Genomic DNA, 68856 nt, shown 5'->3' on the forward strand with positions numbered 1-68856 from the left:
TTCAGCTTTGCCGCCTCTCTGCACGGAAAGCACTAGACAGAACTAGTGTGCTTCGTGCATGCTCTCTCCTCGCTTTTATGGTCACGGCTCTGCTTTTTGCTTGGCAGCGTTCACAGGGTCCACGGCGTACCTCTTGCACGGCGAGAGGTGGCCGGCGAGGAATACTTGCTGCCTTAAGTCGTTCCATGCTCAAGGCATTCATCAGAGCAACACAGTGTGGGAAAAGAGGAGGGAACATTGCAGGACAAATTTCTATGCCGGGACATTATTGTCTGCGAGACAGCTCTCCGGAGCGCTAGTATTTGGCCAGGCTGAAATCAGCGCCACGGGAAGCCAATCTGACAAGCGGAGTGCAACGAGCGCGGCGATATGGGGCCGCTTGGCAGGTGGCTGAAGAAAGACGGCTGCCCCGTGAATGTGGTGCCAGAAGGCAAGTTTCAGCAGGGCGTTCCGGGCCAGCTCAATGTGCAGCCGCAGTTGTTCTAGGCGAGTTCTAGCCGAGAAGCTTTCCGTCTCCATTCACGAGACAAGAAAGGCAGAAGGCAAGGGCACCCAGGGTTGAGAAGAAAAGTGCGCGTAGCGAGCTCGTTGCGGCAGAAGCGAAAGCCAGGAGCAGCGCGCTCGGTGCGAGAAGTAGAGGGCGCTTCGCCTCCTTGGGAAGGAAATCGCGTCTGGGCACGAACGACAGCCAGCGAAGCTTCAGGAACAACAGGCTGTTCTGCTCAGCGTACGAGCCTGAAGTGAGTGGCAAGGGGTAAGCGGGCAGTTCCAAGGCATCTAGCTTTCCTGCTAGCAATGCCATTTCTACCCTGCCGTGCAAAACGTTGTCCTTTGCCGTTATGCTCCGAGATGCAGAGAGCACGTCGGCAGACGCAGTGCAGAGGGAAAGGACACAGTATCCTTGGGAGTGTGACGCCGCTTAGGCGGGCAAAGCAGAAAGGTGCCGCCCTGCACCGGCTTTGACTGCCTGAGCTTCCTTGCTAGGACAGCACCTGTCGAAAGCTGGCAACTAGGCTGCCAGAGTGCAGAATGTAGGCGGTGCGGCACGCTTGCTTGCCGAAAGCCAGTATCAGCGAGACAGCGTGCTAGGCTCTGTTTCACAGCTCCTTGGAGAACACGCACTGGAAGAATGCCGTCTCTGTTCCGCAAAAGCTCTGCCCCAGTGAAAGGTGGAAGAAGCAGCCTGTGGCCACGGGCAGAGCTGGTCAACAGCTGCGCCTAACTTTCCCAAGCTGCGAGAGCATTCGCAGCCGAGTTCTGCTTTGACAGAGCTATTGGTGAACTTTTGCGGTCCCGGAAGCTGCTGAAACCAAGGCTGTGTTCCGCCTCTTCATTCTTGGCTTTCTGTGCTCCAGCGAGTTGTCAAGCTCGGACACGGCATTCAGCTTTGCCGCCTCTCTGCACGGAAAGCACTAGACAGAACTAGTGTGCTTCGTGCATGCTCTCTCCTCGCTTTTATGGTCACGGCTCTGCTTTTTGCTTGGCAGCGTTCACAGGGTCCACGGCGTACCTCTTGCACAGCGAGAGGTGGCCGGCGAGGAATACTTGCTGGCTTAAGTCGTTCCATGCTCAAGGCATTCATCAGAGCAACACAGTGTGGGAAAAGAGGAGGGAACATTGCAGGACAAATTTCTATGCCGGGACATTATTGTCTGCGAGACAGCTCTCCGGAGCGCTAGTATTTGGCCAGGCTGAAATCAGCGCCACGGGAAGCCAATCTGACAAGCGGAGTGCAAACGAGCGCGGCGATATGGGGCCGCTTGGCAGGTGGCCGAAGAAAGACGGCTGCCCCGTGAATGTGGTGCCAGAAGGCAAGTTTCAGCAGGGCGTTCCGGGCCAGCTCAATGTGCAGCCGCAGTTGTTCTAGGCGAGTTCTAGCCGAGAAGCTTTCCGTCTCCATTCACGAGACAAGAAAGGCAGAAGGCAAGGGCACCCAGGGTTGAGAAGAAAAGTGCGCGTAGCGAGCTCGTTGCGGCAGAAGCGAAAGCCAGGAGCAGCGCGCTCGGTGCGAGAAGTAGAGGGCGCTTCGCCTCCTTGGGAAGGAAATGGCGTCTGGGCACGAACGACAGCCAGCGAAGCTTCAGGAACAACAGGCTGTTCTGCTCAGCGTACGAGCCTGAAGTGAGTGGCAAGGGGTAAGCGGGCAGTTCCAAGGCATCTAGCTTTCCTGCTAGCAATGCCATTTCTACCCTGCCGTGCAAAACGTTGTCCTTTGCCGTTATGCTCCGAGATGCAGAGAGCACGTCGGCAGACGCAGTGCAGAGGGAAAGGACACAGTATCCTTGGGAGTGTGACGCCGCTTAGGCGGGCAAAGCAGAAAGGTGCCGCCCTGCACCGGCTTTGACTGCCTGAGCTTCCTTGCTAGGACAGCACCTGTCGAAAGCTGGCAACTAGGCTGCCAGAGTGCAGAATGTAGGCGGTGCGGCACGCTTGCTTGCCGAAAGCCAGTATCAGCGAGACAGCGTGCTAGGCTCTGTTTCACAGCTCCTTGGAGAACACGCACTGGAAGAATGCCGTCTCTGTTCCGCAAAAGCTCTGCCCCAGTGAAAGGTGGAAGAAGCAGCCTGTGGCCACGGGCAGAGCTGGTCAACAGCTGCGCCTAACTTTCCCAAGCTGCGAGAGCATTCGCAGCCGAGTTCTGCTTTGACAGAGCTATTGGTGAACTTTTGCAGTCCCGGAAGCTGCTGAAACCAAGGCTGTGTTCCGCCTCTTCATTCTTGGCTTTCTGTGCTCCAGCGAGTTGTCAAGCTCGGACACGGCATTCAGCTTTGCCGCCTCTCTGCACGGAAAGCACTAGACAGAACTAGTGTGCTTCGTGCATGCTCTCTCCTCGCTTTTATGGTCACGGCTCTGCTTTTTGCTTGGCAGCGTTCACAGGGTCCACGGCGTACCTCTTGCATGGCGAGAGGTGGCCGGCGAGGAATACTTGCTGGCTTAAGTCGTTCCATGCTCAAGGCATTCATCAGAGCAACACAGTGTGGGAAAAGAGGAGGGAACATTGCAGGACAAATTTCTATGCCGGGACATTATTGTCTGCGAGACAGCTCTCCGGAGCGCTAGTATTTGGCCAGGCTGAAATCAGCGCCACGGGAAGCCAATCTGACAAGCGGAGTGCAAACGAGCGCGGCGATATGGGGCCGCTTGGCAGGTGGCTGAAGAAAGACGGCTGCCCCGTGAATGTGGTGCCAGAAGGCAAGTTTCAGCAGGGCGTTCCGGGCCAGCTCAATGTGCAGCCGCAGTTGTTCTAGGCGAGTTCTAGCCAAGAAGCTTTCCGTCTCCATTCACGAGACAAGAAAGGCAGAAGGCAAGGGCACCCAGGGTTGAGAAGAAAAGTGCGCGTAGCGAGCTCGTTGCGGCAGAAGCGAAAGCCAGGAGCAGCGCGCTCGGTGCGAGAAGTAGAGGGCGCTTCGCCTCCTTGGGAAGGAAATGGCGTCTGGGCACGAACGACAGCCAGCGAAGCTTCAGGAACAACAGGCTGTTCTGCTCAGCGTACGAGCCTGAAGTGAGTGGCAAGGGGTAAGCGGGCAGTTCCAAGGCATCTAGCTTTCCTGCTAGCAATGCCATTTCTACCCTGCCGTGCAAAACGTTGTCCTTTGCCGTTATGCTCCGAGATGCAGAGAGCACGTCGGCAGACGCAGTGCAGAGGGAAAGGACACAGTATCCTTGGGAGTGTGACGCCGCTTAGGCGGGCAAAGCAGAAAGGTGCCGCCCTGCACCGGCTTTGACTGCCTGAGCTTCCTTGCTAGGACAGCACCTGTCGAAAGCTGGCAACTAGGCTGCCAGAGTGCAGAATGTAGGCGGTGCGGCACGCTTGCTTGCCGAAAGCCAGTATCAGCGAGACAGCGTGCTAGGCTCTGTTTCACAGTTCCTTGGAGAACACGCACTGGAAGAATGCCGTCTCTGTTCCGCAAAAGCTCTGCCCCAGTGAAAGGTGGAAGAAGCAGCCTGTGGCCACGGGCAGAGCTGGTCAACAGCTGCGCCTAACTTTCCCAAGCTGCGAGAGCATTCGCAGCCGAGTTCTGCTTTGACAGAGCTATTGGTGAACTTTTGCAGTCCCGGAAGCTGCTGAAACCAAGGCTGTGTTCCGCCTCTTCATTCTTGGCTTTCTGTGCTCCAGCGAGTTGTCAAGCTCGGACACGGCATTCAGCTTTGCCGCCTCTCTGCACGGAAAGCACTAGACAGAACTAGTGTGCTTCGTGCATGCTCTCTCCTCGCTTTTATGGTCACGGCTCTGCTTTTTGCTTGGCAGCGTTCTCAGGGTCCACGGCGTACCTCTTGCACGGCGAGAGGTGGCCGGCGAGGAATACTTGCTGGCTTAAGTCGTTCCATGCTCAAGGCATTCATCAGAGCAACACAGTGTGGGAAAAGAGGAGGGAACATTGCAGGACAAATTTCTATGCCGGGACATTATTGTCTGCGAGACAGCTCTCCGGAGCGCTAGTATTTGGCCAGGCTGAAATCAGCGCCACGGGAAGCCAATCTGACAAGCGGAGTGCAAACGAGCGCGGCGATATGGGGCCGCTTGGCAGGTGGCCGAAGAAAGACGGCTGCCCCGTGAATGTGGTGCCAGAAGGCAAGTTTCAGCAGGGCGTTCCGGGCCAGCTCAATGTGCAGCCGCAATTGTTCTAGGCGAGTTCTAGCCGAGAAGCTTTCCGTCTCCATTCACGAGACAAGAAAGGCAGAAGGCAAGGGCACCCAGGGTTGAGAAGAAAAGTGCGCGTAGCGAGCTCGTTGCGGCAGAAGCGAAAGCCAGGAGCAGCGCGCTCGGTGCGAGAAGTAGAGGGCGCTTCGCCTCCTTGGGAAGGAAATGGCGTCTGGGCACGAACGACAGCCAGCGAAGCTTCAGGAACAACAGGCTGTTCTGCTCAGCGTACGAGCCTGAAGTGAGTGGCAAGGGGTAAGCGGGCAGTTCCAAGGCATCTAGCTTTCCTGCTAGCAATGCCATTTCTACCCTGCCATGCAAAACGTTGTCCTTTGCCGTTATGCTCCGAGATGCAGAGAGCACGTCGGCAGACGCAGTGCAGAGGGAAAGGACACAGTATCCTTGGGAGTGTGACGCCGCTTAGGCGGGCAAAGCAGAAAGGTGCCGCCCTGCACCGGCTTTGACTGCCTGAGCTTCCTTGCTAGGACAGCACCTGTCGAAAGCTGGCAACTAGGCTGCCAGAGTGCAGAATGTAGGCGGTGCGGCACGCTTGCTTGCCGAAAGCCAGTATCAGCGAGACAGCGTGCTAGGCTCTGTTTCACAGCTCCTTGGAGAACACGCACTTGAAGAATGCCGTCTCTGTTCCGCAAAAGCTCTGCCCCAGTGAAAGGTGGAAGAAGCAGCCTGTGGCCACGGGCAGAGCTGGTCAACAGCTGCGCCTAACTTTCCCAAGCTGCGAGAGCATTCGCAGCCGAGTTCTGCTTTGACAGAGCTATTGGTGAACTTTTGCAGTCCCGGAAGCTGCTGAAACCAAGGCTGTGTTCCGCCTCTTCATTCTTGGCTTTCTGTGCTCCAGCGAGTTGTCAAGCTCGGACACGGCATTCAGCTTTGCCGCCTCTCTGCACGGAAAGCACTAGACAGAACTAGTGTGCTTCGTGCATGCTCTCTCCTCGCTTTTATGGTCACGGCTCTGCTTTTTGCTTGGCAGCGTTCACAGGGTCCACGGCGTAACTCTTGCACAGCGAGAGGTGGCCGGCGAGGAATACTTGCTGGCTTAAGTCGTTCCATGCTCAAGGCATTCATCAGAGCAACACAGTGTGGGAAAAGAGGAGGGAACATTGCAGGACAAATTTCTATGCCGGGACATTATTGTCTGCGAGACAGCTCTCCGGAGCGCTAGTATTTGGCCAGGCTGAAATCAGCGCCACGGGAAGCCAATCTGACAAGCGGAGTGCAAACGAGCGCGGCGATATGGGGCCGCTTGGCAGGTGGCCGAAGAAAGACGGCTGCCCCGTGAATGTGGTGCCAGAAGGCAAGTTTCAGCAGGGCGTTCCGGGCCAGCTCAATGTGCAGCCGCAGTTGTTCTAGGCGAGTTCTAGCCGAGAAGCTTTCCGTCTCCATTCACGAGACAAGAAAGGCAGAAGGCAAGGGCACCCGGGGTTGAGAAGAAAAGTGCGCGTAGCGAGCTCGTTGCGGCAGAAGCGAAAGCCAGGAGCAGCGCGCTCGGTGCGAGAAGTAGAGGGCGCTTCGCCTCCTTGGGAAGGAAATGGCGTCTGGGCACGAACGACAGCCAGCGAAGCTTCAGGAACAACAGGCTGTTCTGCTCAGCGTACGAGCCTGAAGTGAGTGGCAAGGGGTAAGCGGGCAGTTCCAAGGCATCTAGCTTTCCTGCTAGCAATGCCATTTCTACCCTGCCGTGCAAAACGTTGTCCTTTGCCGTTATGCTCCGAGATGCAGAGAGCACGTCGGCAGACGCAGTGCAGAGGGAAAGGACACAGTATCCTTGGGAGTGTGACGCCGCTTAGGCGGGCAAAGCAGAAAGGTGCCGCCCTGCACCGGCTTTGACTGCCTGAGCTTCCTTGCTAGGACAGCACCTGTCGAAAGCTGGCAACTAGGCTGCCAGAGTGCAGAATGTAGGCGGTGCGGCACGCTTGCTTGCCGAAAGCCAGTATCAGCGAGACAGCGTGCTAGGCTCTGTTTCACAGCTCCTTGGAGAACACGCACTGGAAGAATGCCGTCTCTGTTCCGCAAAAGCTCTGCCCCAGTGAAAGGTGGAAGAAGCAGCCTGTGGCCACGGGCAGAGCTGGTCAACAGCTGCGCCTAACTTTCCCAAGCTGCGAGAGCATTCGCAGCCGAGTTCTGCTTTGACAGAGCTATTGGTGAACTTTTGCAGTCCCGGAAGCTGCTGAAACCAAGGCTGTGTTCCGCCTCTTCATTCTTGGCTTTCTGTGCTCCAGCGAGTTGTCAAGCTCGGACACGGCATTCAGCTTTGCCGCCTCTCTGCACGGAAAGCACTAGACAGAACTAGTGTGCTTCGTGCATGCTCTCTCCTCGCTTTTATGGTCACGGCTCTGCTTTTTGCTTGGCAGCGTTCACAGGGTCCACGGCGTACCTCTTGCACGGCGAGAGGTGGCCGGCGAGGAATACTTGCTGGCTTAAGTCGTTCCATGCTCAAGGCATTCATCAGAGCAACACAGTGTGGGAAAAGAGGAGGGAACATTGCAGGACAAATTTCTATGCCGGGACATTATTGTCTGCGAGACAGCTCTCCGGAGCGCTAGTATTTGGCCAGGCTGAAATCAGCGCCACGGGAAGCCAATCTGACAAGCGGAGTGCAAACGAGCGCGGCGATATGGGGCCGCTTGGCAGGTGGCCGAAGAAAGACGGCTGCCCCGTGAATGTGGTGCCAGAAGGCAAGTTTCAGCAGGGCGTTCCGGGCCAGCTCAATGTGCAGCCGCAGTTGTTCTAGGCGAGTTCTAGCCGAGAAGCTTTCCGTCTCCATTCACGAGACAAGAAAGGCAGAAGGCAAGGGCACCCAGGGTTGAGAAGAAAAGTGCGCGTAGCGAGCTCGTTGCGGCAGAAGCGAAAGCCAGGAGCAGCGCGCTCGGTGCGAGAAGTAGAGGGCGCTTCGCCTCCTTGGGAAGGAAATGGCGTCTGGGCACGAACGACAGCCAGCGAAGCTTCAGGAACAACAGGCTGTTCTGCTCAGCGTACGAGCCTGAAGTGAGTGGCAAGGGGTAAGCGGGCAGTTCCAAGGCATCTAGCTTTCCTGCTAGCAATGCCATTTCTACCCTGCCGTGCAAAACGTTGTCCTTTGCCGTTATGCTCCGAGATGCAGAGAGCACGTCGGCAGACGCAGTGCAGAGGGAAAGGACACAGTATCCTTGGGAGTGTGACGCCGCTTAGGCGGGCAAAGCAGAAAGGTGCCGCCCTGCACCGGCTTTGACTGCCTGAGCTTCCTTGCTAGGACAGCACCTGTCGAAAGCTGGCAACTAGGCTGCCAGAGTGCAGAATGTAGGCGGTGCGGCACGCTTGCTTGCCGAAAGCCAGTATCAGCGAGACAGCGTGCTAGGCTCTGTTTCACAGCTCCTTGGAGAACACGCACTGGAAGAATGCCGTCTCTGTTCCGCAAAAGCTCTGCCCCAGTGAAAGGTGGAAGAAGCAGCCTGTGGCCACGGGCAGAGCTGGTCAACAGCTGCGCCTAACTTTCCCAAGCTGCGAGAGCATTCGCAGCCGAGTTCTGCTTTGACAGAGCTATTGGTGAACTTTTGCAGTCCCGGAAGCTGCTGAAACCAAGGCTGTGTTCCGCCTCTTCATTCTTGGCTTTCTGTGCTCCAGCGAGTTGTCAAGCTCGGACACGGCATTCAGCTTTGCCGCCTCTCTGCACGGAAAGCACTAGACAGAACTAGTGTGCTTCGTGCATGCTCTCTCCTCGCTTTTATGGTCACGGCTCTGCTTTTTGCTTGGCAGCGTTCTCAGGGTCCACGGCGTACCTCTTGCACAGCGAGAGGTGGCCGGCGAGGAATACTTGCTGCCTTAAGTCGTTCCATGCTCAAGGCATTCATCAGAGCAACACAATGTGGGAAAAGAGGAGGGAACATTGCAGGACAAATTTCTATGCCGGGACATTATTGTCTGCGAGACAGCTCTCCGGAGCGCTAGTATTTGGCCAGGCTGAAATCAGCGCCACGGGAAGCCAATCTGACAAGCGGAGTGCAAACGAGCGCGGCGATATGGGGCCGCTTGGCAGGTGGCCGAAGAAAGACGGCTGCCCCGTGAATGTGGTGCCAGAAGGCAAGTTTCAGCAGGGCGTTCCGGGCCAGCTCAATATGCAGCCGCAGTTGTTCTAGGCGAGTTCTAGCCGAGAAGCTTTCCGTCTCCATTCACGAGACAAGAAAGGCAGAAGGCAAGGGCACCCAGGGTTGAGAAGAAAAGTGCGCGTAGCGAGCTCGTTGCGGCAGAGGCGAAAGCCAGGAGCAGTGCGCTCGGTGCGAGAAGTAGAGGGCGCTTCGCCTCCTTGGGAAGGAAATGGCGTCTGGGCACGAACGACAGCCAGCGAAGCTTCAGGAACAACAGGCTGTTCTGCTCAGCGTACGAGCCTGAAGTGAGTGGCAAGGGGTAAGCGGGCAGTTCCAAGGCATCTAGCTTTCCTGCTAGCAATGCCATTTCTACCCTGCCGTGCAAAACGTTGTCCTTTGCCGTTATGCTCCGAGATGCAGAGAGCACGTCGGCAGACGCAGTGCAGAGGGAAAGGACACAGTATCCTTGGGAGTGTGACGCCGCTTAGGCGGGCAAAGCAGAAAGGTGCCGCCCTGCACCGGCTTTGACTGCCTGAGCTTCCTTGCTAGGACAGCACCTGTCGAAAGCTGGCAACTAGGCTGCCAGAGTGCAGAATGTAGGCGGTGCGGCACGCTTGCTTGCCGAAAGCCAGTATCAGCGAGACAGCGTGCTAGGCTCTGTTTCACAGCTCCTTGGAGAACACGCACTTGAAGAATGCCGTCTCTGTTCCGCAAAAGCTCTGCCCCAGTGAAAGGTGGAAGAAGCAGCCTGTGGCCACGGGCAGAGCTGGTCAACAGCTGCGCCTAACTTTCCCAAGCTGCGAGAGCATTCGCAGCCGAGTTCTGCTTTGACAGAGCTATTGGTGAACTTTTGCAGTCCCGGAAGCTGCTGAAACCAAGGCTGTGTTCCGCCTCTTCATTCTTGGCTTTCTGTGCTCCAGCGAGTTGTCAAGCTCGGACACGGCATTCAGCTTTGCCGCCTCTCTGCACGGAAAGCACTAGACAGAACTAGTGTGCTTCGTGCATGCTCTCTCCTCGCTTTTATGGTCACGGCTCTGCTTTTTGCTTGGCAGCGTTCACAGGGTCCACGGCGTACCTCTTGCACGGCGAGAGGTGGCCGGCGAGGAATACTTGCTGGCTTAAGTCGTTCCATGCTCAAGGCATTCATCAGAGCAACACAGTGTGGGAAAAGAGGAGGGAACATTGCAGGACAAATTTCTATGCCGGGACATTATTGTCTGCGAGACAGCTCTACGGAGCGCTAGTATTTGGCCAGGCTGAAATCAGCGCCACGGGAAGCCAATCTGACAAGCGGAGTGCAAACGAGCGCGGCGATATGGGGCCGCTTGGCAGGTGGCCGAAGAAAGACGGCTGCCCCGTGAATGTGGTGCCAGAAGGCAAGTTTCAGCAGGGCGTTCCGGGCCAGCTCAATGTGCAGCCGCAGTTGTTCTAGGCGAGTTCTAGCCGAGAAGCTTTCCGTCTCCATTCACGAGACAAGAAAGGCAGAAGGCAAGGGCACCCAGGGTTGAGAAGAAAAGTGCGCGTAGTGAGCTCGTTGCGGCAGAAGCGAAAGCCAGGAGCAGCGCGCTCGGTGCGAGAAGTAGAGGGCGCTTCGCCTCCTTGGGAAGGAAATCGCGTCTGGGCACGAACGACAGCCAGCGAAGCTTCAGGAACAACAGGCTGTTCTGCTCAGCGTACGAGCCTGAAGTGAGTGGCAAGGGGTAAGCGGGCAGTTCCAAGGCATCTAGCTTTCCTGCTAGCAATGCCATTTCTACCCTGCCGTGCAAAACGTTGTCCTTTGCCGTTATGCTCCGAGATGCAGAGAGCACGTCGGCAGACGCAGTGCAGAGGGAAAGGACACAGTATCCTTGGGAGTGTGACGCCGCTTAGGCGGGCAAAGCAGAAAGGTGCCGCCCTGCACCGGCTTTGACTGCCTGAGCTTCCTTGCTAGGACAGCACCTGTCGAAAGCTGGCAACTAGGCTGCCAGAGTGCAGAATGTAGGCGGTGCGGCACGCTTGCTTGCCGAAAGCCAGTATCAGCGAGACAGCGTGCTAGGCTCTGTTTCACAGCTCCTTGGAGAACACGCACTTGAAGAATGCCGTCTCTGTTCCGCAAAAGCTCTGCCCCAGTGAAAGGTGGAAGAAGCAGCCTGTGGCCACGGGCAGAGCTGGTCAACAGCTGCGCCTAACTTTCCCAAGCTGCGAGAGCATTCGCAGCCGAGTTCTGCTTTGACAGAGCTATTGGTGAACTTTTGCGGTCCCGGAAGCTGCTGAAACCAAGGCTGTGTTCCGCCTCTTCATTCTTGGCTTTCTGTGCTCCAGCGAGTTGTCAAGCTCGGACACGGCATTCAGCTTTGCCGCCTCTCTGCACGGAAAGCACTAGACAGAACTAGTGTGCTTCGTGCATGCTCTCTCCTCGCTTTTATGGTCACGGCTCTGCTTTTTGCTTGGCAGCGTTCACAGGGTCCACGGCGTACCTCTTGCACAGCGAGAGGTGGCCGGCGAGGAATACTTGCTGGCTTAAGTCGTTCCATGCTCAAGGCATTCATCAGAGCAACACAGTGTGGGAAAAGAGGAGGGAACATTGCAGGACAAATTTCTATGCCGGGACATTATTGTCTGCGAGACAGCTCTCCGGAGCGCTAGTATTTGGCCAGGCTGAAATCAGCGCCACGGGAAGCCAATCTGACAAGCGGAGTGCAAACGAGCGCGGCGATATGGGGCCGCTTGGCAGGTGGCCGAAGAAAGACGGCTGCCCCGTGAATGTGGTGCCAGAAGGCAAGTTTCAGCAGGGCGTTCCGGGCCAGCTCAATGTGCAGCCGCAGTTGTTCTAGGCGAGTTCTAGCCGAGAAGCTTTCCGTCTCCATTCACGAGACAAGAAAGGCAGAAGGCAAGGGCACCCAGGGTTGAGAAGAAAAGTGCGCGTAGCGAGCTCGTTGCGGCAGAGGCGAAAGCCAGGAGCAGCGCGCTCGGTGCGAGAAGTAGAGGGCGCTTCGCCTCCTTGGGAAGGAAATCGCGTCTGGGCACGAACGACAGCCAGCGAAGCTTCAGGAACAACAGGCTGTTCTGCTCAGCGTACGAGCCTGAAGTGAGTGGCAAGGGGTAAGCGGGCAGTTCCAAGGCATCTAGCTTTCCTGCTAGCAATGCCATTTCTACCCTGCCGTGCAAAACGTTGTCCTTTGCCGTTATGCTCCGAGATGCAGAGAGCACGTCGGCAGACGCAGTGCAGAGGGAAAGGACACAGTATCCTTGGGAGTGTGACGCCGCTTAGGCGGGCAAAGCAGAAAGGTGCCGCCCTGCACCGGCTTTGACTGCCTGAGCTTCCTTGCTAGGACAGCACCTGTCGAAAGCTGGCAACTAGGCTGCCAGAGTGCAGAATGTAGGCGGTGCGGCACGCTTGCTTGCCGAAAGCCAGTATCAGCGAGACAGCGTGCTAGGCTCTGTTTCACAGCTCCTTGGAGAACACGCACTTGAAGAATGCCGTCTCTGTTCCGCAAAAGCTCTGCCCCAGTGAAAGGTGGAAGAAGCAGCCTGTGGCCACGGGCAGAGCTGGTCAACAGCTGCGCCTAACTTTCCCAAGCTGCGAGAGCATTCGCAGCCGAGTTCTGCTTTGACAGAGCTATTGGTGAACTTTTGCAGTCCCGGAAGCTGCTGAAACCAAGGCTGTGTTCCGCCTCTTCATTCTTGGCTTTCTGTGCTCCAGCGAGTTGTCAAGCTCGGACACGGCATTCAGCTTTGCCGCCTCTCTGCACGGAAAGCACTAGACAGAACTAGTGTGCTTCGTGCATGCTCTCTCCTCGCTTTTATGGTCACGGCTCTGCTTTTTGCTTGGCAGCGTTCACAGGGTCCACGGCGTACCTCTTGCACGGCGAGAGGTGGCCGGCGAGGAATACTTGCTGGCTTAAGTCGTTCCATGCTCAAGGCATTCATCAGAGCAACACAGTGTGGGAAAAGAGGAGGGAACATTGCAGGACAAATTTCTATGCCGGGACATTATTGTCTGCGAGACAGCTCTCCGGAGCGCTAGTATTTGGCCAGGCTGAAATCAGCGCCACGGGAAGCCAATCTGACAAGCGGAGTGCAAACGAGCGCGGCGATATGGGGCCGCTTGGCAGGTGGCCGAAGAAAGACGGCTGCCCCGTGAATGTGGTGCCAGAAGGCAAGTTTCAGCAGGGCGTTCCGGGCCAGCTCAATGTGCAGCCGCAGTTGTTCTAGGCGAGTTCTAGCCAAGAAGCTTTCCGTCTCCATTCACGAGACAAGAAAGGCAGAAGGCAAGGGCACCCAGGGTTGAGAAGAAAAGTGCGCGTAGCGAGCTCGTTGCGGCAGAAGCGAAAGCCAGGAGCAGCGCGCTCGGTGCGAGAAGTAGAGGGCGCTTCGCCTCCTTGGGAAGGAAATCGCGTCTGGGCACGAACGACAGCCAGCGAAGCTTCAGGAACAACAGGCTGTTCTGCTCAGCGTACGAGCCTGAAGTGAGTGGCAAGGGGTAAGCGGGCAGTTCCAAGGCATCTAGCTTTCCTGCTAGCAATGCCATTTCTACCCTGCCGTGCAAAACGTTGTCCTTTGCCGTTATGCTCCGAGATGCAGAGAGCACGTCGGCAGACGCAGTGCAGAGGGAAAGGACACAGTATCCTTGGGAGTGTGACGCCGCTTAGGCGGGCAAAGCAGAAAGGTGCCGCCCTGCACCGGCTTTGACTGCCTGAGCTTCCTTGCTAGGACAGCACCTGTCGAAAGCTGGCAACTAGGCTGCCAGAGTGCAGAATGTAGGCGGTGCGGCACGCTTGCTTGCCGAAAGCCAGTATCAGCGAGACAGCGTGCTAGGCTCTGTTTCACAGCTCCTTGGAGAACACGCACTGGAAGAATGCCGTCTCTGTTCCGCAAAAGCTCTGCCCCAGTGAAAGGTGGAAGAAGCAGCCTGTGGCCACGGGCAGAGCTGGTCAACAGCTGCGCCTAACTTTCCCAAGCTGCGAGAGCATTCGCAGCCGAGTTCTGCTTTGACAGAGCTATTGGTGAACTTTTGCAGTCCCGGAAGCTGCTGAAACCAAGGCTGTGTTCCGCCTCTTCATTCTTGGCTTTCTGTGCTCCAGCGAGAAGTGAAGCTCAGACAACGGCATTCAGCTTTGCCGCCTCTCTGCACGGAAAGCACTAGACAGAACTAGTGTGCTTCGTGCATGCTCTCTCCTCGCTTTTATGGTCACGGCTCTGCTTTTTGCTTGGCAGCGTTCACAGGGTCCACGGCGTACCTCTTGCACAGCGAGAGGTGGCCGGCGAGGAATACTTGCTGGCTTAAGTCGTTCCATGCTCAAGGCATTCATCAGAGCAACACAGTGTGGGAAAAGAGGAGGGAACATTGCAGGACAAATTTCTATGCCGGGACATTATTGTCTGCGAGACAGCTCTCCGGAGCGCTAGTATTTGGCCAGGCTGAAATCAGCGCCACGGGAAGCCAATCTGACAAGCGGAGTGCAAACGAGCGCGGCGATATGGGGCCGCTTGGCAGGTGGCCGAAGAAAGACGGCTGCCCCGTGAATGTGGTGCCAGAAGGCAAGTTTCAGCAGGGCGTTCCGGGCCAGCTCAATGTGCAGCCGCAGTTGTTCTAGGCGAGTTCTAGCCGAGAAGCTTTCCGTCTCCATTCACGAGACAAGAAAGGCAGAAGGCAAGGGCACCCAGGGTTGAGAAGAAAAGTGCGCGTAGCGAGCTCGTTGCGGCAGAGGCGAAAGCCAGGAGCAGCGCGCTCGGTGCGAGAAGTAGAGGGCGCTTCGCCTCCTTGGGAAGGAAATCGCGTCTGGGCACGAACGACAGCCAGCGAAGCTTCAGGAACAACAGGCTGTTCTGCTCAGCGTACGAGCCTGAAGTGAGTGGCAAGGGGTAAGCGGGCAGTTCCAAGGCATCTAGCTTTCCTGCTAGCAATGCCATTTCTACCCTGCCGTGCAAAACGTTGTCCTTTGCCGTTATGCTCCGAGATGCAGAGAGCACGTCGGCAGACGCAGTGCAGAGGGAAAGGACACAGTATCCTTGGGAGTGTGACGCCGCTTAGGCGGGCAAAGCAGAAAGGTGCCGCCCTGCACCGGCTTTGACTGCCTGAGCTTCCTTGCTAGGACAGCACCTGTCGAAAGCTGGCAACTAGGCTGCCAGAGTGCAGAATGTAGGCGGTGCGGCACGCTTGCTTGCCGAAAGCCAGTATCAGCGAGACAGCGTGCTAGGCTCTGTTTCACAGCTCCTTGGAGAACACGCACTTGAAGAATGCCGTCTCTGTTCCGCAAAAGCTCTGCCCCAGTGAAAGGTGGAAGAAGCAGCCTGTGGCCACGGGCAGAGCTGGTCAACAGCTGCGCCTAACTTTCCCAAGCTGCGAGAGCATTCGCAGCCGAGTTCTGCTTTGACAGAGCTATTGGTGAACTTTTGCAGTCCCGGAAGCTGCTGAAACCAAGGCTGTGTTCCGCCTCTTCATTCTTGGCTTTCTGTGCTCCAGCGAGTTGTCAAGCTCGGACACGGCATTCAGCTTTGCCGCCTCTCTGCACGGAAAGCACTAGACAGAACTAGTGTGCTTCGTGCATGCTCTCTCCTCGCTTTTATGGTCACGGCTCTGCTTTTTGCTTGGCAGCGTTCACAGGGTCCACGGCGTACCTCTTGCACAGCGAGAGGTGGCCGGCGAGGAATACTTGCTGGCTTAAGTCGTTCCATGCTCAAGGCATTCATCAGAGCAACACAGTGTGGGAAAAGAGGAGGGAACATTGCAGGACAAATTTCTATGCCGGGACATTATTGTCTGCGAGACAGCTCTCCGGAGCGCTAGTATTTGGCCAGGCTGAAATCAGCGCCACGGGAAGCCAATCTGACAAGCGGAGTGCAAACGAGCGCGGCGATATGGGGCCGCTTGGCAGGTGGCCGAAGAAAGACGGCTGCCCCGTGAATGTGGTGCCAGAAGGCAAGTTTCAGCAGGGCGTTCCGGGCCAGCTCAATGTGCAGCCGCAGTTGTTCTAGGCGAGTTCTAGCCGAGAAGCTTTCCGTCTCCATTCACGAGACAAGAAAGGCAGAAGGCAAGGGCACCCAGGGTTGAGAAGAAAAGTGCGCGTAGCGAGCTCGTTGCGGCAGAAGCGAAAGCCAGGAGCAGCGCGCTCGGTGCGAGAAGTAGAGGGCGCTTCGCCTCCTTGGGAAGGAAATCGCGTCTGGGCACGAACGACAGCCAGCGAAGCTTCAGGAACAACAGGCTGTTCTGCTCAGCGTACGAGCCTGAAGTGAGTGGCAAGGGGTAAGCGGGCAGTTCCAAGGCATCTAGCTTTCCTGCTAGCAATGCCATTTCTACCCTGCCGTGCAAAACGTTGTCCTTTGCCGTTATGCTCCGAGATGCAGAGAGCACGTCGGCAGACGCAGTGCAGAGGGAAAGGACACAGTATCCTTGGGAGTGTGACGCCGCTTAGGCGGGCAAAGCAGAAAGGTGCCGCCCTGCACCGGCTTTGACTGCCTGAGCTTCCTTGCTAGGACAGCACCTGTCGAAAGCTGGCAACTAGGCTGCCAGAGTGCAGAATGTAGGCGGTGCGGCACGCTTGCTTGCCGAAAGCCAGTATCAGCGAGACAGCGTGCTAGGCTCTGTTTCACAGCTCCTTGGAGAACACGCACTGGAAGAATGCCGTCTCTGTTCCGCAAAAGCTCTGCCCCAGTGAAAGGTGGAAGAAGCAGCCTGTGGCCACGGGCAGAGCTGGTCAACAGCTGCGCCTAACTTTCCCAAGCTGCGAGAGCATTCGCAGCCGAGTTCTGCTTTGACAGAGCTATTGGTGAACTTTTGCAGTCCCGGAAGCTGCTGAAACCAAGGCTGTGTTCCGCCTCTTCATTCTTGGCTTTCTGTGCTCCAGCGAGTTGTCAAGCTCGGACACGGCATTCAGCTTTGCCGCCTCTCTGCACGGAAAGCACTAGACAGAACTAGTGTGCTTCGTGCATGCTCTCTCCTCGCTTTTATGGTCACGGCTCTGCTTTTTGCTTGGCAGCGTTCTCAGGGTCCACGGCGTACCTCTTGCACAGCGAGAGGTGGCCGGCGAGGAATACTTGCTGCCTTAAGTCGTTCCATGCTCAAGGCATTCATCAGAGCAACACAATGTGGGAAAAGAGGAGGGAACATTGCAGGACAAATTTCTATGCCGGGACATTATTGTCTGCGAGACAGCTCTCCGGAGCGCTAGTATTTGGCCAGGCTGAAATCAGCGCCACGGGAAGCCAATCTGACAAGCGGAGTGCAAACGAGCGCGGCGATATGGGGCCGCTTGGCAGGTGGCCGAAGAAAGACGGCTGCCCCGTGAATGTGGTGCCAGAAGGCAAGTTTCAGCAGGGCGTTCCGGGCCAGCTCAATATGCAGCCGCAGTTGTTCTAGGCGAGTTCTAGCCGAGAAGCTTTCCGTCTCCATTCACGAGACAAGAAAGGCAGAAGGCAAGGGCACCCAGGGTTGAGAAGAAAAGTGCGCGTAGCGAGCTCGTTGCGGCAGAGGCGAAAGCCAGGAGCAGTGCGCTCGGTGCGAGAAGTAGAGGGCGCTTCGCCTCCTTGGGAAGGAAATGGCGTCTGGGCACGAACGACAGCCAGCGAAGCTTCAGGAACAACAGGCTGTTCTGCTCAGCGTACGAGCCTGAAGTGAGTGGCAAGGGGTAAGCGGGCAGTTCCAAGGCATCTAGCTTTCCTGCTAGCAATGCCATTTCTACCCTGCCGTGCAAAACGTTGTCCTTTGCCGTTATGCTCCGAGATGCAGAGAGCACGTCGGCAGACGCAGTGCAGAGGGAAAGGACACAGTATCCTTGGGAGTGTGACGCCGCTTAGGCGGGCAAAGCAGAAAGGTGCCGCCCTGCACCGGCTTTGACTGCCTGAGCTTCCTTGCTAGGACAGCACCTGTCGAAAGCTGGCAACTAGGCTGCCAGAGTGCAGAATGTAGGCGGTGCGGCACGCTTGCTTGCCGAAAGCCAGTATCAGCGAGACAGCGTGCTAGGCTCTGTTTCACAGCTCCTTGGAGAACACGCACTTGAAGAATGCCGTCTCTGTTCCGCAAAAGCTCTGCCCCAGTGAAAGGTGGAAGAAGCAGCCTGTGGCCACGGGCAGAGCTGGTCAACAGCTGCGCCTAACTTTCCCAAGCTGCGAGAGCATTCGCAGCCGAGTTCTGCTTTGACAGAGCTATTGGTGAACTTTTGCAGTCCCGGAAGCTGCTGAAACCAAGGCTGTGTTCCGCCTCTTCATTCTTGGCTTTCTGTGCTCCAGCGAGTTGTCAAGCTCGGACACGGCATTCAGCTTTGCCGCCTCTCTGCACGGAAAGCACTAGACAGAACTAGTGTGCTTCGTGCATGCTCTCTCCTCGCTTTTATGGTCACGGCTCTGCTTTTTGCTTGGCAGCGTTCACAGGGTCCACGGCGTACCTCTTGCACGGCGAGAGGTGGCCGGCGAGGAATACTTGCTGGCTTAAGTCGTTCCATGCTCAAGGCATTCATCAGAGCAACACAGTGTGGGAAAAGAGGAGGGAACATTGCAGGACAAATTTCTATGCCGGGACATTATTGTCTGCGAGACAGCTCTACGGAGCGCTAGTATTTGGCCAGGCTGAAATCAGCGCCACGGGAAGCCAATCTGACAAGCGGAGTGCAAACGAGCGCGGCGATATGGGGCCGCTTGGCAGGTGGCCGAAGAAAGACGGCTGCCCCGTGAATGTGGTGCCAGAAGGCAAGTTTCAGCAGGGCGTTCCGGGCCAGCTCAATGTGCAGCCGCAGTTGTTCTAGGCGAGTTCTAGCCGAGAAGCTTTCCGTCTCCATTCACGAGACAAGAAAGGCAGAAGGCAAGGGCACCCAGGGTTGAGAAGAAAAGTGCGCGTAGTGAGCTCGTTGCGGCAGAAGCGAAAGCCAGGAGCAGCGCGCTCGGTGCGAGAAGTAGAGGGCGCTTCGCCTCCTTGGGAAGGAAATCGCGTCTGGGCACGAACGACAGCCAGCGAAGCTTCAGGAACAACAGGCTGTTCTGCTCAGCGTACGAGCCTGAAGTGAGTGGCAAGGGGTAAGCGGGCAGTTCCAAGGCATCTAGCTTTCCTGCTAGCAATGCCATTTCTACCCTGCCGTGCAAAACGTTGTCCTTTGCCGTTATGCTCCGAGATGCAGAGAGCACGTCGGCAGACGCAGTGCAGAGGGAAAGGACACAGTATCCTTGGGAGTGTGACGCCGCTTAGGCGGGCAAAGCAGAAAGGTGCCGCCCTGCACCGGCTTTGACTGCCTGAGCTTCCTTGCTAGGACAGCACCTGTCGAAAGCTGGCAACTAGGCTGCCAGAGTGCAGAATGTAGGCGGTGCGGCACGCTTGCTTGCCGAAAGCCAGTATCAGCGAGACAGCGTGCTAGGCTCTGTTTCACAGCTCCTTGGAGAACACGCACTTGAAGAATGCCGTCTCTGTTCCGCAAAAGCTCTGCCCCAGTGAAAGGTGGAAGAAGCAGCCTGTGGCCACGGGCAGAGCTGGTCAACAGCTGCGCCTAACTTTCCCAAGCTGCGAGAGCATTCGCAGCCGAGTTCTGCTTTGACAGAGCTATTGGTGAACTTTTGCGGTCCCGGAAGCTGCTGAAACCAAGGCTGTGTTCCGCCTCTTCATTCTTGGCTTTCTGTGCTCCAGCGAGTTGTCAAGCTCGGACACGGCATTCAGCTTTGCCGCCTCTCTGCACGGAAAGCACTAGACAGAACTAGTGTGCTTCGTGCATGCTCTCTCCTCGCTTTTATGGTCACGGCTCTGCTTTTTGCTTGGCAGCGTTCACAGGGTCCACGGCGTACCTCTTGCACAGCGAGAGGTGGCCGGCGAGGAATACTTGCTGGCTTAAGTCGTTCCATGCTCAAGGCATTCATCAGAGCAACACAGTGTGGGAAAAGAGGAGGGAACATTGCAGGACAAATTTCTATGCCGGGACATTATTGTCTGCGAGACAGCTCTCCGGAGCGCTAGTATTTGGCCAGGCTGAAATCAGCGCCACGGGAAGCCAATCTGACAAGCGGAGTGCAAACGAGCGCGGCGATATGGGGCCGCTTGGCAGGTGGCCGAAGAAAGACGGCTGCCCCGTGAATGTGGTGCCAGAAGGCAAGTTTCAGCAGGGCGTTCCGGGCCAGCTCAATGTGCAGCCGCAGTTGTTCTAGGCGAGTTCTAGCCGAGAAGCTTTCCGTCTCCATTCACGAGACAAGAAAGGCAGAAGGCAAGGGCACCCAGGGTTGAGAAGAAAAGTGCGCGTAGCGAGCTCGTTGCGGCAGAGGCGAAAGCCAGGAGCAGCGCGCTCGGTGCGAGAAGTAGAGGGCGCTTCGCCTCCTTGGGAAGGAAATCGCGTCTGGGCACGAACGACAGCCAGCGAAGCTTCAGGAACAACAGGCTGTTCTGCTCAGCGTACGAGCCTGAAGTGAGTGGCAAGGGGTAAGCGGGCAGTTCCAAGGCATCTAGCTTTCCTGCTAGCAATGCCATTTCTACCCTGCCGTGCAAAACGTTGTCCTTTGCCGTTATGCTCCGAGATGCAGAGAGCACGTCGGCAGACGCAGTGCAGAGGGAAAGGACACAGTATCCTTGGGAGTGTGACGCCGCTTAGGCGGGCAAAGCAGAAAGGTGCCGCCCTGCACCGGCTTTGACTGCCTGAGCTTCCTTGCTAGGACAGCACCTGTCGAAAGCTGGCAACTAGGCTGCCAGAGTGCAGAATGTAGGCGGTGCGGCACGCTTGCTTGCCGAAAGCCAGTATCAGCGAGACAGCGTGCTAGGCTCTGTTTCACAGCTCCTTGGAGAACACGCACTTGAAGAATGCCGTCTCTGTTCCGCAAAAGCTCTGCCCCAGTGAAAGGTGGAAGAAGCAGCCTGTGGCCACGGGCAGAGCTGGTCAACAGCTGCGCCTAACTTTCCCAAGCTGCGAGAGCATTCGCAGCCGAGTTCTGCTTTGACAGAGCTATTGGTGAACTTTTGCAGTCCCGGAAGCTGCTGAAACCAAGGCTGTGTTCCGCCTCTTCATTCTTGGCTTTCTGTGCTCCAGCGAGTTGTCAAGCTCGGACACGGCATTCAGCTTTGCCGCCTCTCTGCACGGAAAGCACTAGACAGAACTAGTGTGCTTCGTGCATGCTCTCTCCTCGCTTTTATGGTCACGGCTCTGCTTTTTGCTTGGCAGCGTTCACAGGGTCCACGGCGTACCTCTTGCACGGCGAGAGGTGGCCGGCGAGGAATACTTGCTGGCTTAAGTCGTTCCATGCTCAAGGCATTCATCAGAGCAACACAGTGTGGGAAAAGAGGAGGGAACATTGCAGGACAAATTTCTATGCCGGGACATTATTGTCTGCGAGACAGCTCTCCGGAGCGCTAGTATTTGGCCAGGCTGAAATCAGCGCCACGGGAAGCCAATCTGACAAGCGGAGTGCAAACGAGCGCGGCGATATGGGGCCGCTTGGCAGGTGGCCGAAGAAAGACGGCTGCCCCGTGAATGTGGTGCCAGAAGGCAAGTTTCAGCAGGGCGTTCCGGGCCAGCTCAATGTGCAGCCGCAGTTGTTCTAGGCGAGTTCTAGCCGAGAAGCTTTCCGTCTCCATTCACGAGACAAGAAAGGCAGAAGGCAAGGGCACCCAGGGTTGAGAAGAAAAGTGCGCGTAGCGAGCTCGTTGCGGCAGAAGCGAAAGCCAGGAGCAGCGCGCTCGGTGCGAGAAGTAGAGGGCGCTTCGCCTCCTTGGGAAGGAAATCGCGTCTGGGCACGAACGACAGCCAGCGAAGCTTCAGGAACAACAGGCTGTTCTGCTCAGCGTACGAGCCTGAAGTGAGTGGCAAGGGGTAAGCGGGCAGTTCCAAGGCATCTAGCTTTCCTGCTAGCAATGCCATTTCTACCCTGCCGTGCAAAACGTTGTCCTTTGCCGTTATGCTCCGAGATGCAGAGAGCACGTCGGCAGACGCAGTGCAGAGGGAAAGGACACAGTATCCTTGGGAGTGTGACGCCGCTTAGGCGGGCAAAGCAGAAAGGTGCCGCCCTGCACCGGCTTTGACTGCCTGAGCTTCCTTGCTAGGACAGCACCTGTCGAAAGCTGGCAACTAGGCTGCCAGAGTGCAGAATGTAGGCGGTGCGGCACGCTTGCTTGCCGAAAGCCAGTATCAGCGAGACAGCGTGCTAGGCTCTGTTTCACAGCTCCTTGGAGAACACGCACTGGAAGAATGCCGTCTCTGTTCCGCAAAAGCTCTGCCCCAGTGAAAGGTGGAAGAAGCAGCCTGTGGCCACGGGCAGAGCTGGTCAACAGCTGCGCCTAACTTTCCCAAGCTGCGAGAGCATTCGCAGCCGAGTTCTGCTTTGACAGAGCTATTGGTGAACTTTTGCAGTCCCGGAAGCTGCTGAAACCAAGGCTGTGTTCCGCCTCTTCATTCTTGGCTTTCTGTGCTCCAGCGAGAAGTGAAGCTCAGACAACGGCATTCAGCTTTGCCGCCTCTCTGCACGGAAAGCACTAGACAGAACTAGTGTGCTTCGTGCATGCTCTCTCCTCGCTTTTATGGTCACGGCTCTGCTTTTTGCTTGGCAGCGTTCACAGGGTCCACGGCGTACCTCTTGCACAGCGAGAGGTGGCCGGCGAGGAATACTTGCTGGCTTAAGTCGTTCCATGCTCAAGGCATTCATCAGAGCAACACAGTGTGGGAAAAGAGGAGGGAACATTGCAGGACAAATTTCTATGCCGGGACATTATTGTCTGCGAGACAGCTCTCCGGAGCGCTAGTATTTGGCCAGGCTGAAATCAGCGCCACGGGAAGCCAATCTGACAAGCGGAGTGCAAACGAGCGCGGCGATATGGGGCCGCTTGGCAGGTGGCCGAAGAAAGACGGCTGCCCCGTGAATGTGGTGCCAGAAGGCAAGTTTCAGCAGGGCGTTCCGGGCCAGCTCAATGTGCAGCCGCAGTTGTTCTAGGCGAGTTCTAGCCGAGAAGCTTTCCGTCTCCATTCACGAGACAAGAAAGGCAGAAGGCAAGGGCACCCAGGGTTGAGAAGAAAAGTGCGCGTAGCGAGCTCGTTGCGGCAGAGGCGAAAGCCAGGAGCAGCGCGCTCGGTGCGAGAAGTAGAGGGCGCTTCGCCTCCTTGGGAAGGAAATCGCGTCTGGGCACGAACGACAGCCAGCGAAGCTTCAGGAACAACAGGCTGTTCTGCTCAGCGTACGAGCCTGAAGTGAGTGGCAAGGGGTAAGCGGGCAGTTCCAAGGCATCTAGCTTTCCTGCTAGCAATGCCATTTCTACCCTGCCGTGCAAAACGTTGTCCTTTGCCGTTATGCTCCGAGATGCAGAGAGCACGTCGGCAGACGCAGTGCAGAGGGAAAGGACACAGTATCCTTGGGAGTGTGACGCCGCTTAGGCGGGCAAAGCAGAAAGGTGCCGCCCTGCACCGGCTTTGACTGCCTGAGCTTCCTTGCTAGGACAGCACCTGTCGAAAGCTGGCAACTAGGCTGCCAGAGTGCAGAATGTAGGCGGTGCGGCACGCTTGCTTGCCGAAAGCCAGTATCAGCGAGACAGCGTGCTAGGCTCTGTTTCACAGCTCCTTGGAGAACACGCACTTGAAGAATGCCGTCTCTGTTCCGCAAAAGCTCTGCCCCAGTGAAAGGTGGAAGAAGCAGCCTGTGGCCACGGGCAGAGCTGGTCAACAGCTGCGCCTAACTTTCCCAAGCTGCGAGAGCATTCGCAGCCGAGTTCTGCTTTGACAGAGCTATTGGTGAACTTTTGCAGTCCCGGAAGCTGCTGAAACCAAGGCTGTGTTCCGCCTCTTCATTCTTGGCTTTCTGTGCTCCAGCGAGTTGTCAAGCTCGGACACGGCATTCAGCTTTGCCGCCTCTCTGCACGGAAAGCACTAGACAGAACTAGTGTGCTTCGTGCATGCTCTCTCCTCGCTTTTATGGTCACGGCTCTGCTTTTTGCTTGGCAGCGTTCACAGGGTCCACGGCGTACCTCTTGCACGGCGAGAGGTGGCCGGCGAGGAATACTTGCTGGCTTAAGTCGTTCCATGCTCAAGGCATTCATCAGAGCAACACAGTGTGGGAAAAGAGGAGGGAACATTGCAGGACAAATTTCTATGCCGGGACATTATTGTCTGCGAGACAGCTCTCCGGAGCGCTAGTATTTGGCCAGGCTGAAATCAGCGCCACGGGAAGCCAATCTGACAAGCGGAGTGCAAACGAGCGCGGCGATATGGGGCCGCTTGGCAGGTGGCCGAAGAAAGACGGCTGCCCCGTGAATGTGGTGCCAGAAGGCAAGTTTCAGCAGGGCGTTCCGGGCCAGCTCAATGTGCAGCCGCAGTTGTTCTAGGCGAGTTCTAGCCGAGAAGCTTTCCGTCTCCATTCACGAGACAAGAAAGGCAGAAGGCAAGGGCACCCAGGGTTGAGAAGAAAAGTGCGCGTAGCGAGCTCGTTGCGGCAGAAGCGAAAGCCAGGAGCAGCGCGCTCGGTGCGAGAAGTAGAGGGCGCTTCGCCTCCTTGGGAAGGAAATCGCGTCTGGGCACGAACGACAGCCAGCGAAGCTTCAGGAACAACAGGCTGTTCTGCTCAGCGTACGAGCCTGAAGTGAGTGGCAAGGGGTAAGCGGGCAGTTCCAAGGCATCTAGCTTTCCTGCTAGCAATGCCATTTCTACCCTGCCGTGCAAAACGTTGTCCTTTGCCGTTATGCTCCGAGATGCAGAGAGCACGTCGGCAGACGCAGTGCAGAGGGAAAGGACACAGTATCCTTGGGAGTGTGACGCCGCTTAGGCGGGCAAAGCAGAAAGGTGCCGCCCTGCACCGGCTTTGACTGCCTGAGCTTCCTTGCTAGGACAGCACCTGTCGAAAGCTGGCAACTAGGCTGCCAGAGTGCAGAATGTAGGCGGTGCGGCACGCTTGCTTGCCGAAAGCCAGTATCAGCGAGACAGCGTGCTAGGCTCTGTTTCACAGCTCCTTGGAGAACACGCACTGGAAGAATGCCGTCTCTGTTCCGCAAAAGCTCTGCCCCAGTGAAAGGTGGAAGAAGCAGCCTGTGGCCACGGGCAGAGCTGGTCAACAGCTGCGCCTAACTTTCCCAAGCTGCGAGAGCATTCGCAGCCGAGTTCTGCTTTGACAGAGCTATTGGTGAACTTTTGCAGTCCCGGAAGCTGCTGAAACCAAGGCTGTGTTCCGCCTCTTCATTCTTGGCTTTCTGTGCTCCAGCGAGTTGTCAAGCTCGGACACGGCATTCAGCTTTGCCGCCTCTCTGCACGGAAAGCACTAGACAGAACTAGTGTGCTTCGTGCATGCTCTCTCCTCGCTTTTATGGTCACGGCTCTGCTTTTTGCTTGGCAGCGTTCACAGGGTCCACGGCGTACCTCTTGCACGGCGAGAGGTGGCCGGCGAGGAATACTTGCTGGCTTAAGTCGTTCCATGCTCAAGGCATTCATCAGAGCAACACAGTGTGGGAAAAGAGGAGGGAACATTGCAGGACAAATTTCTATGCCGGGACATTATTGTCTGCGAGACAGCTCTCCGGAGCGCTAGTATTTGGCCAGGCTGAAATCAGCGCCACGGGAAGCCAATCTGACAAGCGGAGTGCAAACGAGCGCGGCGATATGGGGCCGCTTGGCAGGTGGCCGAAGAAAGACGGCTGCCCCGTGAATGTGGTGCCAGAAGGCAAGTTTCAGCAGGGCGTTCCGGGCCAGCTCAATGTGCAGCCGCAGTTGTTCTAGGCGAGTTCTAGCCGAGAAGCTTTCCGTCTCCATTCACGAGACAAGAAAGGCAGAAGGCAAGGGCACCCAGGGTTGAGAAGAAAAGTGCGCGTAGTGAGCTCGTTGCGGCAGAAACGAAAGCCAGGAGCAGCGCGCTCGGTGCGAGAAGTAGAGGGCGCTTCGCCTCCTTGGGAAGGAAATGGCGTCTGGGCACGAACGACAGCCAGCGAAGCTTCAGGAACAACAGGCTGTTCTGCTCAGCGTACGAGCCTGAAGTGAGTGGCAAGGGGTAAGCGGGCAGTTCCAAGGCATCTAGCTTTCCTGCTAGCAATGCCATTTCTACCCTGCCGTGCAAAACGTTGTCCTTTGCCGTTATGCTCCGAGATGCAGAGAGCACGTCGGCAGACGCAGTGTAGAGGGAAAGGACACAGTATCCTTGGGAGTGTGACGCCGCTTAGGCGGGCAAAGCAGAAAGGTGCCGCCCTGCACCGGCTTTGACTGCCTGAGCTTCCTTGCTAGGACAGCACCTGTCGAAAGCTGGCAACTAGGCTGCCAGAGTGCAGAATGTAGGCGGTGCGGCACGCTTGCTTGCCGAAAGCCAGTATCAGCGAGACAGCGTGCTAGGCTCTGTTTCACAGCTCCTTGGAGAACACGCACTTGAAGAATGCCGTCTCTGTTCCGCAAAAGCTCTGCCCCAGTGAAAGGTGGAAGAAGCAGCCTGTGGCCACGGGCAGAGCTGGTCAACAGCTGCGCCTAACTTTCCCAAGCTGCGAGAGCATTCGCAGCCGAGTTCTGCTTTGACAGAGCTATTGGTGAACTTTTGCAGTCCCGGAAGCTGCTGAAACCAAGGCTGTGTTCCGCCTCTTCATTCTTGGCTTTCTGTGCTCCAGCGAGTTGTCAAGCTCGGACACGGCATTCAGCTTTGCCGCCTCTCTGCACGGAAAGCACTAGACAGAACTAGTGTGCTTCGTGCATGCTCTCTCCTCGCTTTTATGGTCACGGCTCTGCTTTTTGCTTGGCAGCGTTCACAGGGTCCACGGCGTACCTCTTGCACAGCGAGAGGTGGCCGGCGAGGAATACTTGCTGGCTTAAGTCGTTCCATGCTCAAGGCATTCATCAGAGCAACACAGTGTGGGAAAAGAGGAGGGAACATTGCAGGACAAATTTCTATGCCGGGACATTATTGTCTGCGAGACAGCTCTCCGGAGCGCTAGTATTTGGCCAGGCTGAAATCAGCGCCACGGGAAGCCAATCTGACAAGCGGAGTGCAAACGAGCGCGGCGATATGGGGCCGCTTGGCAGGTGGCCGAAGAAAGATGGCTGCCCCGTGAATGTGGTGCCAGAAGGCAAGTTTCAGCAGGGCGTTCCGGGCCAGCTCAATGTGCAGCCGCAGTTGTTCTAGGCGAGTTCTAGCCGAGAAGCTTTCCGTCTCCATTCACGAGACAAGAAAGGCAGAAGGCAAGGGCACCCAGGGTTGAGAAGAAAAGTGCGCGTAGCGAGCTCGTTGCGGCAGAGGCGAAAGCCAGGAGCAGCGCGCTCGGTGCGAGAAGTAGAGGGCGCTTCGCCTCCTTGGGAAGGAAATGGCGTCTGGGCACGAACGACAGCCAGCGAAGCTTCAGGAACAACAGGCTGTTCTGCTCAGCGTACGAGCCTGAAGTGAGTGGCAAGGGGTAAGTGGGCAGTTCCAAGGCATCTAGCTTTCCTGCTAGCAATGCCATTTCTACCCTGCCGTGCAAAACGTTGTCCTTTGCCGTTATGCTCCGAGATGCAGAGAGCACGTCGGCAGACGCAGTGCAGAGGGAAAGGACACAGTATCCTTGGGAGTGTGACGCCGCTTAGGCGGGCAAAGCAGAAAGGTGCCGCCCTGCACCGGCTTTGACTGCCTGAGCTTCCTTGCTAGGACAGCACCTGTCGAAAGCTGGCAACTAGGCTGCCAGAGTGCAGAATGTAGGCGGTGCGGCACGCTTGCTTGCCGAAAGCCAGTATCAGCGAGACAGCGTGCTAGGCTCTGTTTCACAGCTCCTTGGAGAACACGCACTTGAAGAATGCCGTCTCTGTTCCGCAAAAGCTCTGCCCCAGTGAAAGGTGGAAGAAGCAGCCTGTGGCCACGGGCAGAGCTGGTCAACAGCTGCGCCTAACTTTCCCAAGCTGCGAGAGCATTCGCAGCCGAGTTCTGCTTTGACAGAGCTATTGGTGAACTTTTGCGGTCCCGGAAGCTGCTGAAACCAAGGCTGTGTTCCGCCTCTTCATTCTTGGCTTTCTGTGCTCCAGCGAGTTGTCAAGCTCGGACACGGCATTCAGCTTTGCCGCCTCTCTGCACGGAAAGCACTAGACAGAACTAGTGTGCTTCGTGCATGCTCTCTCCTCGCTTTTATGGTCACGGCTCTGCTTTTTGCTTGGCAGCGTTCACAGGGTCCACGGCGTACCTCTTGCACGGCGAGAGGTGGCCGGCGAGGAATACTTGCTGCCTTAAGTCGTTCCATGCTCAAGGCATTCATCAGAGCAACACAGTGTGGGAAAAGAGGAGGGAACATTGCAGGACAAATTTCTATGCCGGGACATTATTGTCTGCGAGACAGCTCTCCGGAGCGCTAGTATTTGGCCAGGCTGAAATCAGCGCCACGGTAAGCCAATCTGACAAGCGGAGTGCAAACGAGCGCGGCGATATGGGGCCGCTTGGCAGGTGGCCGAAGAAAGACGGCTGCCCCGTGAATGTGGTGCCAGAAGGCAAGTTTCAGCAGGGCGTTCCGGGCCAGCTCAATGTGCAGCCGCAGTTGTTCTAGGCGAGTTCTAGCCAAGAAGCTTTCCGTCTCCATTCACGAGACAAGAAAGGCAGAAGGCAAGGGCACCCAGGGTTGAGAAGAAAAGTGCGCGTAGCGAGCTCGTTGCGGCAGAGGCGAAAGCCAGGAGCAGCGCGCTCGGTGCGAGAAGTAGAGGGCGCTTCGCCTCCTTGGGAAGGAAATCGCGTCTGGGCACGAACGACAGCCAGCGAAGCTTCAGGAACAACAGGCTGTTCTGCTCAGCGTACGAGCCTGAAGTGAGTGGCAAGGGGTAAGTGGGCAGTTCCAAGGCATCTAGCTTTCCTGCTAGCAATGCCATTTCTACCCTGCCGTGCAAAACGTTGTCCTTTGCCGTTATGCTCCGAGATGCAGAGAGCACGTCGGCAGACGCAGTGCAGAGGGAAAGGACACAGTATCCTTGGGAGTGTGACGCCGCTTAGGCGGGCAAAGCAGAAAGGTGCCGCCCTGCACCGGCTTTGACTGCCTGAGCTTCCTTGCTAGGACAGCACCTGTCGAAAGCTGGCAACTAGGCTGCCAGAGTGCAGAATGTAGGCGGTGCGGCACGCTTGCTTGCCGAAAGCCAGTATCAGCGAGACAGCGTGCTAGGCTCTGTTTCACAGCTCCTTGGAGAACACGCACTGGAAGAATGCCGTCTCTGTTCCGCAAAAGCTCTGCCCCAGTGAAAGGTGGAAGAAGCAGCCTGTGGCCACGGGCAGAGCTGGTCAACAGCTGCGCCTAACTTTCCCAAGCTGCGAGAGCATTCGCAGCCGAGTTCTGCTTTGACAGAGCTATTGGTGAACTTTTGCGGTCCCGGAAGCTGCTGAAACCAAGGCTGTGTTCCGCCTCTTCATTCTTGGCTTTCTGTGCTCCAGCGAGTTGTCAAGCTCGGACACGGCATTCAGCTTTGCCGCCTCTCTGCACGGAAAGCACTAGACAGAACTAGTGTGCTTCGTGCATGCTCTCTCCTCGCTTTTATGGTCACGGCTCTGCTTTTTGCTTGGCAGCGTTCTCAGGGTCCACGGCGTACCTCTTGCACAGCGAGAGGTGGCCGGCGAGGAATACTTGCTGGCTTAAGTCGTTCCATGCTCAAGGCATTCATCAGAGCAACACAGTGTGGGAAAAGAGGAGGGAACATTGCAGGACAAATTTCTATGCCGGGACATTATTGTCTGCGAGACAGCTCTCCGGAGCGCTAGTATTTGGCCAGGCTGAAATCAGCGCCACGGGAAGCCAATCTGACAAGCGGAGTGCAAACGAGCGCGGCGATATGGGGCCGCTTGGCAGGTGGCCGAAGAAAGACGGCTGCCCCGTGAATGTGGTGCCAGAAGGCAAGTTTCAGCAGGGCGTTCCGGGCCAGCTCAATGTGCAGCCGCAGTTGTTCTAGGCGAGTTCTAGCCGAGAAGCTTTCCGTCTCCATTCACGAGACAAGAAAGGCAGAAGGCAAGGGCACCCAGGGTTGAGAAGAAAAGTGCGCGTAGCGAGCTCGTTGCGGCAGAAGCGAAAGCCAGGAGCAGCGCGCTCGGTGCGAGAAGTAGAGGGCGCTTCGCCTCCTTGGGAAGGAAATCGCGTCTGGGCACGAACGACAGCCAGCGAAGCTTCAGGAACAACAGGCTGTTCTGCTCAGCGTACGAGCCTGAAGTGAGTGGCAAGGGGTAAGCGGGCAGTTCCAAGGCATCTAGCTTTCCTGCTAGCAATGCCATTTCTACCCTGCCGTGCAAAACGTTGTCCTTTGCCGTTATGCTCCGAGATGCAGAGAGCACGTCGGCAGACGCAGTGCAGAGGGAAAGGACACAGTATCCTTGGGAGTGTGACGCCGCTTAGGCGGGCAAAGCAGAAAGGTGCCGCCCTGCACCGGCTTTGACTGCCTGAGCTTCCTTGCTAGGACAGCACCTGTCGAAAGCTGGCAACTAGGCTGCCAGAGTGCAGAATGTAGGCGGTGCGGCACGCTTGCTTGCCGAAAGCCAGTATCAGCGAGACAGCGTGCTAGGCTCTGTTTCACAGCTCCTTGGAGAACACGCACTTGAAGAATGCCGTCTCTGTTCCGCAAAAGCTCTGCCCCAGTGAAAGGTGGAAGAAGCAGCCTGTGGCCACGGGCAGAGCTGGTCAACAGCTGCGCCTAACTTTCCCAAGCTGCGAGAGCATTCGCAGCCGAGTTCTGCTTTGACAGAGCTATTGGTGAACTTTTGCAGTCCCGGAAGCTGCTGAAACCAAGGCTGTGTTCCGCCTCTTCATTCTTGGCTTTCTGTGCTCCAGCGAGTTGTCAAGCTCGGACACGGCATTCAGCTTTGCCGCCTCTCTGCACGGAAAGCACTAGACAGAACTAGTGTGCTTCGTGCATGCTCTCTCCTCGCTTTTATGGTCACGGCTCTGCTTTTTGCTTGGCAGCGTTCACAGGGTCCACGGCGTACCTCTTGCACGGCGAGAGGTGGCCGGCGAGGAATACTTGCTGGCTTAAGTCGTTCCATGCTCAAGGCATTCATCAGAGCAACACAGTGTGGGAAAAGAGGAGGGAACATTGCAGGACAAATTTCTATGCCGGGACATTATTGTCTGCGAGACAGCTCTCCGGAGCGCTAGTATTTGGCCAGGCTGAAATCAGCGCCACGGTAAGCCAATCTGACAAGCGGAGTGCAAACGAGCGCGGCGATATGGGGCCGCTTGGCAGGTGGCCGAAGAAAGACGGCTGCCCCGTGAATGTGGTGCCAGAAGGCAAGTTTCAGCAGGGCGTTCCGGGCCAGCTCAATGTGCAGCCGCAGTTGTTCTAGGCGAGTTCTAGCCGAGAAGCTTTCCGTCTCCATTCACGAGACAAGAAAGGCAGAAGGCAAGGGCACCCAGGGTTGAGAAGAAAAGTGCGCGTCGCGAGCTCGTTGCGGCAGAAGCGAAAGCCAGGAGCAGCGCGCTCGGTGCGAGAAGTAGAGGGCGCTTCGCCTCCTTGGGAAGGAAATGGCGTCTGGGCACGAACGACAGCCAGCGAAGCTTCAGGAACAACAGGCTGTTCTGCTCAGCGTACGAGCCTGAAGTGAGTGGCAAGGGGTAAGCGGGCAGTTCCAAGGCATCTAGCTTTCCTGCTAGCAATGCCATTTCTACCCTGCCGTGCAAAACGTTGTCCTTTGCCGTTATGCTCCGAGATGCAGAGAGCACGTCGGCAGACGCAGTGCAGAGGGAAAGGACACAGTATCCTTGGGAGTGTGACGCCGCTTAGGCGGGCAAAGCAGAAAGGTGCCGCCCTGCACCGGCTTTGACTGCCTGAGCTTCCTTGCTAGGACAGCACCTGTCGAAAGCTGGCAACTAGGCTGCCAGAGTGCAGAATGTAGGCGGTGCGGCACGCTTGCTTGCCGAAAGCCAGTATCAGCGAGACAGCGTGCTAGGCTCTGTTTCACAGCTCCTTGGAGAACACGCACTTGAAGAATGCCGTCTCTGTTCCGCAAAAGCTCTGCCCCAGTGAAAGGTGGAAGAAGCAGCCTGTGGCCACGGGCAGAGCTGGTCAACAGCTGCGCCTAACTTTCCCAAGCTGCGAGAGCATTCGCAGCCGAGTTCTGCTTTGACAGAGCTATTGGTGAACTTTTGCAGTCCCGGAAGCTGCTGAAACCAAGGCTGTGTTCCGCCTCTTCATTCTTGGCTTTCTGTGCTCCAGCGAGTTGTCAAGCTCGGACACGGCATTCAGCTTTGCCGCCTCTCTGCACGGAAAGCACTAGACAGAACTAGTGTGCTTCGTGCATGCTCTCTCCTCGCTTTTATGGTCACGGCTCTGCTTTTTGCTTGGCAGCGTTCTCAGGGTCCATGGCGTACCTCTTGCACAGCGAGAGGTGGCCGGCGAGGAATACTTGCTGGCTTAAGTCGTTCCATGCTCAAGGCATTCATCAGAGCAACACAGTGTGGGAAAAGAGGAGGGAACATTGCAGGACAAATTTCTATGCCGGGACATTATTGTCTGCGAGACAGCTCTCCGGAGCGCTAGTATTTGGCCAGGCTGAAATCAGCGCCACGGGAAGCCAATCTGACAAGCGGAGTGCAAACGAGCGCGGCGATATGGGGCCGCTTGGCAGGTGGCCGAAGAAAGACGGCTGCCCCGTGAATGTGGTGCCAGAAGGCAAGTTTCAGCAGGGCGTTCCGGGCCAGCTCAATGTGCAGCCGCAGTTGTTCTAGGCGAGTTCTAGCCGAGAAGCTTTCCGTCTCCATTCACGAGACAAGAAAGGCAGAAGGCAAGGGCACCCAGGGTTGAGAAGAAAAGTGCGCGTAGCGAGCTCGTTGCGGCAGAAGCGAAAGCCAGGAGCAGCGCGCTCGGTGCGAGAAGTAGAGGGCGCTTCGCCTCCTTGGGAAGGAAATGGCGTCTGGGCACGAACGACAGCCAGCGAAGCTTCAGGAACAACAGGCTGTTCTGCTCAGCGTACGAGCCTGAAGTGAGTGGCAAGGGGTAAGCGGGCAGTTCCAAGGCATCTAGCTTTCCTGCTAGCAATGCCATTTCTACCCTGCCGTGCAAAACGTTGTCCTTTGCCGTTATGCTCCGAGATGCAGAGAGCACGTCGGCAGACGCAGTGCAGAGGGAAAGGACACAGTATCCTTGGGAGTGTGACGCCGCTTAGGCGGGCAAAGCAGAAAGGTGCCGCCCTGCACCGGCTTTGACTGCCTGAGCTTCCTTGCTAGGACAGCACCTGTCGAAAGCTGGCAACTAGGCTGCCAGAGTGCAGAATGTAGGCGGTGCGGCACGCTTGCTTGCCGAAAGCCAGTATCAGCGAGACAGCGTGCTAGGCTCTGTTTCACAGCTCCTTGGAGAACACGCACTGGAAGAATGCCGTCTCTGTTCCGCAAAAGCTCTGCCCCAGTGAAAGGTGGAAGAAGCAGCCTGTGGCCACGGGCAGAGCTGGTCAACAGCTGCGCCTAACTTTCCCAAGCTGCGAGAGCATTCGCAGCCGAGTTCTGCTTTGACAGAGCTATTGGTGAACTTTTGCAGTCCCGGAAGCTGCTGAAACCAAGGCTGTGTTCCGCCTCTTCATTCTTGGCTTTCTGTGCTCCAGCGAGTTGTCAAGCTCGGACACGGCATTCAGCTTTGCCGCCTCTCTGCACGGAAAGCACTAGACAGAACTAGTGTGCTTCGTGCATGCTCTCTCCTCGCTTTTATGGTCACGGCTCTGCTTTTTGCTTGGCAGCGTTCTCAGGGTCCACGGCGTACCTCTTGCACAGCGAGAGGTGGCCGGCGAGGAATACTTGCTGGCTTAAGTCGTTCCATGCTCAAGGCATTCATCAGAGCAACACAGTGTGGGAAAAGAGGAGGGAACATTGCAGGACAAATTTCTATGCCGGGACATTATTGTCTGCGAGACAGCTCTCCGGAGCGCTAGTATTTGGCCAGGCTGAAATCAGCGCCACGGTAAGCCAATCTGACAAGCGGAGTGCAAACGAGCGCGGCGATATGGGGCCGCTTGGCAGGTGGCCGAAGAAAGACGGCTGCCCCGTGAATGTGGTGCCAGAAGGCAAGTTTCAGCAGGGCGTTCCGGGCCAGCTCAATGTGCAGCCGCAGTTGTTCTAGGCGAGTTCTAGCCGAGAAGCTTTCCGTCTCCATTCACGAGACAAGAAAGGCAGAAGGCAAGGGCACCCAGGGTTGAGAAGAAAAGTGCGCGTAGCGAGCTCGTTGCGGCAGAAGCGAAAGCCAGGAGCAGCGCGCTCGGTGCGAGAAGTAGAGGGCGCTTCGCCTCCTTGGGAAGGAAATGGCGTCTGGGCACGAACGACAGCCAGCGAAGCTTCAGGAACAACAGGCTGTTCTGCTCAGCGTACGAGCCTGAAGTGAGTGGCAAGGGGTAAGCGGGCAGTTCCAAGGCATCTAGCTTTCCTGCTAGCAATGCCATTTCTACCCTGCCGTGCAAAACGTTGTCCTTTGCCGTTATGCTCCGAGATGCAGAGAGCACGTCGGCAGACGCAGTGCAGAGGGAAAGGACACAGTATCCTTGGGAGTGTGACGCCGCTTAGGCGGGCAAAGCAGAAAGGTGCCGCCCTGCACCGGCTTTGACTGCCTGAGCTTCCTTGCTAGGACAGCACCTGTCGAAAGCTGGCAACTAGGCTGCCAGAGTGCAGAATGTAGGCGGTGCGGCACGCTTGCTTGCCGAAAGCCAGTATCAGCGAGACAGCGTGCTAGGCTCTGTTTCACAGCTCCTTGGAGAACACGCACTGGAAGAATGCCGTCTCTGTTCCGCAAAAGCTCTGCCCCAGTGAAAGGTGGAAGAAGCAGCCTGTGGCCACGGGCAGAGCTGGTCAACAGCTGCGCCTAACTTTCCCAAGCTGCGAGAGCATTCGCAGCCGAGTTCTGCTTTGACAGAGCTATTGGTGAACTTTTGCAGTCCCGGAAGCTGCTGAAACCAAGGCTGTGTTCCGCCTCTTCATTCTTGGCTTTCTGTGCTCCAGCGAGTTGTCAAGCTCGGACACGGCATTCAGCTTTGCCGCCTCTCTGCACGGAAAGCACTAGACAGAACTAGTGTGCTTCGTGCATGCTCTCTCCTCGCTTTTATGGTCACGGCTCTGCTTTTTGCTTGGCAGCGTTCTCAGGGTCCACGGCGTACCTCTTGCACAGCGAGAGGTGGCCGGCGAGGAATACTTGCTGGCTTAAGTCGTTCCATGCTCAAGGCATTCATCAGAGCAACACAGTGTGGGAAAAGAGGAGGGAACATTGCAGGACAAATTTCTATGCCGGGACATTATTGTCTGCGAGACAGCTCTCCGGAGCGCTAGTATTTGGCCAGGCTGAAATCAGCGCCACGGGAAGCCAATCTGACAAGCGGAGTGCAAACGAGCGCGGCGATATGGGGCCGCTTGGCAGGTGGCCGAAGAAAGACGGCTGCCCCGTGAATGTGGTGCCAGAAGGCAAGTTTCAGCAGGGCGTTCCGGGCCAGCTCAATGTGCAGCCGCAGTTGTTCTAGGCGAGTTCTAGCCGAGAAGCTTTCCGTCTCCATTCACGAGACAAGAAAGGCAGAAGGCAAGGGCACCCAGGGTTGAGAAGAAAAGTGCGCGTCGCGAGCTCGTTGCGGCAGAAGCGAAAGCCAGGAGCAGCGCGCTCGGTGCGAGAAGTAGAGGGCGCTTCGCCTCCTTGGGAAGGAAATGGCGTCTGGGCACGAACGACAGCCAGCGAAGCTTCAGGAACAACAGGCTGTTCTGCTCAGCGTACGAGCCTGAAGTGAGTGGCAAGGGGTAAGCGGGCAGTTCCAAGGCATCTAGCTTTCCTGCTAGCAATGCCATTTCTACCCTGCCGTGCAAAACGTTGTCCTTTGCCGTTATGCTCCGAGATGCAGAGAGCACGTCGGCAGACGCAGTGCAGAGGGAAAGGACACAGTATCCTTGGGAGTGTGACGCCGCTTAGGCGGGCAAAGCAGAAAGGTGCCGCCCTGCACCGGCTTTGACTGCCTGAGCTTCCTTGCTAGGACAGCACCTGTCAAAAGCTGGCAACTAGGCTGCCAGAGTGCAGAATGTAGGCGGTGCGGCACGCTTGCTTGCCGAAAGCCAGTATCAGCGAGACAGCGTGCTAGGCTCTGTTTCACAGCTCCTTGGAGAACACGCACTTGAAGAATGCCGTCTCTGTTCCGCAAAAGCTCTGCCCCAGTGAAAGGTGGAAGAAGCAGCCTGTGGCCACGGGCAGAGCTGGTCAACAGCTGCGCCTAACTTTCCCAAGCTGCGAGAGCATTCGCAGCCGAGTTCTGCTTTGACAGAGCTATTGGTGAACTTTTGCAGTCCCGGAAGCTGCTGAAACCAAGGCTGTGTTCCGCCTCTTCATTCTTGGCTTTCTGTGCTCCAGCGAGTTGTCAAGCTCGGACACGGCATTCAGCTTTGCCGCCTCTCTGCACGGAAAGCACTAGACAGAACTAGTGTGCTTCGTGCATGCTCTCTCCTCGCTTTTATGGTCACGGCTCTGCTTTTTGCTTGGCAGCGTTCACAGGGTCTACGGCGTACCTCTTGCACGGCGAGAGGTGGCCGGCGAGGAATACTTGCTGGCTTAAGTCGTTCCATGCTCAAGGCATTCATCAGAGCAACACAGTGTGGGAAAAGAGGAGGGAACATTGCAGGACAAATTTCTATGCCGGGACATTATTGTCTGCGAGACAGCTCTCCGGAGCGCTAGTATTTGGCCAGGCTGAAATCAGCGCCACGGGAAGCCAATCTGACAAGCGGAGTGCAAACGAGCGCGGCGATATGGGGCCGCTTGGCAGGTGGCCGAAGAAAGACGGCTGCCCCGTGAATGTGGTGCCAGAAGGCAAGTTTCAGCAGGGCGTTCCGGGCCAGCTCAATGTGCAGCCGCAGTTGTTCTAGGCGAGTTCTAGCCGAGAAGCTTTCCGTCTCCATTCACGAGACAAGAAAGGCAGAAGGCAAGGGCACCCAGGGTTGAGAAGAAAAGTGCGCGTAGCGAGCTCGTTGCGGCAGAAGCGAAAGCCAGGAGCAGCGCGCTCGGTGCGAGAAGTAGAGGGCGCTTCGCCTCCTTGGGAAGGAAATGGCGTCTGGGCACGAACGACAGCCAGCGAAGCTTCAGGAACAACAGGCTGTTCTGCTCAGCGTACGAGCCTGAAGTGAGTGGCAAGGGGTAAGCGGGCAGTTCCAAGGCATCTAGCTTTCCTGCTAGCAATGCCATTTCTACCCTGCCGTGCAAAACGTTGTCCTTTGCCGTTATGCTCCGAGATGCAGAGAGCACGTCGGCAGACGCAGTGCAGAGGGAAAGGACACAGTATCCTTGGGAGTGTGACGCCGCTTAGGCGGGCAAAGCAGAAAGGTGCCGCCCTGCACCGGCTTTGACTGCCTGAGCTTCCTTGCTAGGACAGCACCTGTCGAAAGCTGGCAACTAGGCTGCCAGAGTGCAGAATGTAGGCGGTGCGGCACGCTTGCTTGCCGAAAGCCAGTATCAGCGAGACAGCGTGCTAGGCTCTGTTTCACAGCTCCTTGGAGAACACGCACTGGAAGAATGCCGTCTCTGTTCCGCAAAAGCTCTGCCCCAGTGAAAGGTGGAAGAAGCAGCCTGTGGCCACGGGCAGAGCTGGTCAACAGCTGCGCCTAACTTTCCCAAGCTGCGAGAGCATTCGCAGCCGAGTTCTGCTTTGACAGAGCTATTGGTGAACTTTTGCAGTCCCGGAAGCTGCTGAAACCAAGGCTGTGTTCCGCCTCTTCATTCTTGGCTTTCTGTGCTCCAGCGAGTTGTCAAGCTCGGACACGGCATTCAGCTTTGCCGCCTCTCTGCACGGAAAGCACTAGACAGAACTAGTGTGCTTCGTGCATGCTCTCTCCTCGCTTTTATGGTCACGGCTCTGCTTTTTGCTTGGCAGCGTTCTCAGGGTCCACGGCGTACCTCTTGCACAGCGAGAGGTGGCCGGCGAGGAATACTTGCTGGCTTAAGTCGTTCCATGCTCAAGGCATTCATCAGAGCAACACAGTGTGGGAAAAGAGGAGGGAACATTGCAGGACAAATTTCTATGCCGGGACATTATTGTCTGCGAGACAGCTCTCCGGAGCGCTAGTATTTGGCCAGGCTGAAATCAGCGCCACGGGAAGCCAATCTGACAAGCGGAGTGCAAACGAGCGCGGCGATATGGGGCCGCTTGGCAGGTGGCCGAAGAAAGACGGCTGCCCCGTGAATGTGGTGCCAGAAGGCAAGTTTCAGCAGGGCGTTCCGGGCCAGCTCAATGTGCAGCCGCAGTTGTTCTAGGCGAGTTCTAGCCGAGAAGCTTTCCGTCTCCATTCACGAGACAAGAAAGGCAGAAGGCAAGGGCACCCAGGGTTGAGAAGAAAAGTGCGCGTAGCGAGCTCGTTGCGGCAGAAGCGAAAGCCAGGAGCAGCGCGCTCGGTGCGAGAAGTAGAGGGCGCTTCGCCTCCTTGGGAAGGAAATCGCGTCTGGGCACGAACGACAGCCAGCGAAGCTTCAGGAACAACAGGCTGTTCTGCTCAGCGTACGAGCCTGAAGTGAGTGGCAAGGGGTAAGCGGGCAGTTCCAAGGCATCTAGCTTTCCTGCTAGCAATGCCATTTCTACCCTGCCGTGCAAAACGTTGTCCTTTGCCGTTATGCTCCGAGATGCAGAGAGCACGTCGGCAGACGCAGTGCAGAGGGAAAGGACACAGTATCCTTGGGAGTGTGACGCCGCTTAGGCGGGCAAAGCAGAAAGGTGCCGCCCTGCACCGGCTTTGACTGCCTGAGCTTCCTTGCTAGGACAGCACCTGTCGAAAGCTGGCAACTAGGCTGCCAGAGTGCAGAATGTAGGCGGTGCGGCACGCTTGCTTGCCGAAAGCCAGTATCAGCGAGACAGCGTGCTAGGCTCTGTTTCACAGCTCCTTGGAGAACACGCACTTGAAGAATGCCGTCTCTGTTCCGCAAAAGCTCTGCCCCAGTGAAAGGTGGAAGAAGCAGCCTGTGGCCACGGGCAGAGCTGGTCAACAGCTGCGCCTAACTTTCCCAAGCTGCGAGAGCATTCGCAGCCGAGTTCTGCTTTGACAGAGCTATTGGTGAACTTTTGCAGTCCCGGAAGCTGCTGAAACCAAGGCTGTGTTCCGCCTCTTCATTCTTGGCTTTCTGTGCTCCAGCGAGTTGTCAAGCTCGGACACGGCATTCAGCTTTGCCGCCTCTCTGCACGGAAAGCACTAGACAGAACTAGTGTGCTTCGTGCATGCTCTCTCCTCGCTTTTATGGTCACGGCTCTGCTTTTTGCTTGGCAGCGTTCTCAGGGTCCACGGCGTACCTCTTGCACAGCGAGAGGTGGCCGGCGAGGAATACTTGCTGGCTTAAGTCGTTCCATGCTCAAGGCATTCATCAGAGCAACACAGTGTGGGAAAAGAGGAGGGAACATTGCAGGACAAATTTCTATGCCGGGACATTATTGTCTGCGAGACAGCTCTCCGGAGCGCTAGTATTTGGCCAGGCTGAAATCAGCGCCACGGGAAGCCAATCTGACAAGCGGAGTGCAAACGAGCGCGGCGATATGGGGCCGCTTGGCAGGTGGCCGAAGAAAGACGGCTGCCCCGTGAATGTGGTGCCAGAAGGCAAGTTTCAGCAGGGCGTTCCGGGCCAGCTCAATGTGCAGCCGCAGTTGTTCTAGGCGAGTTCTAGCCGAGAAGCTTTCCGTCTCCATTCACGAGACAAGAAAGGCAGAAGGCAAGGGCACCCAGGGTTGAGAAGAAAAGTGCGCGTAGCGAGCTCGTTGCGGCAGAAGCGAAAGCCAGGAGCAGCGCGCTCGGTGCGAGAAGTAGAGGGCGCTTCGCCTCCTTGGGAAGGAAATGGCGTCTGGGCACGAACGACAGCCAGCGAAGCTTCAGGAACAACAGGCTGTTCTGCTCAGCGTACGAGCCTGAAGTGAGTGGCAAGGGGTAAGCGGGCAGTTCCAAGGCATCTAGCTTTCCTGCTAGCAATGCCATTTCTACCCTGCCGTGCAAAACGTTGTCCTTTGCCGTTATGCTCCGAGATGCAGAGAGCACGTCGGCAGACGCAGTGCAGAGGGAAAGGACACAGTATCCTTGGGAGTGTGACGCCGCTTAGGCGGGCAAAGCAGAAAGGTGCCGCCCTGCACCGGCTTTGACTGCCTGAGCTTCCTTGCTAGGACAGCACCTGTCGAAAGCTGGCAACTAGGCTGCCAGAGTGCAGAATGTAGGCGGTGCGGCACGCTTGCTTGCCGAAAGCCAGTATCAGCGAGACAGCGTGCTAGGCTCTGTTTCACAGCTCCTTGGAGAACACGCACTTGAAGAATGCCGTCTCTGTTCCGCAAAAGCTCTGCCCCAGTGAAAGGTGGAAGAAGCAGCCTGTGGCCACGGGCAGAGCTGGTCAACAGCTGCGCCTAACTTTCCCAAGCTGCGAGAGCATTCGCAGCCGAGTTCTGCTTTGACAGAGCTATTGGTGAACTTTTGCAGTCCCGGAAGCTGCTGAAACCAAGGCTGTGTTCCGCCTCTTCATTCTTGGCTTTCTGTGCTCCAGCGAGTTGTCAAGCTCGGACACGGCATTCAGCTTTGCCGCCTCTCTGCACGGAAAGCACTAGACAGAACTAGTGTGCTTCGTGCATGCTCTCTCCTCGCTTTTATGGTCACGGCTCTGCTTTTTGCTTGGCAGCGTTCACAGGGTCCACGGCGTACCTCTTGCACAGCGAGAGGTGGCCGGCGAGGAATACTTGCTGGCTTAAGTCGTTCCATGCTCAAGGCATTCATCAGAGCAACACAGTGTGGGAAAAGAGGAGGGAACATTGCAGGACAAATTTCTATGCCGGGACATTATTGTCTGCGAGACAGCTCTCCGGAGCGCTAGTATTTGGCCAGGCTGAAATCAGCGCCACGGGAAGCCAATCTGACAAGCGGAGTGCAAACGAGCGCGGCGATATGGGGCCGCTTGGCAGGTGGCCGAAGAAAGACGGCTGCCCCGTGAATGTGGTGCCAGAAGGCAAGTTTCAGCAGGGCGTTCCGGGCCAGCTCAATGTGCAGCCGCAGTTGTTCTAGGCGAGTTCTAGCCGAGAAGCTTTCCGTCTCCATTCACGAGACAAGAAAGGCAGAAGGCAAGGGCACCCAGGGTTGAGAAGAAAAGTGCGCGTAGCGAGCTCGTTGCGGCAGAAGCGAAAGCCAGGAGCAGCGCGCTCGGTGCGAGAAGTAGAGGGCGCTTCGCCTCCTTGGGAAGGAAATGGCGTCTGGGCACGAACGACAGCCAGCGAAGCTTCAGGAACAACAGGCTGTTCTGCTCAGCGTACGAGCCTGAAGTGAGTGGCAAGGGGTAAGCGGGCAGTTCCAAGGCATCTAGCTTTCCTGCTAGCAATGCCATTTCTACCCTGCCGTGCAAAACGTTGTCCTTTGCCGTTATGCTCCGAGATGCAGAGAGCACGTCGGCAGACGCAGTGCAGAGGGAAAGGACACAGTATCCTTGGGAGTGTGACGCCGCTTAGGCGGGCAAAGCAGAAAGGTGCCGCCCTGCACCGGCTTTGACTGCCTGAGCTTCCTTGCTAGGACAGCACCTGTCGAAAGCTGGCAACTAGGCTGCCAGAGTGCAGAATGTAGGCGGTGCGGCACGCTTGCTTGCCGAAAGCCAGTATCAGCGAGACAGCGTGCTAGGCTCTGTTTCACAGCTCCTTGGAGAACACGCACTGGAAGAATGCCGTCTCTGTTCCGCAAAAGCTCTGCCCCAGTGAAAGGTGGAAGAAGCAGCCTGTGGCCACGGGCAGAGCTGGTCAACAGCTGCGCCTAACTTTCCCAAGCTGCGAGAGCATTCGCAGCCGAGTTCTGCTTTGACAGAGCTATTGGTGAACTTTTGCAGTCCCGGAAGCTGCTGAAACCAAGGCTGTGTTCCGCCTCTTCATTCTTGGCTTTCTGTGCTCCAGCGAGTTGTCAAGCTCGGACACGGCATTCAGCTTTGCCGCCTCTCTGCACGGAAAGCACTAGACAGAACTAGTGTGCTTCGTGCATGCTCTCTCCTCGCTTTTATGGTCACGGCTCTGCTTTTTGCTTGGCAGCGTTCTCAGGGTCCACGGCGTACCTCTTGCACGGCGAGAGGTGGCCGGCGAGGAATACTTGCTGGCTTAAGTCGTTCCATGCTCAAGGCATTCATCAGAGCAACACAGTGTGGGAAAAGAGGAGGGAACATTGCAGGACAAATTTCTATGCCGGGACATTATTGTCTGCGAGACAGCTCTCCGGAGCGCTAGTATTTGGCCAGGCTGAAATCAGCGCCACGGGAAGCCAATCTGACAAGCGGAGTGCAAACGAGCGCGGCGATATGGGGCCGCTTGGCAGGTGGCCGAAGAAAGACGGCTGCCCCGTGAATGTGGTGCCAGAAGGCAAGTTTCAGCAGGGCGTTCCGGGCCAGCTCAATGTGCAGCCGCAGTTGTTCTAGGCGAGTTCTAGCCGAGAAGCTTTCCGTCTCCATTCACGAGACAAGAAAGGCAGAAGGCAAGGGCACCCAGGGTTGAGAAGAAAAGTGCGCGTAGCGAGCTCGTTGCGGCAGAAGCGAAAGCCAGGAGCAGCGCGCTCGGTGCGAGAAGTAGAGGGCGCTTCGCCTCCTTGGGAAGGAAATCGCGTCTGGGCACGAACGACAGCCAGCGAAGCTTCAGGAACAACAGGCTGTTCTGCTCAGCGTACGAGCCTGAAGTGAGTGGCAAGGGGTAAGCGGGCAGTTCCAAGGCATCTAGCTTTCCTGCTAGCAATGCCATTTCTACCCTGCCGTGCAAAACGTTGTCCTTTGCCGTTATGCTCCGAGATGCAGAGAGCACGTCGGCAGACGCAGTGCAGAGGGAAAGGACACAGTATCCTTGGGAGTGTGACGCCGCTTAGGCGGGCAAAGCAGAAAGGTGCCGCCCTGCACCGGCTTTGACTGCCTGAGCTTCCTTGCTAGGACAGCACCTGTCGAAAGCTGGCAACTAGGCTGCCAGAGTGCAGAATGTAGGCGGTGCGGCACGCTTGCTTGCCGAAAGCCAGTATCAGCGAGACAGCGTGCTAGGCTCTGTTTCACAGCTCCTTGGAGAACACGCACTGGAAGAATGCCGTCTCTGTTCCGCAAAAGCTCTGCCCCAGTGAAAGGTGGAAGAAGCAGCCTGTGGCCACGGGCAGAGCTGGTCAACAGCTGCGCCTAACTTTCCCAAGCTGCGAGAGCATTCGCAGCCGAGTTCTGCTTTGACAGAGCTATTGGTGAACTTTTGCAGTCCCGGAAGCTGCTGAAACCAAGGCTGTGTTCCGCCTCTTCATTCTTGGCTTTCTGTGCTCCAGCGAGTTGTCAAGCTCGGACACGGCATTCAGCTTTGCCGCCTCTCTGCACGGAAAGCACTAGACAGAACTAGTGTGCTTCGTGCATGCTCTCTCCTCGCTTTTATGGTCACGGCTCTGCTTTTTGCTTGGCAGCGTTCACAGGGTCCACGGCGTACCTCTTGCACAGCGAGAGGAGGCCGGCGAGGAATACTTGCTGGCTTAAGTCGTTCCATGCTCAAGGCATTCATCAGAGCAACACAGTGTGGGAAAAGAGGAGGGAACATTGCAGGACAAATTTCTATGCCGGGACATTATTGTCTGCGAGACAGCTCTCCGGAGCGCTAGTATTTGGCCAGGCTGAAATCAGCGCCACGGGAAGCCAATCTGACAAGCGGAGTGCAAACGAGCGCGGCGATATGGGGCCGCTTGGCAGGTGGCCGAAGAAAGATGGCTGCCCCGTGAATGTGGTGCCAGAAGGCAAGTTTCAGCAGGGCGTTCCGGGCCAGCTCAATGTGCAGCCGCAGTTGTTCTAGGCGAGTTCTAGCCGAGAAGCTTTCCGTCTCCATTCACGAGACAAGAAAGGCAGAAGGCAAGGGCACCCAGGGTTGAGAAGAAAAGTGCGCGTAGCGAGCTCGTTGCGGCAGAGGCGAAAGCCAGGAGCAGCGCGCTCGGTGCGAGAAGTAGAGGGCGCTTCGCCTCCTTGGGAAGGAAATGGCGTCTGGGCACGAACGACAGCCAGCGAAGCTTCAGGAACAACAGGCTGTTCTGCTCAGCGTACGAGCCTGAAGTGAGTGGCAAGGGGTAAGCGGGCAGTTCCAAGGCATCTAGCTTTCCTGCTAGCAATGCCATTTCTACCCTGCCGTGCAAAACGTTGTCCTTTGCCGTTATGCTCCGAGATGCAGAGAGCACGTCGGCAGACGCAGTGCAGAGGGAAAGGACACAGTATCCTTGGGAGTGTGACGCCGCTTAGGCGGGCAAAGCAGAAAGGTGCCGCCCTGCACCGGCTTTGACTGCCTGAGCTTCCTTGCTAGGACAGCACCTGTCGAAAGCTGGCAACTAGGCTGCCAGAGTGCAGAATGTAGGCGGTGCGGCACGCTTGCTTGCCGAAAGCCAGTATCAGCGAGACAGCGTGCTAGGCTCTGTTTCACAGCTCCTTGGAGAACACGCACTGGAAGAATGCCGTCTCTGTTCCGCAAAAGCTCTGCCCCAGTGAAAGGTGGAAGAAGCAGCCTGTGGCCACGGGCAGAGCTGGTCAACAGCTGCGCCTAACTTTCCCAAGCTGCGAGAGCATTCGCAGCCGAGTTCTGCTTTGACAGAGCTATTGGTGAACTTTTGCAGTCCCGGAAGCTGCTGAAACCAAGGCTGTGTTCCGCCTCTTCATTCTTGGCTTTCTGTGCTCCAGCGAGTTGTCAAGCTCGGACACGGCATTCAGCTTTGCCGCCTCTCTGCACGGAAAGCACTAGACAGAACTAGTGTGCTTCGTGCATGCTCTCTCCTCGCTTTTATGGTCACGGCTCTGCTTTTTGCTTGGCAGCGTTCACAGGGTCCACGGCGTACCTCTTGCACGGCGAGAGGTGGCCGGCGAGGAATACTTGCTGGCTTAAGTCGTTCCATGCTCAAGGCATTCATCAGAGCAACACAGTGTGGGAAAAGAGGAGGGAACATTGCAGGACAAATTTCTATGCCGGGACATTATTGTCTGCGAGACAGCTCTCCGGAGCGCTAGTATTTGGCCAGGCTGAAATCAGCGCCACGGGAAGCCAATCTGACAAGCGGAGTGCAAACGAGCGCGGCGATATGGGGCCGCTTGGCAGGTGGCCGAAGAAAGACGGCTGCCCCGTGAATGTGGTGCCAGAAGGCAAGTTTCAGCAGGGCGTTCCGGGCCAGCTCAATGTGCAGCCGCAGTTGTTCTAGGCGAGTTCTAGCCGAGAAGCTTTCCGTCTCCATTCACGAGACAAGAAAGGCAGAAGGCAAGGGCACCCAGGGTTGAGAAGAAAAGTGCGCGTAGCGAGCTCGTTGCGGCAGAGGCGAAAGCCAGGAGCAGCGCGCTCGGTGCGAGAAGTAGAGGGCGCTTCGCCTCCTTGGGAAGGAAATCGCGTCTGGGCACGAACGACAGCCAGCGAAGCTTCAGGAACAACAGGCTGTTCTGCTCAGCGTACGAGCCTGAAGTGAGTGGCAAGGGGTAAGTGGGCAGTTCCAAGGCATCTAGCTTTCCTGCTAGCAATGCCATTTCTACCCTGCCGTGCAAAACGTTGTCCTTTGCCGTTATGCTCCGAGATGCAGAGAGCACGTCGGCAGACGCAGTGCAGAGGGAAAGGACACAGTATCCTTGGGAGTGTGACGCCGCTTAGGCGGGCAAAGCAGAAAGGTGCCGCCCTGCACCGGCTTTGACTGCCTGAGCTTCCTTGCTAGGACAGCACCTGTCGAAAGCTGGCAACTAGGCTGCCAGAGTGCAGAATGTAGGCGGTGCGGCACGCTTGCTTGCCGAAAGCCAGTATCAGCGAGACAGCATGCTAGGCTCTGTTTCACAGCTCCTTGGAGAACACGCACTTGAAGAATGCCGTCTCTGTTCCGCAAAAGCTCTGCCCCAGTGAAAGGTGGAAGAAGCAGCCTGTGGCCACGGGCAGAGCTGGTCAACAGCTGCGCCTAACTTTCCCAAGCTGCGAGAGCATTCGCAGCCGAGTTCTGCTTTGACAGAGCTATTGGTGAACTTTTGCAGTCCCGGAAGCTGCTGAAACCAAGGCTGTGTTCCGCCTCTTCATTCTTGGCTTTCTGTGCTCCAGCGAGTTGTCAAGCTCGGACACGGCATTCAGCTTTGCCGCCTCTCTGCACGGAAAGCACTAGACAGAACTAGTGTGCTTCGTGCATGCTCTCTCCTCGCTTTTATGGTCACGGCTCTGCTTTTTGCTTGGCAGCGTTCACAGGGTCCACGGCGTACCTCTTGCACGGCGAGAGGTGGCCGGCGAGGAATACTTGCTGGCTTAAGTCGTTCCATGCTCAAGGCATTCATCAGAGCAACACAGTGTGGGAAAAGAGGAGGGAACATTGCAGGACAAATTTCTATGCCGGGACATTATTGTCTGCGAGACAGCTCTCCGGAGCGCTAGTATTTGGCCAGGCTGAAATCAGCGCCACGGGAAGCCAATCTGACAAGCGGAGTGCAAACGAGCGCGGCGATATGGGGCCGCTTGGCAGGTGGCCGAAGAAAGACGGCTGCCCCGTGAATGTGGTGCCAGAAGGCAAGTTTCAGCAGGGCGTTCCGGGCCAGCTCAATGTGCAGGCGCAGTTGTTCTAGGCGAGTTCTAGCCAAGAAGCTTTCCGTCTCCATTCACGAGACAAGAAAGGCAGAAGGCAAGGGCACCCAGGGTTGAGAAGAAAAGTGCGCGTAGCGAGCTCGTTGCGGCAGAGGCGAAAGCCAGGAGCAGCGCGCTCGGTGCGAGAAGTAGAGGGCGCTTCGCCTCCTTGGGAAGGAAATGGCGTCTGGGCACGAACGACAGCCAGCGAAGCTTCAGGAACAACAGGCTGTTCTGCTCAGCGTACGAGCCTGAAGTGAGTGGCAAGGGGTAAGCGGGCAGTTCCAAGGCATCTAGCTTTCCTGCTAGCAATGCCATTTCTACCCTGCCGTGCAAAACGTTGTCCTTTGCCGTTATGCTCCGAGATGCAGAGAGCACGTCGGCAGACGCAGTGTAGAGGGAAAGGACACAGTATCCTTGGGAGTGTGACGCCGCTTAGGCGGGCAAAGCAGAAAGGTGCCGCCCTGCACCGGCTTTGACTGCCTGAGCTTCCTTGCTAGGACAGCACCTGTCGAAAGCTGGCAACTAGGCTGCCAGAGTGCAGAATGTAGGCGGTGCGGCACGCTTGCTTGCCGAAAGCCAGTATCAGCGAGACAGCGTGCTAGGCTCTGTTTCACAGCTCCTTGGAGAACACGCACTGGAAGAATGCCGTCTCTGTTCCGCAAAAGCTCTGCCCCAGTGAAAGGTGGAAGAAGCAGCCTGTGGCCACGGGCAGAGCTGGTCAACAGCTGCGCCTAACTTTCCCAAGCTGCGAGAGCATTCGCAGCCGAGTTCTGCTTTGACAGAGCTATTGGTGAACTTTTGCAGTCCCGGAAGCTGCTGAAACCAAGGCTGTGTTCCGCCTCTTCATTCTTGGCTTTCTGTGCTCCAGCGAGTTGTCAAGCTCGGACACGGCATTCAGCTTTGCCGCCTCTCTGCACGGAAAGCACTAGACAGAACTAGTGTGCTTCGTGCATGCTCTCTCCTCGCTTTTATGGTCACGGCTCTGCTTTTTGCTTGGCAGCGTTCACAGGGTCCACGGCGTACCTCTTGCACGGCGAGAGGTGGCCGGCGAGGAATACTTGCTGGCTTAAGTCGTTCCATGCTCAAGGCATTCATCAGAGCAACACAGTGTGGGAAAAGAGGAGGGAACATTGCAGGACAAATTTCTATGCCGGGACATTATTGTCTGCGAGACAGCTCTCCGGAGCGCTAGTATTTGGCCAGGCTGAAATCAGCGCCACGGGAAGCCAATCTGACAAGCGGAGTGCAAACGAGCGCGGCGATATGGGGCCGCTTGGCAGGTGGCCGAAGAAAGACGGCTGCCCCGTGAATGTGGTGCCAGAAGGCAAGTTTCAGCAGGGCGTTCCGGGCCAGCTCAATGTGCAGCCGCAGTTGTTCTAGGCGAGTTCTAGCCGAGAAGCTTTCCGTCTCCATTCACGAGACAAGAAAGGCAGAAGGCAAGGGCACCCAGGGTTGAGAAGAAAAGTGCGCGTAGCGAGCTCGTTGCGGCAGAGGCGAAAGCCAGGAGCAGCGCGCTCGGTGCGAGAAGTAGAGGGCGCTTCGCCTCCTTGGGAAGGAAATCGCGTCTGGGCACGAACGACAGCCAGCGAAGCTTCAGGAACAACAGGCTGTTCTGCTCAGCGTACGAGCCTGAAGTGAGTGGCAAGGGGTAAGTGGGCAGTTCCAAGGCATCTAGCTTTCCTGCTAGCAATGCCATTTCTACCCTGCCGTGCAAAACGTTGTCCTTTGCCGTTATGCTCCGAGATGCAGAGAGCACGTCGGCAGACGCAGTGCAGAGGGAAAGGACACAGTATCCTTGGGAGTGTGACGCCGCTTAGGCGGGCAAAGCAGAAAGGTGCCGCCCTGCACCGGCTTTGACTGCCTGAGCTTCCTTGCTAGGACAGCACCTGTCGAAAGCTGGCAACTAGGCTGCCAGAGTGCAGAATGTAGGCGGTGCGGCACGCTTGCTTGCCGAAAGCCAGTATCAGCGAGACAGCATGCTAGGCTCTGTTTCACAGCTCCTTGGAGAACACGCACTTGAAGAATGCCGTCTCTGTTCCGCAAAAGCTCTGCCCCAGTGAAAGGTGGAAGAAGCAGCCTGTGGCCACGGGCAGAGCTGGTCAACAGCTGCGCCTAACTTTCCCAAGCTGCGAGAGCATTCGCAGCCGAGTTCTGCTTTGACAGAGCTATTGGTGAACTTTTGCAGTCCCGGAAGCTGCTGAAACCAAGGCTGTGTTCCGCCTCTTCATTCTTGGCTTTCTGTGCTCCAGCGAGTTGTCAAGCTCGGACACGGCATTCAGCTTTGCCGCCTCTCTGCACGGAAAGCACTAGACAGAACTAGTGTGCTTCGTGCATGCTCTCTCCTCGCTTTTATGGTCACGGCTCTGCTTTTTGCTTGGCAGCGTTCACAGGGTCCACGGCGTACCTCTTGCACGGCGAGAGGTGGCCGGCGAGGAATACTTGCTGGCTTAAGTCGTTCCATGCTCAAGGCATTCATCAGAGCAACACAGTGTGGGAAAAGAGGAGGGAACATTGCAGGACAAATTTCTATGCCGGGACATTATTGTCTGCGAGACAGCTCTCCGGAGCGCTAGTATTTGGCCAGGCTGAAATCAGCGCCACGGGAAGCCAATCTGACAAGCGGAGTGCAAACGAGCGCGGCGATATGGGGCCGCTTGGCAGGTGGCCGAAGAAAGACGGCTGCCCCGTGAATGTGGTGCCAGAAGGCAAGTTTCAGCAGGGCGTTCCGGGCCAGCTCAATGTGCAGCCGCAGTTGTTCTAGGCGAGTTCTAGCCAAGAAGCTTTCCGTCTCCATTCACGAGACAAGAAAGGCAGAAGGCAAGGGCACCCAGGGTTGAGAAGAAAAGTGCGCGTAGCGAGCTCGTTGCGGCAGAGGCGAAAGCCAGGAGCAGCGCGCTCGGTGCGAGAAGTAGAGGGCGCTTCGCCTCCTTGGGAAGGAAATCGCGTCTGGGCACGAACGACAGCCAGCGAAGCTTCAGGAACAACAGGCTGTTCTGCTCAGCGTACGAGCCTGAAGTGAGTGGCAAGGGGTAAGTGGGCAGTTCCAAGGCATCTAGCTTTCCTGCTAGCAATGCCATTTCTACCCTGCCGTGCAAAACGTTGTCCTTTGCCGTTATGCTCCGAGATGCAGAGAGCACGTCGGCAGACGCAGTGCAGAGGGAAAGGACACAGTATCCTTGGGAGTGTGACGCCGCTTAGGCGGGCAAAGCAGAAAGGTGCCGCCCTGCACCGGCTTTGACTGCCTGAGCTTCCTTGCTAGGACAGCACCTGTCGAAAGCTGGCAACTAGGCTGCCAGAGTGCAGAATGTAGGCGGTGCGGCACGCTTGCTTGCCGAAAGCCAGTATCAGCGAGACAGCGTGCTAGGCTCTGTTTCACAGCTCCTTGGAGAACACGCACTTGAAGAATGCCGTCTCTGTTCCGCAAAAGCTCTGCCCCAGTGAAAGGTGGAAGAAGCAGCCTGTGGCCACGGGCAGAGCTGGTCAACAGCTGCGCCTAACTTTCCCAAGCTGCGAGAGCATTCGCAGCCGAGTTCTGCTTTGACAGAGCTATTGGTGAACTTTTGCGGTCCCGGAAGCTGCTGAAACCAAGGCTGTGTTCCGCCTCTTCATTCTTGGCTTTCTGTGCTCCAGCGAGTTGTCAAGCTCGGACACGGCATTCAGCTTTGCCGCCTCTCTGCACGGAAAGCACTAGACAGAACTAGTGTGCTTCGTGCATGCTCTCTCCTCGCTTTTATGGTCACGGCTCTGCTTTTTGCTTGGCAGCGTTCACAGGGTCCACGGCGTACCTCTTGCACGGCGAGAGGTGGCCGGCGAGGAATACTTGCTGGCTTAAGTCGTTCCATGCTCAAGGCATTCATCAGAGCAACACAGTGTGGGAAAAGAGGAGGGAACATTGCAGGACAAATTTCTATGCCGGGACATTATTGTCTGCGAGACAGCTCTCCGGAGCGCTAGTATTTGGCCAGGCTGAAATCAGCGCCACGGTAAGCCAATCTGACAAGCGGAGTGCAAACGAGCGCGGCGATATGGGGCCGCTTGGCAGGTGGCCGAAGAAAGACGGCTGCCCCGTGAATGTGGTGCCAGAAGGCAAGTTTCAGCAGGGCGTTCCGGGCCAGCTCAATGTGCAGCCGCAGTTGTTCTAGGCGAGTTCTAGCCGAGAAGCTTTCCGTCTCCATTCACGAGACAAGAAAGGCAGAAGGCAAGGGCACCCAGGGTTGAGAAGAAAAGTGCGCGTAGCGAGCTCGTTGCGGCAGAGGCGAAAGCCAGGAGCAGCGCGCTCGGTGCGAGAAGTAGAGGGCGCTTCGCCTCCTTGGGAAGGAAATGGCGTCTGGGCACGAACGACAGCCAGCGAAGCTTCAGGAACAACAGGCTGTTCTGCTCAGCGTACGAGCCTGAAGTGAGTGGCAAGGGGTAAGCGGGCAGTTCCAAGGCATCTAGCTTTCCTGCTAGCAATGCCATTTCTACCCTGCCGTGCAAAACGTTGTCCTTTGCCGTTATGCTCCGAGATGCAGAGAGCACGTCGGCAGACGCAGTGCAGAGGGAAAGGACACAGTATCCTTGGGAGTGTGACGCCGCTTAGGCGGGCAAAGCAGAAAGGTGCCGCCCTGCACCGGCTTTGACTGCCTGAGCTTCCTTGCTAGGACAGCACCTGTCGAAAGCTGGCAACTAGGCTGCCAGAGTGCAGAATGTAGGCGGTGCGGCACGCTTGCTTGCCGAAAGCCAGTATCAGCGAGACAGCGTGCTAGGCTCTGTTTCACAGCTCCTTGGAGAACAAGCACTTGAAGAATGCCGTCTCTGTTCCGCAAAAGCTCTGCCCCAGTGAAAGGTGGAAGAAGCAGCCTGTGGCCACGGGCAGAGCTGGTCAACAGCTGCGCCTAACTTTCCCAAGCTGCGAGAGCATTCGCAGCCGAGTTCTGCTTTGACAGAGCTATTGGTGAACTTTTGCAGTCCCGGAAGCTGCTGAAACCAAGGCTGTGTTCCGCCTCTTCATTCTTGGCTTTCTGTGCTCCAGCGAGTTGTCAAGCTCGGACACGGCATTCAGCTTTGCCGCCTCTCTGCACGGAAAGCACTAGACAGAACTAGTGTGCTTCGTGCATGCTCTCTCCTCGCTTTTATGGTCACGGCTCTGCTTTTTGCTTGGCAGCGTTCTCAGGGTCCACGGCGTACCTCTTGCACGGCGAGAGGTGGCCGGCGAGGAATACTTGCTGCCTTAAGTCGTTCCATGCTCAAGGCATTCATCAGAGCAACACAGTGTGGGAAAAGAGGAGGGAACATTGCAGGACAAATTTCTATGCCGGGACATTATTGTCTGCGAGACAGCTCTCCGGAGCGCTAGTATTTGGCCAGGCTGAAATCAGCGCCACGGGAAGCCAATCTGACAAGCGGAGTGCAAACGAGCGCGGCGATATGGGGCCGCTTGGCAGGTGGCCGAAGAAAGACGGCTGCCCCGTGAATGTGGTGCCAGAAGGCAAGTTTCAGCAGGGCGTTCCGGGCCAGCTCAATGTGCAGCCGCAGTTGTTCTAGGCGAGTTCTAGCCGAGAAGCTTTCCGTCTCCATTCACGAGACAAGAAAGGCAGAAGGCAAGGGCACCCAGGGTTGAGAAGAAAAGTGCGCGTAGCGAGCTCGTTGCGGCAGAGGCGAAAGCCAGGAGCAGCGCGCTCGGTGCGAGAAGTAGAGGGCGCTTCGCCTCCTTGGGAAGGAAATCGCGTCTGGGCACGAACGACAGCCAGCGAAGCTTCAGGAACAACAGGCTGTTCTGCTCAGCGTACGAGCCTGAAGTGAGTGGCAAGGGGTAAGTGGGCAGTTCCAAGGCATCTAGCTTTCCTGCTAGCAATGCCATTTCTACCCTGCCGTGCAAAACGTTGTCCTTTGCCGTTATGCTCCGAGATGCAGAGAGCACGTCGGCAGACGCAGTGCAGAGGGAAAGGACACAGTATCCTTGGGAGTGTGACGCCGCTTAGGCGGGCAAAGCAGAAAGGTGCCGCCCTGCACCGGCTTTGACTGCCTGAGCTTCCTTGCTAGGACAGCACCTGTCGAAAGCTGGCAACTAGGCTGCCAGAGTGCAGAATGTAGGCGGTGCGGCACGCTTGCTTGCCGAAAGCCAGTATCAGCGAGACAGCGTGCTAGGCTCTGTTTCACAGCTCCTTGGAGAACACGCACTTGAAGAATGCCGTCTCTGTTCCGCAAAAGCTCTGCCCCAGTGAAAGGTGGAAGAAGCAGCCTGTGGCCACGGGCAGAGCTGGTCAACAGCTGCGCCTAACTTTCCCAAGCTGCGAGAGCATTCGCAGCCGAGTTCTGCTTTGACAGAGCTATTGGTGAACTTTTGCGGTCCCGGAAGCTGCTGAAACCAAGGCTGTGTTCCGCCTCTTCATTCTTGGCTTTCTGTGCTCCAGCGAGTTGTCAAGCTCGGACACGGCATTCAGCTTTGCCGCCTCTCTGCACGGAAAGCACTAGACAGAACTAGTGTGCTTCGTGCATGCTCTCTCCTCGCTTTTATGGTCACGGCTCTGCTTTTTGCTTGGCAGCGTTCACAGGGTCCACGGCGTACCTCTTGCACGGCGAGAGGTGGCCGGCGAGGAATACTTGCTGGCTTAAGTCGTTCCATGCTCAAGGCATTCATCAGAGCAACACAGTGTGGGAAAAGAGGAGGGAACATTGCAGGACAAATTTCTATGCCGGGACATTATTGTCTGCGAGACAGCTCTCCGGAGCGCTAGTATTTGGCCAGGCTGAAATCAGCGCCACGGTAAGCCAATCTGACAAGCGGAGTGCAAACGAGCGCGGCGATATGGGGCCGCTTGGCAGGTGGCCGAAGAAAGACGGCTGCCCCGTGAATGTGGTGCCAGAAGGCAAGTTTCAGCAGGGCGTTCCGGGCCAGCTCAATGTGCAGCCGCAGTTGTTCTAGGCGAGTTCTAGCCGAGAAGCTTTCCGTCTCCATTCACGAGACAAGAAAGGCAGAAGGCAAGGGCACCCAGGGTTGAGAAGAAAAGTGCGCGTAGCGAGCTCGTTGCGGCAGAGGCGAAAGCCAGGAGCAGCGCGCTCGGTGCGAGAAGTAGAGGGCGCTTCGCCTCCTTGGGAAGGAAATCGCGTCTGGGCACGAACGACAGCCAGCGAAGCTTCAGGAACAACAGGCTGTTCTGCTCAGCGTACGAGCCTGAAGTGAGTGGCAAGGGGTAAGCGGGCAGTTCCAAGGCATCTAGCTTTCCTGCTAGCAATGCCATTTCTACCCTGCCGTGCAAAACGTTGTCCTTTGCCGTTATGCTCCGAGATGCAGAGAGCACGTCGGCAGACGCAGTGCAGAGGGAAAGGACACAGTATCCTTGGGAGTGTGACGCCGCTTAGGCGGGCAAAGCAGAAAGGTGCCGCCCTGCACCGGCTTTGACTGCCTGAGCTTCCTTGCTAGGACAGCACCTGTCGAAAGCTGGCAACTAGGCTGCCAGAGTGCAGAATGTAGGCGGTGCGGCACGCTTGCTTGCCGAAAGCCAGTATCAGCGAGACAGCGTGCTAGGCTCTGTTTCACAGCTCCTTGGAGAACAAGCACTTGAAGAATGCCGTCTCTGTTCCGCAAAAGCTCTGCCCCAGTGAAAGGTGGAAGAAGCAGCCTGTGGCCACGGGCAGAGCTGGTCAACAGCTGCGCCTAACTTTCCCAAGCTGCGAGAGCATTCGCAGCCGAGTTCTGCTTTGACAGAGCTATTGGTGAACTTTTGCAGTCCCGGAAGCTGCTGAAACCAAGGCTGTGTTCCGCCTCTTCATTCTTGGCTTTCTGTGCTCCAGCGAGTTGTCAAGCTCGGACACGGCATTCAGCTTTGCCGCCTCTCTGCACGGAAAGCACTAGACAGAACTAGTGTGCTTCGTGCATGCTCTCTCCTCGCTTTTATGGTCACGGCTCTGCTTTTTGCTTGGCAGCGTTCACAGGGTCCACGGCGTACCTCTTGCACGGCGAGAGGTGGCCGGCGAGGAATACTTGCTGCCTTAAGTCGTTCCATGCTCAAGGCATTCATCAGAGCAACACAGTGTGGGAAAAGAGGAGGGAACATTGCAGGACAAATTTCTATGCCGGGACATTATTGTCTGCGAGACAGCTCTCCGGAGCGCTAGTATTTGGCCAGGCTGAAATCAGCGCCACGGGAAGCCAATCTGACAAGCGGAGTGCAAACGAGCGCGGCGATATGGGGCCGCTTGGCAGGTGGCCGAAGAAAGACGGCTGCCCCGTGAATGTGGTGCCAGAAGGCAAGTTTCAGCAGGGCGTTCCGGGCCAGCTCAATGTGCAGCCGCAGTTGTTCTAGGCGAGTTCTAGCCGAGAAGCTTTCCGTCTCCATTCACGAGACAAGAAAGGCAGAAGGCAAGGGCACCCAGGGTTGAGAAGAAAAGTGCGCGTAGCGAGCTCGTTGCGGCAGAGGCGAAAGCCAGGAGCAGCGCGCTCGGTGCGAGAAGTAGAGGGCGCTTCGCCTCCTTGGGAAGGAAATCGCGTCTGGGCACGAACGACAGCCAGCGAAGCTTCAGGAACAACAGGCTGTTCTGCTCAGCGTACGAGCCTGAAGTGAGTGGCAAGGGGTAAGCGGGCAGTTCCAAGGCATCTAGCTTTCCTGCTAGCAATGCCATTTCTACCCTGCCGTGCAAAACGTTGTCCTTTGCCGTTATGCTCCGAGATGCAGAGAGCACGTCGGCAGACGCAGTGCAGAGGGAAAGGACACAGTATCCTTGGGAGTGTGACGCCGCTTAGGCGGGCAAAGCAGAAAGGTGCCGCCCTGCACCGGCTTTGACTGCCTGAGCTTCCTTGCTAGGACAGCACCTGTCGAAAGCTGGCAACTAGGCTGCCAGAGTGCAGAATGTAGGCGGTGCGGCACGCTTGCTTGCCGAAAGCCAGTATCAGCGAGACAGCGTGCTAGGCTCTGTTTCACAGCTCCTTGGAGAACACGCACTTGAAGAATGCCGTCTCTGTTCCGCAAAAGCTCTGCCCCAGTGAAAGGTGGAAGAAGCAGCCTGTGGCCATGGGCAGAGCTGGTCAACAGCTGCGCCTAACTTTCCCAAGCTGCGAGAGCATTCGCAGCCGAGTTCTGCTTTGACAGAGCTATTGGTGAACTTTTGCAGTCCCGGAAGCTGCTGAAACCAAGGCTGTGTTCCGCCTCTTCATTCTTGGCTTTCTGTGCTCCAGCGAGTTGTCAAGCTCGGACACGGCATTCAGCTTTGCCGCCTCTCTGCACGGAAAGCACTAGACAGAACTAGTGTGCTTCGTGCATGCTCTCTCCTCGCTTTTATGGTCACGGCTCTGCTTTTTGCTTGGCAGCGTTCACAGGGTCCACGGCGTACCTCTTGCACGGCGAGAGGTGGCCGGCGAGGAATACTTGCTGGCTTAAGTCGTTCCATGCTCAAGGCATTCATCAGAGCAACACAGTGTGGGAAAAGAGGAGGGAACATTGCAGGACAAATTTCTATGCCGGGACATTATTGTCTGCGAGACAGCTCTCCGGAGCGCTAGTATTTGGCCAGGCTGAAATCAGCGCCACGGGAAGCCAATCTGACAAGCGGAGTGCAAACGAGCGCGGCGATATGGGGCCGCTTGGCAGGTGGCCGAAGAAAGACGGCTGCCCCGTGAATGTGGTGCCAGAAGGCAAGTTTCAGCAGGGCGTTCCGGGCCAGCTCAATGTGCAGCCGCAGTTGTTCTAGGCGAGTTCTAGCCGAGAAGCTTTCCGTCTCCATTCACGAGACAAGAAAGGCAGAAGGCAAGGGCACCCAGGGTTGAGAAGAAAAGTGCGCGTAGCGAGCTCGTTGCGGCAGAGGCGAAAGCCAGGAGCAGCGCGCTCGGTGCGAGAAGTAGAGGGCGCTTCGCCTCCTTGGGAAGGAAATCGCGTCTGGGCACGAACGACAGCCAGCGAAGCTTCAGGAACAACAGGCTGTTCTGCTCAGCGTACGAGCCTGAAGTGAGTGGCAAGGGGTAAGCGGGCAGTTCCAAGGCATCTAGCTTTCCTGCTAGCAATGCCATTTCTACCCTGCCGTGCAAAACGTTGTCCTTTGCCGTTATGCTCCGAGATGCAGAGAGCACGTCGGCAGACGCAGTGCAGAGGGAAAGGACACAGTATCCTTGGGAGTGTGACGCCGCTTAGGCGGGCAAAGCAGAAAGGTGCCGCCCTGCACCGGCTTTGACTGCCTGAGCTTCCTTGCTAGGACAGCACCTGTCGAAAGCTGGCAACTAGGCTGCCAGAGTGCAGAATGTAGGCGGTGCGGCACGCTTGCTTGCCGAAAGCCAGTATCAGCGAGACAGCGTGCTAGGCTCTGTTTCACAGCTCCTTGGAGAACACGCACTTGAAGAATGCCGTCTCTGTTCCGCAAAAGCTCTGCCCCAGTGAAAGGTGGAAGAAGCAGCCTGTGGCCACGGGCAGAGCTGGTCAACAGCTGCGCCTAACTTTCCCAAGCTGCGAGAGCATTCGCAGCCGAGTTCTGCTTTGACAGAGCTATTGGTGAACTTTTGCAGTCCCGGAAGCTGCTGAAACCAAGGCTGTGTTCCGCCTCTTCATTCTTGGCTTTCTGTGCTCCAGCGAGTTGTCAAGCTCGGACACGGCATTCAGCTTTGCCGCCTCTCTGCACGGAAAGCACTAGACAGAACTAGTGTGCTTCGTGCATGCTCTCTCCTCGCTTTTATGGTCACGGCTCTGCTTTTTGCTTGGCAGCGTTCACAGGGTCCACGGCGTACCTCTTGCACGGCGAGAGGTGGCCGGTGAGGAATACTTGCTGGCTTAAGTCGTTCCATGCTCAAGGCATTCATCAGAGCAACACAGTGTGGGAAAAGAGGAGGGAACATTGCAGGACAAATTTCTATGCCGGGACATTATTGTCTGCGAGACAGCTCTCCGGAGCGCTAGTATTTGGCCAGGCTGAAATCAGCGCCACGGGAAGCCAATCTGACAAGCGGAGTGCAAACGAGCGCGGCGATATGGGGCCGCTTGGCAGGTGGCCGAAGAAAGACGGCTGCCCCGTGAATGTGGTGCCAGAAGGCAAGTTTCAGCAGGGCGTTCCGGGCCAGCTCAATGTGCAGCCGCAGTTGTTCTAGGCGAGTTCTAGCCGAGAAGCTTTCCGTCTCCATTCACGAGACAAGAAAGGCAGAAGGCAAGGGCACCCAGGGTTGAGAAGAAAAGTGCGCGTAGCGAGCTCGTTGCGGCAGAGGCGAAAGCCAGGAGCAGCGCGCTCGGTGCGAGAAGTAGAGGGCGCTTCGCCTCCTTGGGAAGGAAATCGCGTCTGGGCACGAACGACAGCCAGCGAAGCTTCAGGAACAACAGGCTGTTCTGCTCAGCGTACGAGCCTGAAGTGAGTGGCAAGGGGTAAGCGGGCAGTTCCAAGGCATCTAGCTTTCCTGCTAGCAATGCCATTTCTACCCTGCCGTGCAAAACGTTGTCCTTTGCCGTTATGCTCCGAGATGCAGAGAGCACGTCGGCAGACGCAGTGCAGAGGGAAAGGACACAGTATCCTTGGGAGTGTGACGCCGCTTAGGCGGGCAAAGCAGAAAGGTGCCGCCCTGCACCGGCTTTGACTGCCTGAGCTTCCTTGCTAGGACAGCACCTGTCGAAAGCTGGCAACTAGGCTGCCAGAGTGCAGAATGTAGGCGGTGCGGCACGCTTGCTTGCCGAAAGCCAGTATCAGCGAGACAGCGTGCTAGGCTCTGTTTCACAGCTCCTTGGAGAACACGCACTTGAAGAATGCCGTCTCTGTTCCGCAAAAGCTCTGCCCCAGTGAAAGGTGGAAGAAGCAGCCTGTGGCCACGGGCAGAGCTGGTCAACAGCTGCGCCTAACTTTCCCAAGCTGCGAGAGCATTCGCAGCCGAGTTCTGCTTTGACAGAGCTATTGGTGAACTTTTGCAGTCCCGGAAGCTGCTGAAACCAAGGCTGTGTTCCGCCTCTTCATTCTTGGCTTTCTGTGCTCCAGCGAGTTGTCAAGCTCGGACACGGCATTCAGCTTTGCCGCCTCTCTGCACGGAAAGCACTAGACAGAACTAGTGTGCTTCGTGCATGCTCTCTCCTCGCTTTTATGGTCACGGCTCTGCTTTTTGCTTGGCAGCGTTCACAGGGTCCACGGCGTACCTCTTGCACGGCGAGAGGTGGCCGGCGAGGAATACTTGCTGGCTTAAGTCGTTCCATGCTCAAGGCATTCATCAGAGCAACACAGTGTGGGAAAAGAGGAGGGAACATTGCAGGACAAATTTCTATGCCGGGACATTATTGTCTGCGAGACAGCTCTCCGGAGCGCTAGTATTTGGCCAGGCTGAAATCAGCGCCACGGTAAGCCAATCTGACAAGCGGAGTGCAAACGAGCGCGGCGATATGGGGCCGCTTGGCAGGTGGCCGAAGAAAGACGGCTGCCCCGTGAATGTGGTGCCAGAAGGCAAGTTTCAGCAGGGCGTTCCGGGCCAGCTCAATGTGCAGCCGCAGTTGTTCTAGGCGAGTTCTAGCCGAGAAGCTTTCCGTCTCCATTCACGAGACAAGAAAGGCAGAAGGCAAGGGCACCCAGGGTTGAGAAGAAAAGTGCGCGTAGCGAGCTCGTTGCGGCAGAGGCGAAAGCCAGGAGCAGCGCGCTCGGTGCGAGAAGTAGAGGGCGCTTCGCCTCCTTGGGAAGGAAATCGCGTCTGGGCACGAACGACAGCCAGCGAAGCTTCAGGAACAACAGGCTGTTCTGCTCAGCGTACGAGCCTGAAGTGAGTGGCAAGGGGTAAGCGGGCAGTTCCAAGGCATCTAGCTTTCCTGCTAGCAATGCCATTTCTACCCTGCCGTGCAAAACGTTGTCCTTTGCCGTTATGCTCCGAGATGCAGAGAGCACGTCGGCAGACGCAGTGCAGAGGGAAAGGACACAGTATCCTTGGGAGTGTGACGCCGCTTAGGCGGGCAAAGCAGAAAGGTGCCGCCCTGCACCGGCTTTGACTGCCTGAGCTTCCTTGCTAGGACAGCACCTGTCGAAAGCTGGCAACTAGGCTGCCAGAGTGCAGAATGTAGGCGGTGCGGCACGCTTGCTTGCCGAAAGCCAGTATCAGCGAGACAGCGTGCTAGGCTCTGTTTCACAGCTCCTTGGAGAACACGCACTTGAAGAATGCCGTCTCTGTTCCGCAAAAGCTCTGCCCCAGTGAAAGGTGGAAGAAGCAGCCTGTGGCCACGGGCAGAGCTGGTCAACAGCTGCGCCTAACTTTCCCAAGCTGCGAGAGCATTCGCAGCCGAGTTCTGCTTTGACAGAGCTATTGGTGAACTTTTGCAGTCCCGGAAGCTGCTGAAACCAAGGCTGTGTTCCGCCTCTTCATTCTTGGCTTTCTGTGCTCCAGCGAGTTGTCAAGCTCGGACACGGCATTCAGCTTTGCCGCCTCTCTGCACGGAAAGCACTAGACAGAACTAGTGTGCTTCGTGCATGCTCTCTCCTCGCTTTTATGGTCACGGCTCTGCTTTTTGCTTGGCAGCGTTCACAGGGTCCACGGCGTACCTCTTGCACGGCGAGAGGTGGCCGGCGAGGAATACTTGCTGGCTTAAGTCGTTCCATGCTCAAGGCATTCATCAGAGCAACACAGTGTGGGAAAAGAGGAGGGAACATTGCAGGACAAATTTCTATGCCGGGACATTATTGTCTGCGAGACAGCTCTCCGGAGCGCTAGTATTTGGCCAGGCTGAAATCAGCGCCACGGGAAGCCAATCTGACAAGCGGAGTGCAAACGAGCGCGGCGATATGGGGCCGCTTGGCAGGTGGCCGAAGAAAGACGGCTGCCCCGTGAATGTGGTGCCAGAAGGCAAGTTTCAGCAGGGCGTTCCGGGCCAGCTCAATGTGCAGCCGCAGTTGTTCTAGGCGAGTTCTAGCCGAGAAGCTTTCCGTCTCCATTCACGAGACAAGAAAGGCAGAAGGCAAGGGCACCCAGGGTTGAGAAGAAAAGTGCGCGTAGCGAGCTCGTTGCGGCAGAGGCGAAAGCCAGGAGCAGCGCGCTCGGTGCGAGAAGTAGAGGGCGCTTCGCCTCCTTGGGAAGGAAATCGCGTCTGGGCACGAACGACAGCCAGCGAAGCTTCAGGAACAACAGGCTGTTCTGCTCAGCGTACGAGCCTGAAGTGAGTGGCAAGGGGTAAGCGGGCAGTTCCAAGGCATCTAGCTTTCCTGCTAGCAATGCCATTTCTACCCTGCCGTGCAAAACGTTGTCCTTTGCCGTTATGCTCCGAGATGCAGAGAGCACGTCGGCAGACGCAGTGCAGAGGGAAAGGACACAGTATCCTTGGGAGTGTGACGCCGCTTAGGCGGGCAAAGCAGAAAGGTGCCGCCCTGCACCGGCTTTGACTGCCTGAGCTTCCTTGCTAGGACAGCACCTGTCGAAAGCTGGCAACTAGGCTGCCAGAGTGCAGAATGTAGGCGGTGCGGCACGCTTGCTTGCCGAAAGCCAGTATCAGCGAGACAGCGTGCTAGGCTCTGTTTCACAGCTCCTTGGAGAACACGCACTTGAAGAATGCCGTCTCTGTTCCGCAAAAGCTCTGCCCCAGTGAAAGGTGGAAGAAGCAGCCTGTGGCCACGGGCAGAGCTGGTCAACAGCTGCGCCTAACTTTCCCAAGCTGCGAGAGCATTCGCAGCCGAGTTCTGCTTTGACAGAGCTATTGGTGAACTTTTGCAGTCCCGGAAGCTGCTGAAACCAAGGCTGTGTTCCGCCTCTTCATTCTTGGCTTTCTGTGCTCCAGCGAGTTGTCAAGCTCGGACACGGCATTCAGCTTTGCCGCCTCTCTGCACGGAAAGCACTAGACAGAACTAGTGTGCTTCGTGCATGCTCTCTCCTCGCTTTTATGGTCACGGCTCTGCTTTTTGCTTGGCAGCGTTCACAGGGTCCACGGCGTACCTCTTGCACGGCGAGAGGTGGCCGGCGAGGAATACTTGCTGGCTTAAGTCGTTCCATGCTCAAGGCATTCATCAGAGCAACACAGTGTGGGAAAAGAGGAGGGAACATTGCAGGACAAATTTCTATGCCGGGACATTATTGTCTGCGAGACAGCTCTCCGGAGCGCTAGTATTTGGCCAGGCTGAAATCAGCGCCACGGTAAGCCAATCTGACAAGCGGAGTGCAAACGAGCGCGGCGATATGGGGCCGCTTGGCAGGTGGCCGAAGAAAGACGGCTGCCCCGTGAATGTGGTGCCAGAAGGCAAGTTTCAGCAGGGCGTTCCGGGCCAGCTCAATGTGCAGCCGCAGTTGTTCTAGGCGAGTTCTAGCCGAGAAGCTTTCCGTCTCCATTCACGAGACAAGAAAGGCAGAAGGCAAGGGCACCCAGGGTTGAGAAGAAAAGTGCGCGTAGCGAGCTCGTTGCGGCAGAGGCGAAAGCCAGGAGCAGCGCGCTCGGTGCGAGAAGTAGAGGGCGCTTCGCCTCCTTGGGAAGGAAATCGCGTCTGGGCACGAACGACAGCCAGCGAAGCTTCAGGAACAACAGGCTGTTCTGCTCAGCGTACGAGCCTGAAGTGAGTGGCAAGGGGTAAGCGGGCAGTTCCAAGGCATCTAGCTTTCCTGCTAGCAATGCCATTTCTACCCTGCCGTGCAAAACGTTGTCCTTTGCCGTTATGCTCCGAGATGCAGAGAGCACGTCGGCAGACGCAGTGCAGAGGGAAAGGACACAGTATCCTTGGGAGTGTGACGCCGCTTAGGCGGGCAAAGCAGAAAGGTGCCGCCCTGCACCGGCTTTGACTGCCTGAGCTTCCTTGCTAGGACAGCACCTGTCGAAAGCTGGCAACTAGGCTGCCAGAGTGCAGAATGTAGGCGGTGCGGCACGCTTGCTTGCCGAAAGCCAGTATCAGCGAGACAGCGTGCTAGGCTCTGTTTCACAGCTCCTTGGAGAACACGCACTTGAAGAATGCCGTCTCTGTTCCGCAAAAGCTCTGCCCCAGTGAAAGGTGGAAGAAGCAGCCTGTGGCCACGGGCAGAGCTGGTCAACAGCTGCGCCTAACTTTCCCAAGCTGCGAGAGCATTCGCAGCCGAGTTCTGCTTTGACAGAGCTATTGGTGAACTTTTGCAGTCCCGGAAGCTGCTGAAACCAAGGCTGTGTTCCGCCTCTTCATTCTTGGCTTTCTGTGCTCCAGCGAGTTGTCAAGCTCGGACACGGCATTCAGCTTTGCCGCCTCTCTGCACGGAAAGCACTAGACAGAACTAGTGTGCTTCGTGCATGCTCTCTCCTCGCTTTTATGGTCACGGCTCTGCTTTTTGCTTGGCAGCGTTCACAGGGTCCACGGCGTACCTCTTGCACGGCGAGAGGTGGCCGGCGAGGAATACTTGCTGGCTTAAGTCGTTCCATGCTCAAGGCATTCATCAGAGCAACACAGTGTGGGAAAAGAGGAGGGAACATTGCAGGACAAATTTCTATGCCGGGACATTATTGTCTGCGAGACAGCTCTCCGGAGCGCTAGTATTTGGCCAGGCTGAAATCAGCGCCACGGGAAGCCAATCTGACAAGCGGAGTGCAAACGAGCGCGGCGATATGGGGCCGCTTGGCAGGTGGCCGAAGAAAGACGGCTGCCCCGTGAATGTGGTGCCAGAAGGCAAGTTTCAGCAGGGCGTTCCGGGCCAGCTCAATGTGCAGCCGCAGTTGTTCTAGGCGAGTTCTAGCCGAGAAGCTTTCCGTCTCCATTCACGAGACAAGAAAGGCAGAAGGCAAGGGCACCCAGGGTTGAGAAGAAAAGTGCGCGTAGCGAGCTCGTTGCGGCAGAGGCGAAAGCCAGGAGCAGCGCGCTCGGTGCGAGAAGTAGAGGGCGCTTCGCCTCCTTGGGAAGGAAATGGCGTCTGGGCACGAACGACAGCCAGCGAAGCTTCAGGAACAACAGGCTGTTCTGCTCAGCGTACGAGCCTGAAGTGAGTGGCAAGGGGTAAGCGGGCAGTTCCAAGGCATCTAGCTTTCCTGCTAGCAATGCCATTTCTACCCTGCCGTGCAAAACGTTGTCCTTTGCCGTTATGCTCCGAGATGCAGAGAGCACGTCGGCAGACGCAGTGCAGAGGGAAAGGACACAGTATCCTTGGGAGTGTGACGCCGCTTAGGCGGGCAAAGCAGAAAGGTGCCGCCCTGCACCGGCTTTGACTGCCTGAGCTTCCTTGCTAGGACAGCACCTGTCGAAAGCTGGCAACTAGGCTGCCAGAGTGCAGAATGTAGGCGGTGCGGCACGCTTGCTTGCCGAAAGCCAGTATCAGCGAGACAGCGTGCTAGGCTCTGTTTCACAGCTCCTTGGAGAACACGCACTGGAAGAATGCCGTCTCTGTTCCGCAAAAGCTCTGCCCCAGTGAAAGGTGGAAGAAGCAGCCTGTGGCCACGGGCAGAGCTGGTCAACAGCTGCGCCTAACTTTCCCAAGCTGCGAGAGCATTCGCAGCCGAGTTCTGCTTTGACAGAGCTATTGGTGAACTTTTGCAGTCCCGGAAGCTGCTGAAACCAAGGCTGTGTTCCGCCTCTTCATTCTTGGCTTTCTGTGCTCCAGCGAGTTGTCAAGCTCGGACACGGCATTCAGCTTTGCCGCCTCTCTGCACGGAAAGCACTAGACAGAACTAGTGTGCTTCGTGCATGCTCTCTCCTCGCTTTTATGGTCACGGCTCTGCTTTTTGCTTGGCAGCGTTCACAGGGTCCACGGCGTACCTCTTGCACGGCGAGAGGTGGCCGGCGAGGAATACTTGCTGGCTTAAGTCGTTCCATGCTCAAGGCATTCATCAGAGCAACACAGTGTGGGAAAAGAGGAGGGAACATTGCAGGACAAATTTCTATGCCGGGACATTATTGTCTGCGAGACAGCTCTCCGGAGCGCTAGTATTTGGCCAGGCTGAAATCAGCGCCACGGGAAGCCAATCTGACAAGCGGAGTGCAAACGAGCGCGGCGATATGGGGCCGCTTGGCAGGTGGCCGAAGAAAGACGGCTGCCCCGTGAATGTGGTGCCAGAAGGCAAGTTTCAGCAGGGCGTTCCGGGCCAGCTCAATGTGCAGCCGCAGTTGTTCTAGGCGAGTTCTAGCCGAGAAGCTTTCCGTCTCCATTCACGAGACAAGAAAGGCAGAAGGCAAGGGCACCCAGGGTTGAGAAGAAAAGTGCGCGTAGCGAGCTCGTTGCGGCAGAAGCGAAAGCCAGGAGCAGCACGCTCGGTGCGAGAAGTAGAGGGCGCTTCGCCTCCTTGGGAAGGAAATCGCGTCTGGGCACGAACGACAGCCAGCGAAGCTTCAGGAACAACAGGCTGTTCTGCTCAGCGTACGAGCCTGAAGTGAGTGGCAAGGGGTAAGCGGGCAGTTCCAAGGCATCTAGCTTTCCTGCTAGCAATGCCATTTCTACCCTGCCGTGCAAAACGTTGTCCTTTGCCGTTATGCTCCGAGATGCAGAGAGCACGTCGGCAGACGCAGTGCAGAGGGAAAGGACACAGTATCCTTGGGAGTGTGACGCCGCTTAGGCGGGCAAAGCAGAAAGGTGCCGCCCTGCACCGGCTTTGACTGCCTGAGCTTCCTTGCTAGGACAGCACCTGTCGAAAGCTGGCAACTAGGCTGCCAGAGTGCAGAATGTAGGCGGTGCGGCACGCTTGCTTGCCGAAAGCCAGTATCAGCGAGACAGCGTGCTAGGCTCTGTTTCACAGCTCCTTGGAGAACACGCACTGGAAGAATGCCGTCTCTGTTCCGCAAAAGCTCTGCCCCAGTGAAAGGTGGAAGAAGCAGCCTGTGGCCACGGGCAGAGCTGGTCAACAGCTGCGCCTAACTTTCCCAAGCTGCGAGAGCATTCGCAGCCGAGTTCTGCTTTGACAGAGCTATTGGTGAACTTTTGCAGTCCCGGAAGCTGCTGAAACCAAGGCTGTGTTCCGCCTCTTCATTCTTGGCTTTCTGTGCTCCAGCGAGTTGTCAAGCTCGGACACGGCATTCAGCTTTGCCGCCTCTCTGCACGGAAAGCACTAGACAGAACTAGTGTGCTTCGTGCATGCTCTCTCCTCGCTTTTATGGTCACGGCTCTGCTTTTTGCTTGGCAGCGTTCACAGGGTCCACGGCGTACCTCTTGCACGGCGAGAGGTGGCCGGCGAGGAATACTTGCTGGCTTAAGTCGTTCCATGCTCAAGGCATTCATCAGAGCAACACAGTGTGGGAAAAGAGGAGGGAACATTGCAGGACAAATTTCTATGCCGGGACATTATTGTCTGCGAGACAGCTCTCCGGAGCGCTAGTATTTGGCCAGGCTGAAATCAGCGCCACGGGAAGCCAATCTGACAAGCGGAGTGCAAACGAGCGCGGCGATATGGGGCCGCTTGGCAGGTGGCCGAAGAAAGACGGCTGCCCCGTGAATGTGGTGCCAGAAGGCAAGTTTCAGCAGGGCGTTCCGGGCCAGCTCAATGTGCAGCCGCAGTTGTTCTAGGCGAGTTCTAGCCGAGAAGCTTTCCGTCTCCATTCACGAGACAAGAAAGGCAGAAGGCAAGGGCACCCAGGGTTGAGAAGAAAAGTGCGCGTAGCGAGCTCGTTGCGGCAGAAGCGAAAGCCAGGAGCAGCGCGCTCGGTGCGAGAAGTAGAGGGCGCTTCGCCTCCTTGGGAAGGAAATCGCGTCTGGGCACGAACGACAGCCAGCGAAGCTTCAGGAACAACAGGCTGTTCTGCTCAGCGTACGAGCCTGAAGTGAGTGGCAAGGGGTAAGCGGGCAGTTCCAAGGCATCTAGCTTTCCTGCTAGCAATGCCATTTCTACCCTGCCGTGCAAAACGTTGTCCTTTGCCGTTATGCTCCGAGATGCAGAGAGCACGTCGGCAGACGCAGTGCAGAGGGAAAGGACACAGTATCCTTGGGAGTGTGACGCCGCTTAGGCGGGCAAAGCAGAAAGGTGCCGCCCTGCACCGGCTTTGACTGCCTGAGCTTCCTTGCTAGGACAGCACCTGTCGAAAGCTGGCAACTAGGCTGCCAGAGTGCAGAATGTAGGCGGTGCGGCACGCTTGCTTGCCGAAAGCCAGTATCAGCGAGACAGCGTGCTAGGCTCTGTTTCACAGCTCCTTGGAGAACACGCACTGGAAGAATGCCGTCTCTGTTCCGCAAAAGCTCTGCCCCAGTGAAAGGTGGAAGAAGCAGCCTGTGGCCACGGGCAGAGCTGGTCAACAGCTGCGCCTAACTTTCCCAAGCTGCGAGAGCATTCGCAGCCGAGTTCTGCTTTGACAGAGCTATTGGTGAACTTTTGCAGTCCCGGAAGCTGCTGAAACCAAGGCTGTGTTCCGCCTCTTCATTCTTGGCTTTCTGTGCTCCAGCGAGTTGTCAAGCTCGGACACGGCATTCAGCTTTGCCGCCTCTCTGCACGGAAAGCACTAGACAGAACTAGTGTGCTTCGTGCATGCTCTCTCCTCGCTTTTATGGTCACGGCTCTGCTTTTTGCTTGGCAGCGTTCACAGGGTCCACGGCGTACCTCTTGCACGGCGAGAGGTGGCCGGCGAGGAATACTTGCTGGCTTAAGTCGTTCCATGCTCAAGGCATTCATCAGAGCAACACAGTGTGGGAAAAGAGGAGGGAACATTGCAGGACAAATTTCTATGCCGGGACATTATTGTCTGCGAGACAGCTCTCCGGAGCGCTAGTATTTGGCCAGGCTGAAATCAGCGCCACGGGAAGCCAATCTGACAAGCGGAGTGCAAACGAGCGCGGCGATATGGGGCCGCTTGGCAGGTGGCCGAAGAAAGACGGCTGCCCCGTGAATGTGGTGCCAGAAGGCAAGTTTCAGCAGGGCGTTCCGGGCCAGCTCAATGTGCAGCCGCAGTTGTTCTAGGCGAGTTCTAGCCGAGAAGCTTTCCGTCTCCATTCACGAGACAAGAAAGGCAGAAGGCAAGGGCACCCAGGGTTGAGAAGAAAAGTGCGTGTAGCGAGCTCGTTGCGGCAGAAGCGAAAGCCAGGAGCAGCGCGCTCGGTGCGAGAAGTAGAGGGCGCTTCGCCTCCTTGGGAAGGAAATCGCGTCTGGGCACGAACGACAGCCAGCGAAGCTTCAGGAACAACAGGCTGTTCTGCTCAGCGTACGAGCCTGAAGTGAGTGGCAAGGGGTAAGCGGGCAGTTCCAAGGCATCTAGCTTTCCTGCTAGCAATGCCATTTCTACCCTGCCGTGCAAAACGTTGTCCTTTGCCGTTATGCTCCGAGATGCAGAGAGCACGTCGGCAGACGCAGTGCAGAGGGAAAGGACACAGTATCCTTGGGAGTGTGACGCCGCTTAGGCGGGCAAAGCAGAAAGGTGCCGCCCTGCACCGGCTTTGACTGCCTGAGCTTCCTTGCTAGGACAGCACCTGTCGAAAGCTGGCAACTAGGCTGCCAGAGTGCAGAATGTAGGCGGTGCGGCACGCTTGCTTGCCGAAAGCCAGTATCAGCGAGACAGCGTGCTAGGCTCTGTTTCACAGCTCCTTGGAGAACACGCACTTGAAGAATGCCGTCTCTGTTCCGCAAAAGCTCTGCCCCAGTGAAAGGTGGAAGAAGCAGCCTGTGGCCACGGGCAGAGCTGGTCAACAGCTGCGCCTAACTTTCCCAAGCTGCGAGAGCATTCGCAGCCGAGTTCTGCTTTGACAGAGCTATTGGTGAACTTTTGCGGTCCCGGAAGCTGCTGAAACCAAGGCTGTGTTCCGCCTCTTCATTCTTGGCTTTCTGTGCTCCAGCGAGTTGTCAAGCTCGGACACGGCATTCAGCTTTGCCGCCTCTCTGCACGGAAAGCACTAGACTGAACTAGTGTGCTTCGTGCATGCTCTCTCCTCGCTTTTATGGTCACGGCTCTGCTTTTTGCTTGGCAGCGTTCACAGGGTCCACGGCGTACCTCTTGCACAGCGAGAGGTGGCCGGCGAGGAATACTTGCTGGCTTAAGTCGTTCCATGCTCAAGGCATTCATCAGAGCAACACAGTGTGGGAAAAGAGGAGGGAACATTGCAGGACAAATTTCTATGCCGGGACATTATTGTCTGCGAGACAGCTCTCCGGAGCGCTAGTATTTGGCCAGGCTGAAATCAGCGCCACGGGAAGCCAATCTGACAAGCGGAGTGCAAACGAGCGCGGCGATATGGGGCCGCTTGGCAGGTGGCCGAAGAAAGACGGCTGCCCCGTGAATGTGGTGCCAGAAGGCAAGTTTCAGCAGGGCGTTCCGGGCCAGCTCAATGTGCAGCCGCAGTTGTTCTAGGCGAGTTCTAGCCGAGAAGCTTTCCGTCTCCATTCACGAGACAAGAAAGGCAGAAGGCAAGGGCACCCAGGGTTGAGAAGAAAAGTGCGCGTAGCGAGCTCGTTGCGGCAGAAGCGAAAGCCAGGAGCAGCGCGCTCGGTGCGAGAAGTAGAGGGCGCTTCGCCTCCTTGGGAAGGAAATCGCATCTGGGCACGAACGACAGCCAGCGAAGCTTCAGGAACAACAGGCTGTTCTGCTCAGCGTACGAGCCTGAAGTGAGTGGCAAGGGGTAAGCGGGCAGTTCCAAGGCATCTAGCTTTCCTGCTAGCAATGCCATTTCTACCCTGCCGTGCAAAACGTTGTCCTTTGCCGTTATGCTCCGAGATGCAGAGAGCACGTCGGCAGATGCAGTGCAGAGGGAAAGGACACAGTATCCTTGGGAGTGTGACGCCGCTTAGGCGGGCAAAGCAGAAAGGTGCCGCCCTGCACCGGCTTTGACTGCCTGAGCTTCCTTGCTAGGACAGCACCTGTCGAAAGCTGGCAACTAGGCTGCCAGAGTGCAGAATGTAGGCGGTGCGGCACGCTTGCTTGCCGAAAGCCAGTATCAGCGAGACAGCGTGCTAGGCTCTGTTTCACAGCTCCTTGGAGAACACGCACTTGAAGAATGCCGTCTCTGTTCCGCAAAAGCTCTGCCCCAGTGAAAGGTGGAAGAAGCAGCCT

The sequence above is a fragment of the Cinclus cinclus genome, chromosome 2 (assembly GCF_963662255.1).
Source record: "Cinclus cinclus chromosome 2, bCinCin1.1, whole genome shotgun sequence".
Classification (NCBI taxonomy): domain Eukaryota; kingdom Metazoa; phylum Chordata; class Aves; order Passeriformes; family Cinclidae; genus Cinclus; species Cinclus cinclus.